At 38.7% G+C, this 54441-nt stretch overlaps 1 protein-coding gene across 1 annotated transcript; it reads right to left on the bottom strand.

The window, feature by feature from the left end:
* Positions 1-18457: 18457 nt before the first annotated feature.
* On the bottom strand, positions 18458-45694 carry LOC132826484 (pleckstrin homology domain-containing family S member 1-like). Its single transcript, XM_060842442.1, has 15 exons — positions 45629-45694; positions 44684-44732; positions 43611-43735; positions 41918-42039; positions 39047-39178; positions 37471-37552; positions 33972-34088; positions 32485-32598; positions 30404-30471; positions 28119-28193; positions 26011-26157; positions 23516-23614; positions 22518-22641; positions 20454-20541; positions 18458-20350 (listed from the first exon to the last, which is right to left on the bottom strand). Exons 2-14 carry the CDS (start codon positions 44715-44717, stop codon positions 20470-20472), a joined length of 1311 nt encoding a protein of 436 aa, XP_060698425.1. The 5' UTR covers positions 44718-44732; positions 45629-45694; the 3' UTR covers positions 18458-20350; positions 20454-20469.
* Positions 45695-54441: the final 8747 nt, after the last annotated feature.

The raw sequence follows: 54441 nt of genomic DNA, 5'->3' as shown, positions 1-54441 counted from the left end.
GATCTGTACGACTTCAGTAAGGCATTCGACAAGGTTCTCCATGGGAGACTGGTTAGCAAGGTTAGATCCCATGGAATACAGGGAGAACTAGCCACATGGATACAGAACTGATTCAAAGGTGGAAGGCAGAGGGTGATGGTAGAGGCTTGTTTTTCTGACTGGAGGCCTGAGATAAGTAGAGTGCCACAAGGATCACTGGGTCCACTACTTTTCATCATTTATATGTGAACATAGGAGATATAGTTAGTAAGTTTGCAAATGATACCAAAATTGGTGATGTAGTGGACAGAGAAGAAGGTTACCTCAGAATAGAAAGGAATCTTGATCAGATGTGCCAGTGGGCTAAGGAGTGGCAGATGGAGTTTAATTTAGATAAATGTGAGGTGCTGCTTTTTGGGAAAGCAAATCAGAGCAGGACTTATGCACTTAATGGTAAGGTCCAAGGGAGTGTTGCTGAACAAAGAGACCTTGGAGTGCAGCTTCATAGTTCCTTGAAAGTGGAGTTGCAGGTAGATAGGTTGGTGAAGGCAGCGTTTGGTATCCTTTTTTTATTGGTCAGAGTATTGAGTACAGGAGTTGGGAGGTCATGTTGTGGCTGTACAGGATATTGGTTAAGCCACTTTTGAAATATTGCGTGCAATTCTGGTCTCTTTCCTATTGAAAGGATGTTGTAAAACTTAAAAGGGTTTAGAAAAGATTTACAAGAATGTTGCCAGGGTTGGAGGATTTGAGCTACAGGGAGAGTCTGAATAGGCTGGGGCTGTCTTCTATAGAGCATCAGAGGCTGAGGAATGACCTTATAGAGGTTTATAAAATCATGAAGGAATGGATAGGATAAATAGTCTTTTCCCTGGGGCGGCACGGTGGCACAGTGGTTAGCACTGCTGCCTCACAGCGCCAGGGACCTGGGTTCAATTCCCAACTCAGGCGACTGACTGTGTGGAGTTTGCACGTTCTCCCCGTGCCTGCGTGGGTTTCCTCCGGGTGCTCCGGTTTCCTCCCACAGTCCAAAGATGTGCGGGTCAGGTGAATTAGCCATGCTAAATTGCCCGTAGTGTTAGGTAAGGGGTATGGGTGGGTTGCGCTTCGGCGGGTCGGTTTGGACTTGTTGGGCCGAAGGGCCTGTTTCCACACTGTAAGTAATCTAATCTAATCTAATGTAGTGGAGTCAGAACTATAAGGCATAGGTTTAGGATGAGAGGGGAAAGATATTAAAGGGACCTAAGGGGCAACTTTTTCAGACAGAGGGCGGTGCCTGTATGGAATGAGCTGCCAGAGGAAGTTGTGGAAGCTGGTACAATTACAGCATTTAAAAAGCATCAGGATGGGTACGTGAGTAGAAAGGGTTTAGAGGGATATGGGCCAAATGCTGACAAATGGTACTAGATTAGATTAGGATATCTGGTCGGCATGGATGAGTTGGACCGAAGGGTCTGTTTCCGTGCTGTACGCTTGTATGACTCTATGACTCTAAATGTGGGAAAGCTAATTCCCCTTGAGCAGGATCTGCATTCCTTTGAAAAGCAGGTGAAAGATTTAAAGTAGCCACTGGATTTTGATGACTGTCTGATTGGGTTGGTAATCTGGTATAGAAACAATTCATTTGGATTGGAGTTTTACTGTTGTCTAACAACCTTGACAGAAGGCAGGAAAGCTCATTAATAATGATGTACATATCTATTTTCTAATTTTTGGGGGCGGAGCTGGTACATAGTTCTTTTGCTGAAATTATGGAGGACAACCAAGAGATCTTAAAGGGCAATTCATGAGGTGCACTAAATGTAGTTTCTCCCATCCAGCCACGTGAGAGATTCTTGGTCCTCAATGGACTGTTTAACTGCCAACTTGCTAAGCATGCTGGGAGGATGAAAGGCTACAGAACCAGTGCCTGGAAAAAACGAGGTAAAAGGGGGTCAAGTAATGAACAGCAATGTGACTCTCTCCTTGGAATCATCATTTTTCTGAGTACACACCGTATGCAACGTTAAAGTATTTTCCAGGACAGTTTTATTTATTCAGGTGTACGGTCAAGAATATTCATAATAGGCTGCATGTCTCAGTGAGTCTACAGAAATTGCCTTACATGTTGAATTAATAACGTAACAAATGTAAAAACTTTCCTCTTAAAAAAAACTAAATAATTTGTGTTTCATTTTATCAAGGTGTCAGAATGCTGGTCTCTGTCCAGCTATCAGCAATTGCTGGGAAGACTGGGAGAACTGAGCCGAACAAAAGGAGCAATGGTGCTATCAAGGGTATGTCACCCAGACTGAGAGATAAAAAAAATATGGTGAAAATGAGCTTTCTACGAAGATGCCATTCATTTAAATTAAAAGGAAGTTGAGGAATTGGCCAGAATATGGACAAACTTCTTTTAAACCTAATTTGGATTGTTGCTTTCGAACACAACTTAGAATCAGTAAGATTGAAAGCATTGGATTTATATATAAGGCCATAAATGAAAATGGCTTTACAATATTTTTAGATTAATGATGAAACTAATCAAAATATTTTAGATGAAGAGAACAATGACAAAGGCAGCATTCATTATCTATCCTGAGCTATCCTGAGGGCATAAAAGATTAACAATGTAATCTGGGACCCATGACAAATACAGGCCAGGCCACGTACTGGTGTCAGGTTTCTTTATATGAAGGATGTATAGAGGATTTGAGCTGCTTGAATTTCTCATAAAGTATTATGACAAGTTCCAAAAGTGTAAGATGGGGCCAAACGGTGCAATTTACTTATTATGGACAACTCAGTTGTTATTATAAGTGATGAAATTCATCTACAATGAGTAACTCAGGAAACCCGAGTGGGGTTGGACCAGAAGTTTTGTCAAAGTTATCATTGGGGTCATTGAGTAGTCAAGGGCCAGATTGGCCCTTTGAGAAAATCTCATGTTCAGAAAGCTAAGAGAGTGCTTCTTGGCCACACAGCTGCCCCTTTGTACCAGATGGAGAAAACACCTCTGTCCTCTGGATCTCTAAACTTGTCACTGACTCATTTAGACAATAAGACATCAGAACAGAAATAGGCCTTTCAACCCATTGCATCTGCTCCACAATTCAATGAGGTCATGCCTGATCTGAAAATCCATAATACCACTTTCTTGCCTAATTGCCATAAACCTTGAGCACTGACTGATTAAAAACCTATCAATCTCAGCCTTGCATACACTTCATGACTAATCTGCTGTAAAGAATTCTACAGATTCACTGCCCTCTGAGAGAAGAACCTCCTCTGCATCTTTGTCTTAAATGGGTGATCCCTTACTCTGAGAGTATATCCACTGGTCCTCGACTCTCCAACAAATGGAAACGATCTCTATACATCTACCCTGTCAAGTCCCCTATGAATTGTACATGTTTCAATAAGGCCACTTCTCTTTCTTCTGAATTTCAATGAATTCAGGCCTATCTCCCCTCTTAAAAATCTGTCCACACCTGGAACAGCCTTGTGAATCTTTTCTGCATTGTCTTCAATGCCAGCACATCTTTCATTAGATAAGATGCTTGACCCCAGTTCAGGCCCCCTCCTCACAAGGAGATGGAGTTGGGGAAGTGGCAGGATGCAACCAGCCAGAGGAGGGATCGCACATAGACCCCTTGTCAACTTTTACTCGGGGCAGTGTAGAGATGGCTGGGTACTCAATCGCTAGCCTGCCTGTCCCCAACCCCTTGGCTATTCATGCCTAGGTGGGTTCATGTGCCTCTGGCAAGTAGACCCTTCATATATCTGGCCCGGCTAGACAAAGGATCCTCACCAAAACTCCAAGTCTGTCCATCCGAGCATTCCAGCTTCAGTAAGGCATTTGACAATTTTCCCCATGGGAGACTGATTAGCAAGGTTAGATCTCACGGAATACAGGGAGAACTAGCCATTTGGATACAGAACTGGCTCAAAGGTAGAAGACAGAGGGTGGGGGTGGAGGCCTGTGACCAGTTTTTCAGACTGGAGGCCTGTGACCAGTGAAGACAAGGATCGGTGCTGGGCCCTCTACTTTTTGTCATTTACATAAATGATTTGAATGCGAGCATAAGAGGTACAGTTAGTAAGTTTGCAGATGACACCAAAATTGGAGTTATAGTGGACAGCAAAGAGGGTTACCTCAGATTACAACAGGATCTTGATCAGATGGGCCAATGGGCTGAGAGGTGGCAGATGGAGCTTAATTCAGATAAATGTGAGGTGCTGCATTTTGGGAAAGCAAATCTTAGCAGGACTTGTATACACTTAATGGTAAAGTCCTAGGGAGTATTGCTGAACAAAGAGAACTTGGAGTGCAGGTAGATAGGATAGTGAAGAAGGCGTTTGGTATGCTTTCCTTTATTGGTCAGAGTATTGAGTACAGGAGTTGGGAGGTCATGTTGTGGCTGCACAGGACATTGGTTAGGCCACTTTTGAAATATTGCGTGCAATTCTGGTCTCCTTCCAATTGTAAAACATGATAGGGTTCAGAAAAGATTTACAAGATGTTGCCAGGGTTGGAGGATTTGAGCTTCAGGGAGAGGCTGAACAGGCTGGGGCTGTTTTCCCTGGAGCGTCGGAGGCTGAGGGGTGACCTTATAGAGGTTTACAAAATTATGAGGGGCATGGATAGGGTAAATAGGCAAAGTCTTTTCCTTGGGTTTCAGGGAGTCCAGAACTAGAGGGCATAGGTTTAGGGTGAGGGGGGAAAAGAGACCTACGGGGCAACCTTTTCACACAGAGGGTGGTACGGGTATGGAATGAGCTGCCAGAGGAAGTGGTGGAGGCTGGCACAATTACAACATTGAAGAGGCATTTGGATAGGTATATGAATAGGAAGGGTTTAGAGGGAATATGGGCCAAGTTCTGGCGGGTAGGACTAGATTGCTTAGGGATATCTGGTCGGCATGGACGGGTTGGACTGAAGAGTCTGTTTCCATTCTGTACGCCCCTATGACTCTATAACCAGCGAATGCACCTAAATGTAGTGGGAGGGATGAAAGAGGAAAACATGTTGGTGAGCATTTTGGTGGCACAGGTGAAGATGGCTGTTTTGTTCTTCGAGCTTTGTACATGTACTGCTGTTGAAGGTACTTTTGATATATTTCATTCTGAGTCTCTTTGTCTAGGTGCTCAGCATTTTGTCATCTCATCCAGCAGCAGATCTTGGCCACCAATGGGCTTCATGACTTGAGATTTGTGCTTAAAGCCTGAGTTACAATCAGGGGCAAGAATGCATACACATGGCTTTGCGTGTTGTTGGCACCTTTGGTCCTACTGGATGACAATCACTAATGGTTGGATCCCTCTGTGCTTGAATGTGTAACTGCCAAACAGTAGTATATGGGTGACTGTGCCAGGATGATGACACCTACAGAGAGGTCAATGCTGCAGAATGGTCAGGGAGTATGCAGCCCTGAGGGCTTGACAGGGCAGCTGTGGCCATGAAAGGAGGACATAATCTCAGAGTCAGAGGTCACCCATTTAAGACAGTGATGATGAGGGTAGTAAATCTATGGACTTTTTTTAAACCACAGAGAGTGGTTGAGGCTGGCTCATTCAGCATATTCAAGATTGAGATAGATTTTTATTCAATAAAGCCTAACAAGGGCTATGAGGCAAAGGCAGGAAAGTAGAGTTGAGGATTATCAGAACAGCCATAATCTCATTGAATCGCAGAGCAGGCTTGGAGGGCCGAATGACCTATGTCTGCTCCAAGGTCTTACTGACTTTAGTCCAGCTCGCGTCACTTCAGAGTCTATATCTGCTGGCTTCAGACAAAGCATGTAGTGAATTTGCATTTAATTCTGGTATTATGTAAAATGTTCTGCATAAAATAAAATGTGTGAGCTCTCACATAATTTGATTTAAATTACCAGAGAACACACTTTCAAGTATTGTAAAGAAAGTAAATATATCCATCCTCATTTAAGCAGCCTGTAATAGCTGATACTATCTCTTCCTTAGTAATTCTAAGCTGGGTTGAGGATAAAAAAACAAGATTAACACAGAGTGGAAGTGCCAATGTAATTGTTACTTCTAAAAATAGTTGTCCAAAGCACTTGTTTTCCTCTTGAGCAAATCAGTTCCTGTGCTCAGCGTGCTTTTCAGTCCTTTATCAAATCGGTTCCTTCTTGACCTATACTTGTGCTAAATTATTGAAAATTATGAGATGTGCCCTTATGGTGACCTTTGTCATTCAATGACTTATTGACTGATGTAAGCTGAAGTTGTCGTCATCATGTTAATTAGCTCCCTGAAGCTAATTATCTTTTCATAGTAGGGTGACATTTGCAAAATATAATCGGTCACCAATTATAATAGTTGTGTGCAAATGTTTGTGGTGAATAAGATGAAATACAAACCTGAAGGGTAATGGAACATTATTGTGTAATTGTAATTAACACAAAAGGATTTTTATGAATAATATTAGAGTGTTTTTGAAATACACTTCCAAATGGGAAGGGACTGGTTGCTTAAGAACTGGTTGTTAAAAAGAATCCTAGAAAAATTCTAAATGTATGGTGCTTTCTCAATTGATCAAATGGGCCTATTGAGCAAATAATGACTCACACGGAAAGGACATACAGTAGCGCCTTGATATACGAGCGACCCCATTCATGAACAAATCGGTTTACAAACAGGATTGTACATAAAATTTTGCTTCAACGTACGTACAAAATTCAAGGTACAAACGAAGGTACGAGCGCAAAAAGCCCGTGTGCGATGACGTAGTTTCATTGTTCTGCTTTTCTATGCGCTTGTTGAACGCAAAAGCTCTTGGGCCCCGCGTGATCTCATTCAGTTTGTCTTTGGCGCGTACGCAGTTCGTCTTTGGAGCGTGTGCTGTGAACGCTATCTGAACAATGGGAAAAATTGATTCAGTGCGCGAGCTTTGCGGTTCGCGAACGGGGTCCCGGAACGGATTAAGTTCATAAGTCAAGGCCCTACTGTATTGGGGTTTTGCAGTAATTCTTTAAGAATACTTCTGTATCAGAAAGTCAGGGGCTCAGACCTCACTCCAAAGACTTCAGCATGCAATGTCAGCTGATGGATCAGTTCAGCATTAAGTTGACATTGCACGATTTTCAATGAGGTGTTAAATTATGTTTCTTCAGGTAGATTATAAAAATGTGATGTCAAACTTACAGCTAACAGGCTCTTCTCACAAAAAGTCAACTCTAGTTTATGAAATAAGGTGGCGGCATGGTGATTCAGTGTTTAGCACTGCTGCCTCACAGTGCCATGGACCTGGGTTCAATTCTAGCCTTGGTTGACTGTCTGTTTGGAGTTTGCACATTCGCCCCATGTCTGTGTGGGTATCCTCCCAAAGTCCAAAGATGTGCAGATTAGGTGAATTGGCCATGCTAAATTGCCTATAGTGTCCAGGGATGTGTAGATTAGGTGGATTAGCCATGGGAAATGCAAGATCCCAGTGATAGGGTAGGAGGGTTGTGTCTCAGTGGGATGCTGTTTGGAGGGTTGGTATGGACCTGTTTGGGTCCATGGGGTGATTGGTCTGTTTCCACACTGTAGCAATTCTGTGAAACGACAACTTCCTGCTTGTTTCATTGCATTACGTGACATAAAACACATTTAATCTATGCTCTGAAATTTTAGTCAACTGATCAGTCTTCAAAAGTAAATTGTAACTAAATTGTAACTAAATTGATATTAGCATGATTTTACAGAAAAAGTTACAACGAATATAGAGGGAGGCGCTGGTGTTGGGGTAATATTGTTGCACTAGGTATACTTAGCAGTAGGTAATGTTCTGGGGATAGGTGTTTGGATCCCACCAAGGCAAATAGTGGAATGCAATAACAATCTGGATTAAGGCTATCTCAGTAGCAACCATGTAGATTGGTGTAAAAACCCATCTGCTTCACTAACAGCCTATTAGGGAAGGAAATCTGCCATCCTTGCATGGTCTGGAAAAGTAGAGCCGGTCAGGGAGCATCCGAGGAGCAAAAGAGTCGAGCATAAATTCTTCATCAGAGCATTTGGAAGCATTGACTCTCCTGCTCCTCGGATGCTGCCTGACTAACTATGCTTTTCCAGCGCCATACTTTTTGACTCTGACCTCCAGCATCTGCAGTCCTTGCTTTCTCCTTACCTGGTCTGGCCTACATGTGACTCCAGAACCAAGTACTATGGTTGATACTTAATTACTGCAAGACTGTCAATCCTACATTTTGTCAATGGGTTTTGTATTGTAATGATGATGTGATTATAAAACAAATTCAAACCAGGATGAGTTATCTGCAAAGGCTTGCCATGAAAAATATTATTATATTACCAATCAACAGAATAATAGACAAATTATTAAAGTGAGACAGAAGTATCGAATGAAGTTTAGTGGAATATTTCCAATCGTTTGACTATTTTTCTTTGCAATTGTCTCTTAGATATTGCATGAAGTTACAACTTGCGGGCACTGAACCAAATTGGAAAGATGAATCAGTTTAAATGAAACATTGAAACTTCAGGTTTGTTATAAATATTAACAAATATATCTGGAAGAATTTAAAGAACAGGATTCATTCTTGGCAACTATCTACAATTCCTTAACCACCTAGGATTTACTCTTGTCATTTTCAAGTTATAGTCTCAAATAAAATATTGTTGCACATTTACTTTCAATATATCCAGTGGTCTCTCCAGAAATGGTCACCTGAATTGAATACCCTTCTGTGCAGAGCTTTTGGTGGCCGAGGACCTTTAGTTATGTCTGTGTCAGGATCAAGGGTGTTGGCTCAGTGGTTACCACTACGGGTCAGGCAGCATCCGAGGAGCAGGAAAAACGACGTTTTGGGCAAAGGCTCTTCATCAGGAAGGTTTCTCTGATTTCCAGCATCTGCAGTCCTCACCTTTTCCTGGTTAGCACTGTGGGCTCACAGTGCCAGGTACCTGGGTTCAATTCCAGCCTCAGGCAACTGTCTATGTGGAGTGTGCACGTTCTCCCCGTGTCTGCGTGGATTTACTCCGGGTGCTCCAGTTTCCTTCCACAGTCACAAAAATGTGCAGGTTAGATGAATTGGCCATGCTAAATTGCCCGTAGCATTCAGGGTTTGTAGGTTAGGTGCATTAGTCAGTGATAAATGTAGGGGAATGTGTGCGTGTGAATTACTCTTTAGAGAGTCTGTGTGGACTTGTTATGCCAAATGGCCTGTTTCCACTCTGTAGGGATCCTATGATTCTAATGGTCAGCCTTCCAACCTTCAATTAAGACCCTTCAATGGAAATTAATATTCACTTAGGTATCTCATTGGACCACCGTCAGTGTTCACCAGTAATGCGATAGGCCCTTTCTATTTGGGAAACCTGATGAAGGACAAACCTTAGTGGCATGCTGGGAGACTTTCTTGTTCAAAGACACTTGCTATCAGATTGAGGATCCTGGCATTGTGAAGAGGACTTCTCTGTGATCAAACCCTTGTACTTGTTACGCACTCCCTCTGTAATTTCCACCCCATAATCTCACATGAACCATCATATACCCATGAGTTGGGTCCCTCAGTGATCCTGGGTTTTGGGTGAGTGCACTACTGACAGTGACCACTACTTCCCTGGGAGCACTACTAAGCAATTAACTGACCATTCAATGACTGGTAGCTCCTGGCGGGTAGGATGTTGGCATACCACTCCAGATCCTTGATTTGCGGGGGTAGACCTGCTGTTGCCCAGTTATAATGCGCCTTATCGAAAAGAGAGAATGTGGTGTTCTCACTGGCTCTTCAGTTGGTGGTGTGACCCCATCACTGCCATTAAATTTTGCTGTTTTTCCCACTTTCTTCTGTTCTTTAAAACCCAAATATTTGACATGATAATACATCTGATGCCATGCCCATTTTGCCAATGTCAGGTTATATGAAACCAACTCCAAAGTCTCATTTGAGATGCTTGAATTTTAAAGGGGTATAAATAGCATAAATCAATGTTAACAATTAATAGACATCATAGTCAAAGACTTACTTTAGAAATTGGGAAAGGTTTTCCATTTTTAACTTTTAATATACTTCTACCTTAAAAGTGTGTTAAATATCCAGAAAATACAGAGCAGTTGTCAGTAAGGATATATTTGTAAAAGGCTCAAAGCACAGTAATTTAACAAGTAGGAAAAATTCCATTGCCTCCCACTGTGACTGAAAATCTGTTTGCAATGCTGAGAGACCCTTGAACAAGTGGAATTGGACTATACTTGTATTGAAGAATCAGGGTATCACTCGATCAGTGAGTAAAAATTTATTTTGATCAGGGGTTTAGTGAGTGATTGCACAAAATCTATTACACATGGGCATATTTTCATTATGCAGGTAACTCAGTAATGTGATGAATTTCTCAATTTTATATCTTGTAATTTGTTTATGTTCAGATTTCAAAAAAGGTGGACTTTTTGTCCACTTTAGCTATTCTATTCCTGCGCTGTCATCTCTTCCACTTTCACTAATCTATTCCTTTTCAGCCTTTTCATTTGTTTCTATTCTAATCCACTGTTCTTTACATTTTGTGTCTGTCCATTTCACTGTTTTGTTCTTGCATCAGCCTTTATCTTTTGGCACTTACCTTTTCCCCCTGCCTATAAACATTGACGTATTTCCATCAAACACATTTCATCTACTCAGAAAAAGAACATTTAATATTTGTTTCCTAAGAAAGCAGAATAATTATTGTTATGGTTAATTATTTACCTCCCACTAAACAATTGCTGTTAATGCGTTCTGTCCATACTATTGAAATCTCTAGGATGGATATAATAGCTATGATTGCCATGAACGAGCTGCACTCAATATCTTTCCTAGAATTTTGCAGAGAAATGCATGGTTGCTACATAGTGAAAGTCAGGTTATTTCTGAAGAATGTATTTTTTGGTCATAAAAGATTCTAGTTCTTTAGTGATCCTTTAGAATGTAGTGTCTTCCAAACTCCATGTTGAAATTTATTAGCATTTCATACACTTTAAGCTTCACAGAATGTCCTAACATTTGCTGAGGATTATGATTCATTACTCATGGGTGAGCCATTTCCCTGTATTTCTTCTCCATTTATATTTTTTTTATAAACCTGGCTTAGCTATAGTTTTCTAGACAGGAAGCGTGATTAGAGACATATAAACAAAATTCTGGGTATTAACTAGACAGGGCTTTTAAAGAGGAACTGTTTGTACAAGATGAAAAATATACATTGGGTGCGGATGTGTTTTCCAAGAATCTATGTGATACTGTTTTTGGAATATTATGAATTCATTAGAATCACAATTTTTAAACATTAAAGATGTAACGGGTTAAAAATCCTTAAATGTGTTGTTGCCTCTCCCACCCATTCCCATTTTTTCCAGAACTCCAAATTGGAATCCTTCAATCAGCTTATTGTCCCTGTCACAGTACATGACAGCCTTCATCAAAGTTACACATAATGTTTTATGTACCTGAGACAAAGGTAAGCTTTTCCCTCATTATCTTCCTTAATCCATCTGCAGCTTCTGACACAGCGCACCACACCCTGTTCCTTCAATACCTCTCCAAGGACTTCCGGTTTGTTGGGACTGCTTTCGCATCATTGCATTTTAACTTATCTAATTTTACTCAGTGAATCTCTTGCAATGACTTCTCATTCTGTACCTGTGCTGCTCTCTCTGGCATCCCAAATTCTCATCCTTGTTCTCAATCCTTCCACGCCCTTACCTCTCCCTAGCTCTATAAATTCCTGCAGCCCCACAACCTGCTAAGATAAATGTGCTCATCCAAAACCTGGACAATATTTAGGCTTCATTGACAAGTAGCAAGTAACATCCATGCCACACAATTGCCAGGTGATGGCCATCTCCAACAGAGTGAATCTAGCCATTGTCCTTGATATTCAATGGCATCGCCATTGCAGAGTTCTCCCACAATCAATATGCTGGTCTTATTATTGAGCCTCAGTCTGGGCTATGATCATTCCTGTGGATTCCCCTTCACACTCCTAAGACCTTTGAACCTTCTTTATATTTAAACCTTCATGGGGCTTTCAAGGACGCTTCCATCTTCTGGCTCCCCTATGCTCCTCCACCTGCCTCAGCAATGCTGTTTTGTCCCAATGGGGTTACCATCCTATCCAGAGCAGCAGGCCACTGATTGGATCTCTTTACTTGCTCACTGCCCTTCATTGAACAGTGAAACGTTGCGGAAACTTGTTATTTGGGTATCTCCCAGAAGATTATAACTGTCAGTGCACACCTGACCTAACCCAACCTTTGAATTTTACAAAGGACATAAGATTCTACTCAATGATGGAACAGCAGCGTTAATACATACACAATGGTGGGTGTCATTCCTTCATGAATTGCTACTTGGAGTGGCACTATGTAGACTTAACAGAAATTTACTGGACCAGACATATTTATTGACAAGTTGCTCATCTATTGTTTTCATTATTGTCTAGCCTACCACCAACGTGATAAGTCAGGAGCGTGATGGAATACTCCTCACTTGCCTGAATGAATGCAGCTCCGACAACACTCAAGAAGCTTATACCATCCAGGACAAAGCAGCCCACTTGATTGGCATTCAATAGCAGCACCGTCATCTCCATGATACAATGCAGTAATCCACCAAGGTTCCTTAGCCAGGACCTTCCAACCCCATGATGATTACCACCTCAAAGGACAAGGGCAGCAGATTCACGAGAACACCACAACTTACATGCTTCCCTTCAAGCCACACACCATCCTGGCCTGGGAATATTTCTTCAGTATTGCTGGGTCAAAATCCTGAAACTCCCTCTCTAATAGCTCGATGGGCCTACCCAGTGTAAATGGATGACAATGATTCAAGAAGGTAGCTTCACCACCACCTTCTCAAGGGAACTAGGGATGGGCAATAAATACTGGCCGAGCCGGAGATGCCCGTATTCCACGAATGAATTAGAAAGATGTCAAACATCAAAGGAAAAAACAGATGTCAAGTTTTTCCAGACTGTGAAAAGAAATCAATGAAGCTTATAGTTAACATTTGAAATATCATGGATCCAAAGGGACAGACAATGATCCAACCAACATCAACAGCTTGCAAATAAATAGTTTCTTTAGCACAGTAACATATTTCAAAACATGTCACAATATCAAATAGAATTTGACAATCGAATCACATCTGGGGACAGGAGAGCCAAAGTTTTGTCAAGGAGGGAGCTATAGGACTGCATTGAAGAAGGAGAGAGGAGTCTAAAGATTTAGAAGTAATTCCAGAGCTTAGAATTTAGCAAGCTGAACTATGTTTGACAGGTCAGAAGGCTGTAATTCATCCATTAATATTGTGATATATCACCAACAGATTTCATCTAAAAATAGTTCACATGTTCATAAAAATAAACTTATTATTCTTAGTCTCTTAAATATTTTGTTTTAGTACAAATACCTTCTCTTTAGGAAACTCAGTACTGGAAGTGTTGCAGCCCATTCCAGTTGACCCCAAAACTGCAGCGAGACTTGTTTGTTACTGTCTATTGCGAGCAAGGATAAGCTTTTATGCAACCTTGTGATTCTTGGCACAAAAACCGCTTGAACTGAAGCTGAGAGGAAACCTTAGAAATTGCATGTTGATTTTATTCAAATATGGTGGCTTCTGATAGCGTCTTTACTGTTAATTTAATCTTTTAAAATTATGCTAATGTTCTTAATAACCCCCAGTTATTTGGAGGAAGGTCAAAACGATTATTAAACCATTAATAGCAGAAATGTCAAAAGCATACAAATGAGAGAAAAAAACCCATCCTTTTTATTTGTTGCTGGAATACCCATTTTCGGAAGACCCGAGCTTCTATTAAATCCAGCATTGTGAGTAAATTGCTTTCGAATGGTGTTCTTGCAAAACAAGAGGAAAAGTTTAAAAATGAGTCATGCAAGTACACTCAACATAAGAACTCTGATAAAAGGTTGCCCTGGAATACAGCTTCCTTTGCATCAACCAGAGTTTCTAATTATTCACTTTACTGAAGAGAAAGGTGGGAGCAGTCTGTCTGAATTCACTCTTTTATGTAACTGTCGAGGCGACCCAGTATTTCCTATAATATTTATGCAACCGTAGGCGGACAGGCAGTGATTTTCTGTCCATCCATTTTCACATGTGACCACAATGTTGTTGGCAGTTGCGAATTACAGAATCAGCCATTATATTTGATGAATAGACAAGGTTTTTCTTTGATTTAAGCTGATGAAAGGGAATTGATTATTTGAGAAGGTGTTGATTCATTAACTTTATGGAATGGTGTCTAATTGGGAAACTTTAACCGAAATTTCTTCCCCTTTCTTCTTGCAAAAGATTACGTTTCTACAGAATCTAGAAATTCCCATTGATTCTTGTATTCTGGGTTAGTAATGTGTTGTCAGCTATTTTCAAGATTTGATGTTCAATATTCCACCTTTGAGGATGCACCCAAGCATAACAACAACTATTACTGTGGGACGGTCATATATTTGAACAGTTTCAAATAGGATGTGCAGTCAGTCATAGGTTCATTGCCATTTTTGAGTGAACAGCAGAGCAAAGCTGCTACAAAATGCAAGTTGCTTAAACATGTACTGTATAGATAGATTAGGTGCAATATTCCCAGTGTTATGGAGGCATGTTTGTCCTCAAATTTTCAAAGCTATGCATTGAGTTAACTCTGCAACTTTGTCTCTACCTCTGTGCACTTTTGCCAGAGATGGACTTTAAGCAGTAGATCAGGGAGCCTAATAAATTAAAGTAAATTAAGAATTCACTTAGGGTGGAAGCACAGAGAATAGTGGGATTTTCCTGGTGTCAATCAAAATGCTTTCCCCTCTCACTGCCCCGTGAGGCAGGGGGATCATCACTGCCTCTTCCAACTGGGCCTATTATTGAGCTGACTTTCTACTGAACACAATCTAATGATGGAAGAATGTCTTCCCCTTGAAACACAAATTGAATCTTGTGTCTTTTGCACATTCACATGTGCTTCTTAAATCTTTCTGCAACTGGACAGAAAAAAACTCTTTGTATTAATCAATAGAATTATTATTTACTTGTTAATTAATTTATTTGTTTGACTGAATGGTCTGTTTTTGTGCTGTATAACTCTATGACTCTAAGCCACTTTAGATCATGGCAAATAGGCAGATGCAGCAGCATAGTTGCCATGTACTAAAGTGGATTAATATCTCTCTTAAAAGATGGAGGGCAAGCAATCAAATGTCGAAAGTGATCATTGGGTAGCATAAATTGGGGTGGTGTTGCCCGATTTAAAGTAATAAAAGGTGGGGTTAGAGGAGCTGTAAATGCATGAGCAGTAATAGCACTAACAGTTGCCATACAAAAAGTCAGGGTTTGTAATCTGAGTATTAAATTCAATAGTGAGCCTGAAAGAGGAACTACTTTGACAATGCTCCCTCCAAAGTTACTTCGTGTGAGTATCCTTCTAATCTCACAGATTCTGTACCTTTTTTAAATGTCTTCCAACAATGCTGCTCTCAGACCAGCACTCTATGCCTTGCTCATTCTTCTCCATCATGGTGAACAGTATCCTAGAGCGGGCGTGTCCCATTCCTTGCACTTTTGGTCTCACCACCCTGGCTCTCAAAACCCCTTGACCTCACTTTTTGGAACCTGGTCACAGCAAACCATATACTTACTATCAAGTGTGGCTCCAACACAGCATCTTTCATTACAGGACTGGTTGCTTTCCCTTGGGGTGCTGTTTATCTCAGTTGGCTGTCGAAAGGCGTGGCACTGGAAAAAGCACAGCAGGTCAGGCAGCATCTGAGGAGCAGGAGAGTCAAAGCTTCAGAGATAGGCCTTACATCTCTCATTCCTGATGAAGGGGTTATGCCCGAATCATCGACTCTCCTGCTCCTCGAATGCTGCCTGACCAGCTGTGCTTTATCTACTATTCTAGTTTTAAATGAAAGTGTGTTGGGTTAGCAGACAATGCCTGAACAATAAACATGGCCTTTGCGAAACTTCTGAACACATTTGTTAATGCACTAAATGCAACATTTTAATGAAATTAAATAGCAGGCTGACTTTAAAAAACTGGTTTGGAAATGGAAAGAAGCAGAAAAGTGATGGATTAATCTGTTTAAGGCAATTGGGGGGGAAAGGTAAGTCATGTGAGATTTGATCCCTAGTCTGTATTCAGCTGACAGTTCACTGGTGAAGCAGCAAATTGGTGCTACATTGAGCCTCATTCTCTCAGATTGGCGAGTCAGGGAACCCTGTCAGGTCACCCAGGCAGGTTTTCAATTTTCATGCTAGACAGGGGAGCCTTATGAAGGACGGACAGTAAAGCAGAACAAACTAAAATATGAATCCTGGTGTACTGTTAAAGTAATTGAAGTGATGCAGCTACAATCTTTGATATTCACATAGGGCTGCCAATACAGTACAGTGCTGATATTGAAGTCTTTGCCAAGTGTAAATATTTTTATAAACAAAAAGAAATGAAATTTGGCCCAAAAACAATAAAATCAAAATACATTCTGGGGCATTTAGGTTCATTTGGAATTGTAAAGGAATATCTTTTGAACCTTATTTTCCAGCAAGGCAATGAGAAGCAATTTTTAATTGCTGCTAAAAGCACTCATAAGCAAGTTTTGTTTTTTTTTAAAAAAAAATATACTTTATGGTTAAGAGAAATATATTTTGCAGTATGTAATAACTGCAGCATCTGCTGGTGATAGGGAGAACTGCATAACTGTATTGCCACACAGACATTTCTCCTTAATAGGTTGCTAACACAACAGAGAACATTTATCATCACCTCTGGGTTTTATTTTGGTAGCTTTGTTTTACCCTGTTTTGAATGTCACCATACATTAATGTCTGTCAGCATGCATACGAACAGCTACCACAACTCGATTGACACATTTATAAATAACAGCTGCAAAGGAGTGAACTACAGATTTTTACCAGGAAAGTAGGCAAAGAATTGCTTTAGTCCTTGGCCGGAAGACCTGGTTCATTAATGCGCAGATGAATGGCTTTGGGTTGCCTGAATATCTAAGGCTTGGGCATTGACTCATCCAGAGGAAAGATGGAATCAGGAAGAAGTGGAGTTTGTAGTGGTGGAAAGGAATGGTGTAGGCTGGGGAGTGGAGATTAAAGTCCAAAGTTCCAACAGCCCAAAAGGTTAATGTGTTAGGGAAACCTAATTCTTAATGACTAATGTGGTTCTAATCTGATCCAGCAAGTATTAGACCATTAAAGGAAAGCTGTAGGGAAAATGATTACTGAGCAGATGTCAGGTGATAGGTCAACTAGCTCATTTTTAATTTGGATACCACCACATTTTTCTGCTAGATAGTTAAACCTTGTAATTGCATTTGTAACAGGCAGAGAAGAAAATATTATAGTCTTATATTTAGTCATAGACGTACAGCACAGAAAAAGTCCCTTCAGTCAAACTTATCCATGCCGTCCAGATATCCCAACCCAATCTAATCCCACCTGCCAGTACGTAGCCCATATCACTCAAAACCTTCCTATTCATATTCCCATATAAATGCCTCATAAATGTTGCAATTTTACCAGCCTCCACCACTTCCTCTGGCAGCTCATTCCATACACGTACCATCCTCTGTGTAAAAACATTGCCTCTTAGGTCTCTTTTATATCTTTCCCGTCTCACCATAAACCTATGCCCTCTAGTTCTGGACTCTCCAACCCCAGAGAAATGACTTTGTCTATTTATCCTATCTATGTCCCTCATGATTTCATAAACTCAATAAGGTCACCCCTCCGCTTCCACTCCTCAGGGAAAACAGCTCCAGCCTATTCAATCTCTCCCTATGGCTCAAATCCTCCAATCCTGGCAACATCCTTGTAAATCCTTTCTGAACTGTTTCAAGTTTCACAACATCTTTGATAGGAAGGCGACCGGAATTGTACTCAATACCCAAAAGTGGCCTAACCATTGTTCTGTACAGCTACAACATGACCTCCCAACTCCTGTACTCAATACTCTGACCAATAAAGGAAAGTACACCAAACACCTTCTTCACTATCCTATCTACCTGTGACTCCACTTTCAAGGAGCTATGAACCTGCACTCCAAAGTCTCTTTGTTCAGCAACACTCCCTAGGACCTTACCATTAAGTGTATAAATCCTGCTAAGATTTGCTTTCCCAATACTTGTCTTGTATGTACATTGTTTCTTAGAATGTGATTCAAGTAAATACAATATATGTCATGATTTAACCCATATCACTTCAATAATCTCCCACTAGTCTATTCATTATTTTCAATAATCTGGGTTTTTCAGGTACCTCAAATAAACTTAGGAATCATGTTTTAGTGATCAGCATCATGTTAAACAGTGCATAGTGCTTTCAAATGTTAATTCCTATTGGATGGTGCATGTGCAATGCTTGAAATACAATGGAGTTTAATGACCACACTATTCTCGTGTTATTTAAATAATTTTAAAACCTTAGTTTTCTGACATTTGTCAAACGTTTTATTTTCAAAGAAAAATCCTTCATGAGAAAATATAAAAAATATTTTTTAATATAACTGATACTTTATATTATATACAGTAGTAGCATTTCCTCAATGCTCAGTCTGAACCCACACCTTTTATGATATCATGGATTCATGAATACAATTTTCAATACTTGTTCACAAGTTACAATAGGTTACATCTCAGTCTAACTGAGCCGCTGGAATGTTACTTACAGAAAACATAACAGTAATTTGATCATTAATGCAATAGCCTTGATGTCACATATATTTCATATTTTCAAGTAACATTTCTTGCACACAGAGTTCTGAAGTGTAGCTAGCATTATGCTCTTTTAAATTAGTTATTTGAGATGTCATTTTGAAGTACAATGGCAACAAACAATGTTATAGGAATAATAGAAAGTAAAGAATTCCAATTTACATACCACCTTTCATTGATTCAGAACATTGCAAAGTGGATCACTATCAACAATTGATTCCATTTCAGAAGGCAATTTTCTAGGGAAGGACTCTGCTCAATTTGTGCACAAAGTCTCAAACATTATATTAAAAAAAAGTGACCAATTTGCCCATTTAAGTAATTTTGGTTCAAGAAATATTGGTCAGGATATAGAAAACTACTTTGAAAAGTCTGACAATATTTAAATCCAATCAATGTGCACCCGAGATTATAGGTATGTCAATATCTCACTTCAACAATACCACCTTGAACAATGCCGCTCTTCCTCAACATTTCAAAAAAGAGTCAGGATGGATTATATGTACCAGATTTAAAACAAAAGAAGAAAAATGTAAAGTTTTTAAAACTGATAAATTTATTGGTTAAGTCATAAAGCCTTTCTTTTTAGTTATTATATTTCTAAACTTCAAGAAAGAAAGAACACATGGAGTATTCAGAACTGATATCCACATTTTGATCAGCATGGAGTTCTGACTGGCTTGGTTTCAGTGTCAGTGCCAAAAAAAAAATCCCTTCTAGTTGTTGAGCAGCCATAGAGTCAGTAGTGCATGTATTAACCTGTGTGCCTTGTAACTATTTTAAGTTACAGCAATCTAAAATGTGGCATGAAAGTTATAGCATTAAGCCAACTTAAAGAAGCAAAAACAATATTCAAGTATTAAATCTATCCTTCACTAAATTTGAATAAAAATCAAAAGATGCTACACTTATCAACTAATATTTATGTAATTAGCAGAGTGGTGACTATTTATTGCATCTAAATCAGCCTGAATGAATATTATTATTTTGCAACAATAATATCTAAGATATGTAAAAAGTGCATGCCAGTAGTAATAATAATTGCCTTTCAAATGAAGGACAAATTATTGTAGCAGCAATGATATTAATACATCTTCTATTTTGTCCTTTAAAAATAAATAGCAATACAAAAAAAATTCATGCCAAGCACTCTACAATGGATTTGTACATATGTTCATAATGCTCACCAAAAGCATCACAATTTGTCTTTCAATTATTAAATTGTCTTTTAATTAATCAAATAATGCACTGGGATTACTTCTTGAAATCCCAGCTGGCTAAATAGAACACTTTACAGTTGCTAGCCAGAAATCACTGAGGGTTGATAAATGCTAATGAAGACTGTATTATATTTGATCTTAGCAGTTGTTTGGAGACCAAACAGGGAAATGCCAGCATGCTTGAGATGGCTCAGATGATAAACCTTTGTTGTATCTCTATGTCCTTTGACCACACAGCTTGAAGAACCGTGAAGATTCCCAGATCTCTTCAACGCCACTCTTCACCACTTTAGTAATTTAAAATATTAAAAAAGGTCATGAAGAAGGAGTATAAGAACAAATGCAGATGAATTCCTGATGGATGGTTTGACTTGATCAATATTGAACATTGACAGTTCCATGACCAATGGTACTTTGATTATACATCCTCCAAATTACAACCCTGTGTAATAAACAAAGAAAATGTAACTTGCCTTCAACATGTTTTACATAGGTTCAAAGTATACAAATTTACTTTGCTGACTGATAAGGTAAATGTGACTTACATCTTATTAGTTTTCTTCATTTTTTCATTTCACAATAATGCTCCTTGAGTTGTGGTGGTTCAGATAGTCGCAATATGGTAACTATCATCTGGGGAAAGAATGGTTTTCATCAAGTTACAGTTCCAGAAATACACAACATAATTGCTCCCATGTTACCAGAGAACAAGCAGATATTTGAAACATACAATTTTTGTAGTTATCAATCTGAATTCATTCAAAAACATAACATTGGTCTTCATTATCACCCCTCACCCTATTATATGTTGGCATTTTCTTATTGCCCTTTTCAGACTAGTTCCCATTCTATCAGCTAAAAAACTTTCTACATCTGTGTGTGACATTTTATTGATATATTTACCTGGACATTGAGCCCACTCATCCTTATTTCCCCCACCATCAATTTCTTTGGACATTCACTGTTTCTAATATTTCACTCAAGTTGGTACAAAACTGGCCAGGTCTTAAAAGTATCCAATTGATTTGATACTTCCTTAAAGTTGCCCCCGTTTGGTTTCAGGGCCTTAGATTGTTGACCAGCATCCTTCTTTAGATTGTGTGCCAAGACGGGAATGTACAGCTGGAAGGTCCTCATTTAGATGGTTGGGGTGCCTAGTCAATGCTTATGTTTTCACTGAAGCTGTAAATTAGCTCTTGTCAAATAGTCTAAATGCAACATTTAAAACCCCAACTGTACAAAGTGACATGAATAAAACTCTCTCAAATCACTGACAAACTCAGTTACACCAATATTAATGAAATAAACCTCTTCAGAAATAACCTAGGGGTATTTCCAAATGAGATTTTCTTGGGAAGTTAACTCACATAAAAACAAAATTCTGCTCTCAACAAGTAATATGTAATTAAAATGGGAAAAATTAGGCAATATGATGGAGGTAAAAAAATCATTTACATAAGATGTTGGGTGCTGTGAAAAGGAAAAGGAAACTGCAGATTATTCTTGCAAGAGAAGATTGAACGAGCCAAAGATTTTTCTTATCTGTGCTTTTCTTCTTTAATGACCCCTCAATCTATCCTAACAAATTAATTATTGCTGTTGAATTTTGATTGATACATATGCTTTTGATTTATTCCCAACATACAATTTAAGAATTAAATTGGAGATTTTTTTTCTGCTCTTTCTGAAGTTCACCTCGATAGTTTCTTTGCTCCATGGAATAATCAAGTCAGTCATGAGCCCTTCAATGGGAAGATTTTTCAATGGCCATCCTTTTCTGTGCAACACCACTTGGTTGCCTCTCAACAATAGTGTGATTGAGATTAGTAACTTTCCACACTGAAAAATCTGAAGTATTGCTAATTTATACAACAATGCCAATCCCTTGTAGAAACTATTTAAATGATGTAAGCAACTACCACGTTAATGGCAGCAGCACAACACAAAAGATGTAAAGGGGCCGAATCTTTTATTTTAATCCTGCAATAGCTCCTGCATTGAAGATCTGGAAAACCACCTGCAATATTGATATATCAGGCTCCAGCTTCACTTCGAAGTTTCCACTGAGTTTTATGATGTGAAGCCTATACTTGCCATTTCTTAGCTCAGTGACACAGAAGAAGTAGGTGAGAGCAGGATTGGTGCATAGAATCTCTTTAGTCATAAGGTATGCTGACCACCTCCCTGCTGCATGTGTGTACGTACCATCTTGGCAACATTGTCCAGGAAATAGCCTAAGCCCCTGAAGATTAAGGCATTTTAGAACATTTCCTTTTGTATATAGTTCCCAATACAAAATGGGCCAAGGGGCCCTTGATTACTTCTCTTTAGGACAGTGTGGTAGTGTACAATTGTCATGCCCCATTTCTAAGACTGAAACCTTGTATTGCAAAACGCAGCACCCCAGAACCAATGCTGCAGTTGTGCTCCAAGTAGTGAGTATTCACCACACAAATTTCAACAGGATTAGAGTGGGGGCCCCTGCTCAGAGTAATTCCAGCATTTGATTCCATCACATTCATTTAGACGATTGAAATTTTCCTGAGGCATGATTTTACACAACTGGTGAAACAGCAGGTATCATTCAGTACGCATCGATGGTGTTGTACCTTGTCTTCTATCAATTTGTCGACAAACATGTGGACATCCTCGACGCCATTGATCTGAAGTTTGTTGATCGCCAAGATTTGATCACCGAATTTCAGAGCACAGTTCTGATCTGAAGACATGACACTGTTGCCAAGAAAAAGAATTTTATTAATAAGCACTGCTCTCAATCCTGACAATTATCTTAATAGAGGAAAGTGTAAGAATTGAAAGATCAAAGAATTGGTGACTGATGTAAGCTAAACCACAAGGTGGCATCAGCTTCATTACTGAAGGATTTCCTCAACGGTCAGTCACAAAAAAAAACTGATGTTTTAATGGTGTTAGGAATGAGGAATTAATAGCAAATTAAATTGCTGCTGTCTTGATTCGGGGTGGGAAAAAAAGAGGAGGAGAGGGGAGAGAAGGAGAAGGAAAAGGGGGGGGGGGGGGGGGGGGAGAAAGAAAGAAAGGAGAAGGACAGGGTGGAAAGGAAGAGGGGGAGAGAACTTTGGATGCTGCCTGAACTGCTGTGCTCTTCTGGCACCACTAATCCGGTACCATCTTGGCAACATAGTCCGGGAAATAGCCTAAGCGCCTGACGGATACGTTAAAGGATTCAAACAACATTGTGCCCCTTGAAAAATTTGAATAAAAAGTATGAACAACCCACATGTGGTATGAATTGATTTAAAGATAAACAATCATAACAATTTTCTAACAGGTAGTTCTGCATTTATATATGTACAGTTGCAATTTGTAAAGTAAGCAATTCAGGCATGACCACACACACACACACACACACACACACACACACACACACACACACACACACGGAAATATTTGATGCCTGTGCAACACTGCTGTTTTTATTTAAACTCTGAGCAAATACGGTGCACATTTTTAATCTGAAAATTTTCACATTGATCGACATCGCATTCAATTAAGAAGAATCAATTTTTGAAAGTATGAGAGTTCATTTGATTGTTTCATTTCTGAATAAACAATGGGAGTTCCTTACCAGATTTTCTGACTTGCTTGAATTGACAGATTGTTTTTCATATCATTCCGGTGAACTATAACATCCAGTTTCTCCAGCTTTGGTTCTTCTCTAACATTGCTAAATAAAATAAATGTTGATACCCACTAAGTGAAAATATTAGAGTTTTTTTGTTTGGAGATTCACACTGAATCCCAACATTCCACAGAAGACTACAAATTGCTAAAATGACTTTGAAAGATACTGTACTCCAGTACTCAGTGAAAGATACTGCTTTAGTTTTAAACATACAGCTCGAGAATCATGGTTTCTGAAGCCAAATGTTAAACTACGGAAGGGCACAGAAATTAAAAATCTCATCCAGAGGTGTCCCATGTGTTAAGCATGGAGCAGAATTCAGAACCAATTTTTCATCAATGCGTTAAGATACTACTGCATTTAATACAGGGAACATTTTCAATCTTTATGTATAATGGGAAGGCGAGTCATGCATCTTTCTCAACATGTCAGTGACCATGGTCTTTTGTGGACTTGATGGGTTGAATGGCCTGCCTTTGTACTGTAGGAATTCTAAGACTCTTGTACAACACCAGTAGGTTTTGAGCACCCCATTTCAATGCTTGTTAAATTTCACTTTCATCAGGCAGCAGAGAAATCCCTCATGGAGTTTACAAATGACGTAAGCAGCCTATTGGTCCTCTGGGGAGAAGTTAAAAACTTTGTTTTGGAGCAACTGAAGTCAATACAAAATGTACACTTTAACTGAGCATTTGTGGACTTTGTTTAGTTAATGGAACAGCTCTCTGTTTGAACAAACTTTTGGACTGTCTATTTGCAAAGTGAGGAACGTTCTCCGCAGTGGACCTCTATTATTTAAAGGTGAGACAGCAACAACTTGCTTAAAAGCACATAATATTGAAGATGAAATATGTGCACAGAAAATGGAAAGATTCTCTTCAGGAATCTAAAACTAGTCGATTGACCTCTGTCAGAATATATTTGCCATGTTCAGTAAATAGAGGGACAGATGACATTCAATGGAGAAGAGTCCAAAATGTTTGTTTATATAATCTGCATGAACTGCATACCATCTGAGCTCCTGGGCTACATACATACAGTTTAAATGCATGTTTCCCAAGTTGCCATCTCAACAATTTCGAACTCCAAACTTAAGAAAACTGGTTGAAAATAAACTTTTCTAAAATTCGAGGTTCAGGAAGTTCAAAAAAGGTGAAATCTATGGACTAAAAAAGAAAAGCACAAATGGAAATGCATGGTCGTGGTCTGACTGACCACCACCCCCACAAAGGTTCAGGCTGATTTATGGCCTACAACTCTCGGTGTGAATGGTGCAGAAAGAGAAAAGCATAGAGACCAGTGATTTCAGCTCATCCTGCATACAGGCTTGAATATTAGGCTGAGCTAACATCCTGATCAACCTTTGTGTTTACTTCTTGGTACCTTCATTGAACGTCTATCGTGGGTTAGTACAAAATAAATTATAGCTACCGTAAACTCCCAGATATTAATGTATTCCATTTGAATCCTTTGATTTCAGAAGTTTATGACCATTTAAACATATTCATATTAAGACAGAAGATATTAGCAGCTATCAGAATGTCAAAGCAAATAGACATGGACAATTTCAGACTTTGGCTAATATTGGGAGTCTGAGCATTTTGGTTGATGAAGCATAATATTCTGTACCTAATGCCAAGATAAATTGATCTTGAGAAAATAAATAAAAAACAGGTTTGTTCATGCTGTATCTCCATCCTCACAACCCTAAGGCAATATGTAGAGTCTGCCAAATGGGAGACTGTATGCTGCAGAAATATGTTATATAGACTGACTGAGTCTTAAGCCACGTACTTTATTCAATTCTAAAGCTTGCATTTGCTTTGCATGGATCGATTTGAATCCCAGGCTTGATATTAAACATTGCGGTCAGCAGAGCGAGTGTTGGGGGGCAAGGGGAGTGTGTGGGCAGAAGCTCAGAGTTAGAGGTTAGTATGCTCTTGAGGCCCAGAGAGGACAGTGAACTCAGGAATCTTCAGGATTGCCCATGTTTGTATATGCACACTGAGTTCTTAAAGAGCCCAGTCAGATTCACTACAAGGCCAGCAGAGAGGAATGGGAAAGTGATGACTGGAGGGAAGGAATGAGAAATGTTGGAGGCAGTCAGCAGTGGTTCCAGTTCAAGCAGTGGGAGTGGAGACTAGAGCGGTCATATCATGTTCCTCTGAAACATTGAGTCCAAGTAACATCATTATTTACTCTGTGCACATTTATTGCAGGAACCCTCATCCTTTCTCTTTTTAGTCTACTTAAAGAGAGCAAGTTCAGATTCGGACATGGTGGGAAACAGACAGTCCAAACGTGCCTTATTCTCTCCACCCACGAGATTTATAATCGAGGAACAAGTCTTGAGAAAAGAATAGGTGCAGAAATTTTTCAATGATACATGGCATACATGAAACGTTAGTTTAATGAAAATTCAGAATGTTTTCTCACACCTGAGAGATGTTTTCTGGTAGGTTAACTCCTTTCTCTTCTCGTTTAACAAATTGGAATCCTCACTGGCAGCATGTCGAAGTGATGATCCCAGGGGACATTGCTGATGTGTATTCAGGTGGATATCATCTGGCACAAATGCACCACTCCTGCAGCAACATTAACAATTTGTTAGCCAGAATTCACCACGTAGAAACATAACGTACTTTATTGCAAACACTAACATTGATAAGGCACACGCACACACTATGGACAAACAAAATACCAATGTTTACATTAGAGTATTAATAATTTTGGTCCCAGTTCTTGCAACTTTACTAGAAAATTTTGTCCTAGATGAATTGTTTTCGAAAAACATTATTTTGTAATTGTCAGGAGTGAGACTGTAATACACTTTTAGAGTACAGATTATATTACAAGTTTGAATTTGTCATGGGTCAGTGTGACTGGAAGGATGTGCAATAGGTGAAAAGCTAAGGTTTGTAGAAATTTACTGCTTATGTTGGTTTTTGGCCTCACTAACAACACTTAGATTCATTACTCACCTCAGCAATACACTTCAAAAAACAAAGAAAACAGGGTTCAATTCATTTATTTATCTAGAAACTGTGTTCAACTGGGAGGTTGAAATCTGTAATGTTTATTTAAGATCAACATTGAAGATCACTCAAGGTCAAAATTCCACTTTGCCGCACCCTGGCAATTTATCACAACATTGTGCACTTCCAGTGTGTTGTTTCCCCAGCATAGTAACACCCTTCCTTCAAAATGTTGGTGTCATTCTTAAGACAAGGCTTTATTAAGAGATATCAGAGTGAACCCAATCAGTACAGAGAGTGGGCAGTGATGCCAGGGTGGAGTGCAGTTTCTATGAGGGAAGAGGCTTCTGAAACTACAACCTTCACGTTTGTAAATGTTTATGATTCCGTATTACAACGTTGTAAAATGTTTTATCACTATCAAATGGAATTGCACTGCAGGATCAAATCCAAACTCAGGCCAGTTTGCAGAGTTATTCTGAACAATGATCAGACTCCAATCCACAGCATTGCAGAACGATAGACACTGAAAAGTCGCTGACATTGTCTATATTGCTTAAATATTAACCAGAGTCAGCTGTCAGCCAAAATGTTATAAAAGAAATAATTGAGTGAGGATCTTATTACACTTTTTGCAGAATCCATTTGGCAGGTGATATTGTCAACAAGAGTAAATCAAGGTTTATGAATTGAATCTTATTTATTTTGATGCGGTTATTGATATTTGCTCATCTTTACCATAGTAATTTAATCTTTATGGTATTTACTAAACAAACAATAAACTTTGTACTGGTAATAAAAGTTAATCTATGTTTTATTACGGTGAGCCTATGAAACATCATGTCAGGGTTAGACTCCTAGGAAACATCTTGTACTTTATATATTGAAAATATAGAGTCCTATAGGCTGCTCTTTCATAAAAGAGAGATCATGAGTTTAACTTGAAGGTCACCAAACCTCAGGAAAAATTGAGAAGGCAGGCCCTTCATAGTGACTTTGTCCAATGCAGGAATTGAGCCCTTTTTGCGGAAAGCATGTGCCTGTCATGCTGACCTCTTAAGAGGATGACCTCCCACAGATCATAATACCTTATGATCTTGCTGATGAAACAGCAATGCTCCAAAAGCTAGTACTTACGTCCAAATAAACCTGCTGGACTACAATCTGGTGTTGTGTGATTTTTAACTTTGTCCACCCCAGTTCAACACTAGCACCTCCTCATCATATTCTGACAGGTGGGAGGAGCACAGAAGGTATCAGCAGCAATGATACCAATGCAACTTCCAAGAGATAACTCAGGAGTGTGTTTGGACACATGCTAAGACATAACAAATACAAACTTCTCTGTAACTTATTCAGCATGTACTATTAGACTGATAAAAATTAGCATATAAATCTTTCAAACTTCCATTTGTAGTTTTCACAGGACCAATATCATCTTATTTTTGATTCCACACAATATCTTTTGTATTTTACATTTCTAACCTGCACTGGAAAATTAACCCATGTCAATACTGATTTGACATTGTATTGTTAATACAAATTTTAGTGTCATTGTCAAATGTACCTACTTGGTAAAATTTTCTTCTTCTTCGTCAATCTGTTCTGAACAGTCGAAAGATGAGTTGGTGCTTGTACTGCTGCGACTGTAAGGAAAAATCAAAACAATGAATTGCAACTGTTTGTTTTCTGATAGGCATCTGGTGGCTGCACACAGTCATCTCATTTCCAATAGATTTCAACAGACAATACTGTACATACTGGAGTCTATGACTGAAGAGGATGAAATATAAAAAAACCTTCTATATATAGTTAGTTTTTTTTTTATTTGGTCTATTCCAATCTTAAAGTCAACTGTCTTTACTGATGGGCATGAGTAATCCATTACGTTGACTCAGTTGCTCATGAACGGTCTCAAAATATATGATGTGGATGTGCTGGTGTTGGACAAAGTTAAAAATCACAAAACACCAGGTTATAGTTCAACTGGTTTATTTGGAAGCACTAGCTTTCAGAGTGCTGTTCCTTCAACAGGTAGCTAGCTGATGATCAACTTTCATTTTAAAAATCAAAATCGTGAATGAAAGGTGATTTGAAGAATGGAGATTATTTTGTTCATTTTTCATAAAGACCCGATAGTGGTTTTTTTTCAACAAGCAATTTTTTTTGGTTTAATGTTAACTTGGTACTAACAGTTAGTAAGTTGTAATATTTTCCTATGTTATGGCACTTTGTTTGGTTTTGATTGTTGTAGAGCAGTTACAAATTATTTTCAGTGGATGTACGTTCACTTAATAGACACATGAATGGGAGGCAAAGAGAGGGATAGAGACCATCCAAGGGCAATAAATAGCGTGTCTTAATAAGGATTAGAGTCAGCACAAGGTTGGTGGGCTGAAGGGCCTGTTCTTGAGCTGTATTGAATTGTATGCTATTCTATATAGCAAACAGTCCTTCATTTGAAAAGGACTAATTTGTTGTGATCTTGCCATCTGAGAGAAAGGGCAGACTTCTCCAAACTTAAACCACCTAGCAGTGAGATGTGGTTTCTACAGACGCTGTAGAAGGACACTACTAAAGCATCAACTGCAGATTGGCACAGCTTAAATTATTTCAGTATTTAAATATGAATCATAATTTAATTTCATTCCTAATTAATCCCAACAGCCACATAGTCATCAAGATTTTTAAATGGTATTTTGAATCAAGTAATTCAAATATCCATAACTAAATTTATGCCGAATAATGATCTTTTAAGTATAATAGTAACAGGAAAATTAATTCAGTTGAAAAGGCACTGATTACATGACTTAGAAAGACAAGTCTTAAATGGCACAAGTGTTGGTCATGTACAAAAAACAGTTGCCAGCTGGTCTTTACTAATATGCCAAGCGATGCACATTTAGCTCGTAATTAACTTGTGCCTCTTTGCCTGCCATATTGGAGGATTACAAAATTGTTCAGCTGTTTTGTGACCAAGGTTCTAGAGGTGGAGTCTTCCCATGACCTGACCAATGTTGGTGAGGACATTGAGAGAATTGAGTGAGATCAGAAGTGGGTTGTTTCTCACAATCAAAAGCAAAAGGTCCCATTTTCCAACTAAGCATTAACAGCAAGGGGCAGTGAGAATCCCAGTTACATACATCAGTACATATTAAAATCCTTATTACTACTTTGTCTCACTTTTTTGATGTATAGTTTCCCCTTCTTCCATCTGTTATACAGAGACAAGACAGAGCCAATGCCTGATGTGAAAGTCAGAGTGGTAACCTGGTGCTCTAGCTTACCACTTACTCCTCCAGCCCTCCAGTCACAAATATCATTAGGTCACTACTCCTGGAGAGTACCCACATTTTCATCCCTCCCTGTCCCCATTCCCAAACATACCATTCAAGGTAGATGTAGCTAGCCAATGCTTGATAGGATACATAGCTGACCTTTAAGAATGACACTGACCCCAGAGATTCCAGGGTTTCCTGACAGTGGTTAGTACATATACTCCCACTTGCTACTGGTGTATGATAGGGGTGTGGAACATAGACAATTAGGAGAATTTAAGATGATTACAAGGGTTTGCTGAGTGAAACTTGCCAAAAAGATGTCACTTGGCTGATCTCTGGTAAGATTCAGCCCTTGGTTTTGTTCAGGAATTGTTAAATAAATACTGACATCAATTGTGTCTATCCTCTAGACTATTCCACTGCACTTAGAAGAAATTACACAGGGAGAATTTTGCAATGTATGAGGAAAAAAAATGTAATTCAAAAGAAAAAAATCAATAAAAATACAATGACATTTCACTTTCAGTTATTGAATTTATACTCAGATTAATTTGTATGATCTTTCTATTACTTACATTGAAGCCATGGGCATGTAGATTCCAGAGTCTTGTGATTCCGGCCTTTCATTTTCCCGTTGACGTATCTGTTTAAAAGAAAATTATAAACAATCTTTGAGTGTTGATGCAAATTAGGCTTATTAAATATTTAAAGGGGAAATTTACAAACCCTGCAGTTATCACAGTAAAGGGCATTAAATTAGTATACAGTAAATTTAAAACTCATTTTTTTACAGATATACAGAAATGTTTGTTCTGAACAAGCAGCATTGGACTCAAAACCTTAACTCTGTTTCTTTCCACCAATACTGCCAGACCTGCTGAGTTTCTCCAGCACTTTCTATTTTTATTTCAGATTTCCAGCATCCACAGTTTTTGACTTTCATTGAAAACATGTCTCTTTTTCTTTTGCCATGGTTTTCTTTGTGAATAAACAATCATGATTCCGGTTGACCAATTTTAATGACTTGCAAAGATTTACAACTAAGGTTTTCTGAATAAAATTTAACTTTCCTGCAAGTATTAACATCTGACTTAAATACCAAATTTCTAGACATTGGTTCGGCCATTGTTGGAATATTGCATGCAATTCTGGTCTCTTTCCTATCGGAAAGATGTTGTGAAACTTGAAAGGATTCAGAAAAGATTTACAAGGATGTTGCCAGGGTTGGAGGATCTGAGCTACAGGGAGAGGCTGAACCGGCTGCAGCTGTTTTCCCTGGAGCGTCGGAGGCTGACGGGTGACCTAATAGAGGTTTACAAAATTATGAGGGGCATGGATAGGGTAAATAGGCAAACTCCTGGGGTTGGGGAGTCCAGAACTAGAAGGCATAGGTTTAAGGTGAGAGGGGGAGAGACCTAAGGGGCAACTTTTTCACAGAGTGGTACGGGTATGGAATGCGCTGCCAGAGGAGGTGGTGGAGGCTGGTACAATTGCAACATTTAAGAGGCAATTGGATGGTTGTATGAATAGGAAGGGTTTGGAGGGATATGGGCTGTGTGCTGGCAGGTGAGACGAGATTGGGTTGGGATATCTGGTCGGCCTGAAGGGTACTGTTTCCATGCTGTACATCTCTACGACTCTAAATCTTGCATGTCATTATCCTCTTCGTATCTGGTCAAAAATCATTTACTCTACAAGTTACTTATAGAGAGTGTCCATTAAATGAATCATGTCAGTGCAGGAAATTGGTACATTTCCTATTTTGATAAACCAAAGTCACCCTCAGACCCTGACTTAGATTGCTAAATGCAGAATATTACCCCTCCCCCAAGCTGAGAAGAACAAGGAGATTCTAACATTCAATTTGTCCCTTCACTTCTTACGCAACCTGTTGGCTTACATGACTCCCTTGATTGACAGAAAATGTTTTTAAGTGCACCTCTGCCAACCATTTCCAGGAGGTGTACAAAGTGTATTTGTATTCAAAACATTTGGCCTTTCATCAGATCCCTACAGTATAAAAGTAGGCCATTCAGCCCATCAAGTCCAACCCTGACCCTCTAAAGACCATCTCACTGAGATGCATCCCACCCCTCTAACCCTGCATTTCCCATGACTAATCCACCCAGCCTGCGCATCCCTGAACACTATGGGCAATTTGCATGGCCAATCTACCTAACCTGCACATCTTTAGACTGTTGGACAAAACCAAAATCACCCACAGGAAACCCACACAGACACAGAATGTGCAAACTCCACACAGACAGGTGGCTGAGAGTGAAATTGAACCCAAGTCCCTGGTGCTGCGAGGCAGCAGTGCCAGCTATTGTGCTGTCCCACTGCTATATTTTAAAAACACAGAACTGGGGAATAGATATCCATGTGATATTACTTTGCGTATTTGCATATTTCCAGTGGGTTGGCCTGCCGAAAAGAACAAATCTATCCTAAATACTGAGTCCCTATAAATAAACAAATCCATTTTGAACTTCAGTCATGTTAGTTAGATTTCCTAATTGGAAGAAATTGATCATTCAATAATCTACAAGAACATATCACTATGCATTAAACATGAAACTCATTAATGTGTAAATAAAGCCACATATCAATATTTACATAAAGTATAGGAATTATTTTAAATTCACAAGACACTTACAGCTGCTAGAATATTCCTTGGTGTATCATAAATATTTGAAGGGTCCTCAAGTTGCAGAGGCAGAGGCAGTGATAAAGAGCGTGGCTTTTCGAAAGAAAATGGAGATGGGATGGGCTGTAAACAAACAAAAAAGTGAAAAAAATAAATATTTTTACCATGTTTTCAAAGGAATTGTGTCCACATTTGATTTCAACTGCTATATAAAGTATAATGTAGAATGCTGATTAAAGTCAAACATAAGCAATAGACACACAAAGCAAAAATGTGAATAACATTCTGTAATGCCATTTGAAAAGTTGATACATTAGATACAATTTGGCACCAATTTTAACAAACTTGATCAAAAAGCAATAACCTATAATAGTGGGTTAGAGAATTTACCAGAGTTGACACTGTAAAGTCAAAAAGCAGGTTATAGTTAAACTTTGTAGTAAAAGGTAGGAGTTAAAAGGCTATACTAAACGATGGCTAAATAACTAATTTTGGTTTTGATTTTACTAGGTTACTATGCGAACTCATGCTATGTCTCTGACATAGATAGTGCATGGTGGTTCACTGAAAACAAATAACCTAGGCAATGACTCCATACCAGTAAAAAATGAGGTCTGCAGATGCTGGAGATCACAGCTGCAAATGTGTTGCTGGTCAAAGCACAGCAGGCCAGGCAGCATCTCAGGCCTGCTGTGCTTTGACCAGCAACACTGACTCCATACCAGTCAGGACTTTCAGAATGACTGAGATCTATGAAAAGAGAATTCACAAAAAAGTCCTCCTATGCCAACTAGAAGGGAAGGGCTTCTTCTAGATTAACCTCCAAGTGAAAAACTGGTGAGAATGGAATCCACACTCAAGGAACTAAGCATTGTGGGAAGTTGGAGTCTATGGAATCACCTAACAGAACCTATACAAGAATGACTCCACTAGATTATGCTCAAATAGTTGAACGATGAGGGCTTGACTTATAATACATTGGACCATTTACCTTGGTAAAGTAGCAAGAATGAATCTTGCATTCACCTGGAGGATTTGGACTTTTAAAAAAAAAGGTAAGACTACAGAGAATGTGGTGTAATGTATAAGTGCAATATGAGGTTTCCTATTGTGTTAAATGGGTCAGGAGCTACACTTTCTGCACTTTAGTGTATTAGTTGCCTACTAAGCATTATTTAGTAATGCTGAGCTTTGTTGATTTCGGAGAACAAAATTCATAAAAAGTGAAATTATATTGAGCAATGCTTTGCTTAGTTCATTAGGAATTCATATGTCTTTTTATAACCTTATAGTTTCTATGGGGATCATAGCAATGGTATTATCAATAAACATGGCTTTTTTAACTTTAACTTTAACTTTAAAAGTAGTTCAAAAAGTTACCATGGTTTCACAAGTGAAATCACCTTGAGTTTTCAGCTCATGTAAAAACAATTCTAAATGATATATGTAACTAAACAACAAATGCAGTGACTATTACAAAGAGATATTTATGTTACCTGGGAAAATCTTTTAACCATCATTCTAGGATTATCATAAATAGATGAGTCCATTTCTGATGAAGCAGATTCAACATGTGGTTTTGGATTAATCCAGTTAGTTTTTCTCTGGTTATTCTGCAAACGAAAACAGATGCTTTAAAATCATTTGATCCATTTAATGAGACCTCAAGTCCATAAGAAATAGGAATGCAAGTAAGCTGTTTGGCCACTGGGCCTGCTCTGCTATTCAATAATAAGATCACTCAAATCTACACCATTTATTGTGCTTTCAGAACCACGTAAATGAAAAATAGTTCCAAGGGAAGATGTACAGCACAGTCAGTGCAAAACACTTTGAACACATTCTGAAACAGTTACATAAAGAACTGAATAGGTAAGGACAGCTGATTTCTTCAAAAGTATTAGGGCACTGGGTGTTTCTTTCAATAACATACTGTAGTTTCATTATCACTGACATTAGCTGGTTTAATTATTCAAATTAATGCCTTGTCACTTTGGTGTTTAAACCTCTGCCACTGGATTATTAATTGATACTTCTGGATGGTACAGTTGGTAGCATTCACACCGTGGTGCTGGGAAGATCGAGAATTCCAGTCCCACTTCAAGAGTGAAGCATAAGACTTAAGCTTGGCAATCAGTGGATCATTCAGAGAGTGCTATACTGTTAAGTGCCCCATCTTTTTGAAGAAACATTAAATCAGGGTTTCCCCCCCTAAAATCAATTGCCCTGATACAATAAAAATTATTAATAAAGATTCAATTTTGATTATGAATATGGCTGCAGAAAGTGCATGAAAGAAGTTACTGATATCCTGAAAAAATCTGAGCTTTCCAAGTAACATGATTGATAACTGTCATAAGTTGTGAGGGTGAGAAGTATCCAATCCCCACCTCCTGCTCCACTGCATCGAATCTGTGGCACACAGAAGCAGACCATGCGACTCAATGTATGCTGATGCTAATCCCCCACCCAACTCTCCGTACACAGCATGTGTCTCTAAATATATATTTCCATCCTCTTCACTATTAAGCAAATAGTATAATTTCTGTACAAAACACTTCAAGTATTGCATATCAATAGTATTGCATATCTAGAATAGTAGAATAAGTTGGATTAGATATGCCTGGTGAAAGTGTTCCTGGCTGTGGGGGTTGCTCAACATTGGCATGTTTTCCAGAGCCACCCTGTAAATAAGTAGTAAAGGATCGGTAAGGTTAGACCAGTCTGACAATGTACTGCTGAAGCTCATTTATTATCAGCTTTCAGTATTATAGGGTGCAATAGGATTGAGAGATTTTGGCTACAGAATAACATTTTTGCTTGATTTAGCAGTTGCAGGCAATCTGATATGATACATTTAAACAATATATCAGTGATTTGGTATTTTAGTAATCCTAGGAAATCTATAAGAGTGGCAGCAACCTGTCAAACTCCTGCAACAGCACCTTGCAAAAGTGCAGTCTGCCACACAGAAGGACAAGGACAGTGAATACCTGGGAAGAGCACCATGTTCAAGTTCCCTTCTCAGGATTATATCATTCCAATTTGGAGATACAATGTTGTTCTTTCAGACACTGGGGCAAAGATTGGGAATCCTTCCCCGAAGCACTGGGGGCTGGAACCACACCAAACTATAGCTGTTCAAAAAGGTGGTCACCTGCTTAAGAATAATTTAGAGTTGGGCAACATTTGTTGGCCTTTCCAGTAAAGGAGTCATCCTTGGAAATGAACAAAAAAATTCAACACATTGATCTATATGCTTGGCGAGGGAAGTGACAGAGATGCAAAATGGTTGTGATTATAATTACATTGGATTAGATATTCACTTCTATTTTTGCCAAAACATAAACCATCCAAAAATGTCAATAATGTAAAAAACATTGATCTTTACTTCTTTCAACAGGAGAAAGATGGAATTGAGAAGTGAGCTGGGATTGCAGATAGAAAAACATTCTATCAAAGCCACCAGCCTTTTCATTGTATTAAATATTTTGATGCTTTTAATTGTCTGGTTTATCTTAAAGTTAACCATTTGGTTAGTGAATGTTTCCCCAGGATGAATAAAAGGTTGTTTCTGTATATGTGCGATCCAATTCAGACATTTTCACAGAATGGGAGCGCAGAACCACGATTGTATGCACAATTTTTAATTCACTCAAATAAATGGACAGGAAATTATGGTGCACACCCATGACATTGGCCTGCTAGGACTCATACTGCAATCACTTTATCTACCAAGTGCATTCATTTGTAAAATATTTTCTGCTGGATAAAAACAAATCTCAAACAAAAATCATATAAAAACAATAAAATAAAATTTCTGATGGAGGTTTATTGATAATATGTACATAAGATAGAGGAGCAGAATTAAGCCATTAAGTTCATTGAATCTGCTCCACCAATTGATCATGGCTGATATTTTTTCAACCCCCATTCTCCTGCTTTCTCCTCGTAATCTTTATTCGCCTTACCAAATCAACAACCCTACCCATCTCTCTCAAGTGCAGTCAATGCCAAGGCCTCCACAACCTCCTGTGGCAATGAGCTCCACAGATTCACCACCCTCTGGCTGAAGAAATTCTTCATCACCTCAGTTCTAAAGGATTGTCCTTTCACTCCGAGGCTGCGCTTCAAGTCCTAGACTCTCCTGTGTAAACATTTTCTCCACATCCACTCTATCCAAGCCTCTCAATATTCTTTAAGTTTCAGTCAGATCCCCTGCGTCCTTCTAAACTTCATCAAATCACAGTTCTTCAGTCTGCTCATACGACAAGCCTTTCATTTCTGATCTGAAGTGTTAGCTCAGTCTCTCTCTCTCTCCAGATGCCACCTGATTTGTTGACCATTTGACTTGATTTATTTTCACATATTTTGTTACAAAATACAGTGAAGAGTGTTTATGCAGAGTGTAGAATAACAGTGTAGAGTGAACAGTTTTGCAGGAATTAATAAGGTTATTTATGCAAACCCAGGTGCAGAGAATAAAGTGTTAAGAGACTCTCAAAAGTATTTTTATCTTGTTTACTGGATGGTATTAATTTAAATGCCCTGGATGATTTCATGCTTTTCTGTATCTCTATAACTTTTAATGTGAACAGAAAAAAAGATTATTTAATATCAACTTCAAATATAATATTTATAATTACAGTTACCTTTACCTATAATTTGCATGATCAAAAGTATTGTTTGAACTAAAAACCACTTTTATATAGATTATGACACTTAGGATGTCTTAACGCATAGCCATAACATATTAAAGGAATACTGAACTACTGCTTCTGAAGTTAGAACAACGTGGGGCAAGATGCCCAATTTTAAAGTTTAATAAATACCAATTTTTAGTTGGAAGGCAAAAACAAAGCTAAGCTGAACCATGAATTGAATGTTTGTACATATTCCTAAAACAGAAAAAGATATAATACAACAGTTCTGGCTTTTTAAAAACACAAATTCCAAGATAATTGTGAGATTTTTGACAATGTCATTTTTTTTTACCTGGGATTGTTCCTCAAGTAATGGAATTGTCTTCATGTGAAGCAGACTTGCAATTACGCCTTGCAATAATTGTGCAGTTTTTCTGTGGAAGGAACAGCTCAATTAAAAATAAGACTAATGCAGTTAAATGTTCTATCAGTAATGCCAATGCATCCTTAAATTCATTATTTATTCATCAAGTACTTGCAAAAGTTAACTGATATTAATTCTGTGAACCTTGTTATTTTCACATTTTGCTATGGACCTATATTATCAGAGATGTGAAATGGAAATGTTTGCACATCACTTGCAGGAACTGTTTCCACACAGTAATTATATATTGAAAATCTTACTAGCTGGTGCAGAAAACCACTCATTCTAGCACAACAAACAGGAGAACAGTTTCAACACGAAAACGGACGTCAGCTTGGAGTGAGACTTTCTCCAGTTTCCCACTGTGAAACTAATTTTCTTCTCCTTAATCTCTTCCTGATGTAACTGACTCCCTGCTAGGGTTAGTTGCAACTTTCACTCATGCATACCATGAATTCTTTTTGTGCAATCCTAGACTGAATCCTGATTGTAGGGTGGAAATATAGCCTCTGCCATACCATGTCTTGCCTAATGTTATATGTACTGTACACAAACACACTATCTAAACCAAACTCCTCATAACATAAAGACTATGAACCTTGGAAGGTTTACCCATCCACAAAGATGGAGAAACAAGAGTTTATTGGGCCATACCAACTGCTCTGGTTGGCAGAAACTAATCCAGCACTGATTCTCACTTCAGTTCAATGAACCAAGACAATTCAAAAAAGATGAATGATGAGTGGGTACTATGGTGCCTACACAAAGAGAAAGGCATAGTATAAGGTCATGGTTGAGTGGTCCCTGGCATTTGTCTGTCATTTTTGTGTGGACTGTAATTAAGCCATTCCCCCGTCTCCTTGGCTGCAAATGTGTAAGGAACAAACAAAAGGTGAACACCATAAGAGAAAGAGACTTGCTGCCAAAATCATATCCACAAAGCAGCTTCAAAAAGGTTGTTTTGACAATAAATGCATTATACTTTTCAAAGTTATTCCCAATTAGTAAAATTTGGCTAAAAATCAATTCCAGCTTAATATTATGATGTTTCAGACCACAATTGTGCTCATTTCCCAGAATACTGGGATAGGAGATATTCCCTGTTTAAAATTTAACATTTTTCCGTTATATTTGGTACTAAGTTAAATAATTTACAGTTTCATTCTGACTGCAATTAGTTTGTGGAAAATACACAGCTACTTTAGTACAAAGTGATGGGAAGAAGTTGAAGGAAATTCTTACTGTGTTTAAATACCTCAACATGAACTGCACTTCCTATAGGAGTAGAGGGTGATCAAAGACATTGACACAATATTAATAAATTATATCGGTCAAGGTCAAAGATAAGGTGAGCTTTCTTTCCTTCAGGATATTTTAATCTTGAGGTGTTTGCTTTCGCTGATCTTAGATGTATTGTGAATTCTCCCCAGAATTATGAATATATTTGACATTTATCGATTCTTAAAACCTTATCTCTAAACAACTTTGATTTTTTTATGCTTACATTTCTCCAATAAGGAAATAATCTCTTTCTTCTGTCTTCAGCAAAACCACAGACTCGGAGGTACATTTAAACAGTTTTTGAATTATAGTCCACTTTGGATGACCGTCCAAACCATGGCATAACACTGTTGTTCTTTTTAAACAAGGAGAAACAGATATTAGTCTAGCTGGAAGCCTAGTTATACTTGAAATAATCCAGTTTCATATTTTAAAAATAGTAAAGATGGCAATAAGCTGAAGTATCATGTACACATCTAGACTGCAGTTGGAGCTGCACTCATCTGGAGGACTAGTGTGTATTCAATCACTTTCCCAATTTGTGTCTTGAAAATCATGGAAGCAATTTGAGAGGGGAGGAGGTGAGCCACGATTTTCAGAGAGGCCAGTCTCTGATCTACTGATGAAGGAGCAGCGCTCTGAAAATTTGTGATTTCTAATAAACCTGTTGGACTATAACCTGGTGCAGTGTGACTTTTGACCTACTGATTAAAACATAGCAGGGATACGATGATTCAGTTTTATGAATTAGACATTTCTGCAGAAAAATGTTACCTGGCACTTATCAGCCCCAGCTTGTTTGGGCTGCTACGGATGCCTTCATTATCAGAGCAGTTGTGAATGGAGAGCAAAGTGTTTAAACTTACTTTAACAGCACCACTTCTGACCTAGTGACACATGAATGGTCATTAATGAAGTAGATCAGTGGATCTGTTTGGAATGTAGCTGTTACAATTGTGAGGTTCAAAAAAAATTGTGGTGTTTTGGTTTGGTGATTTTAATATAACAGAGAATGAAGGTTTCATGTATCCTTTTAGTGATTACTCATCTTTCCAGCTTTGCTATGAGCTTGCTTGTCTCAGAAATGTTATAGTCTGCAAGGTGGGACCTTATTCTGAAAGGGTTATCTTTTATAAATTCTTCTATGAACATTATTTCTCCTAAAGCTTCCAAAATCTTGATCAAGCTTCATTACTGCATACTATTGATCAAAAATAAATTTTTCACTAGCAAATTGCACATAGATCTGATACAGTGTGTTCCTTGCCTGTAAATGTTTAGACCTAACTGATACACATTAACCACAGCAATCTTAATTGTACCATAATCTTTGGCCTACTCATGTGAAAGAACAAAAAAAATACTTTTAATAGAATTGTTCAAATTTCCTATGGCTACTCTAACACTTTGTCTGAGGCAATTGCCAATGTACAATACATTTTAACTCCTTCATTGAATTTGGACAATAGATAAATTTCCTTTGCAAATTGATATCAGGAATTAAATCTGTCCCCTTGTCAAGGGTGCCCGTTACTTGGTGTTTAGCTATTCAAAGTCTTTCTCTGTCCTGTTCAATGTTTCTGCCTTTCATTTCTCTTTGCAATTTGAAACTCTTTCTTTTACACTTTGAAATTCTAATTCAAGTGTTGCATTTCACTTTCTTTACAGCTAGCTGTAGCAAGACACTCAAAGACATGCTGTTTTTTCAAAATGAATACCTCAAAAGACAGCCATTTAACCTTGCAACAAATATAACTGAAGTTACTGTGCAATCTCGTTCAAAGCTCAGCACCCCTTCCTTAACCTGTGGATTCAACATTTTAAAAACAGCCTTTACATTTGTTAGAATCTACAAATAGCCAATAAATTTGAAAAATAAATTTGCATTCAGTGACCAACTGAGATCCTAGCAGATTCATCTGTCTTCAAAAATTTGGGGTTACCTTTTAGAATAACCTTGTGACCCAATCCTACGTTGGATCCATGCAGTCTTCCCCTTTCAAAGTCTATCTCCATGAAAACATGAATCATATGGACCTTGAATCCAGAAGTGCTAACAAGTGCTATTTTTAGATTTCAAACTTCACTGTATTTTGGAATTGCATAATCATTTTAAAGGTGTAACAATTTACATTATATTCTTAACACTTGCCTGGGACATTGAAGGTAAAGAAGTCTATCCACTGATATTTCTGCCATTGCTGAAAAGTGTGAACAGCTGAAACCTATTTAAACAAATTGCGTATCCCAAACTCATCTGTTAACAATCAAACCAAGTAGCTTTGAGGTTTGGCATTGCTGCCCCTTTCCACTGTAAAATGCTGTTTCTTGGAAACTGCTGCTTATTCTTAATGGTTAACTGTTTGATTATATTTTGTGCCATTTGATAAAAATCAAACCAGGCAGGTTTAGGGCTGTTGTATTGTGTTGTAGTTGTATTAACAACTTTGAACAGGTTGATTAGAAAATGTCAAACCAGATAGATTTGATGCCAGTCACATGCCCAAGTCCCCACCCCTTTAATTTATCCTACGTTCAAGAACTGTCCCAAAACATAACAACCTCATAAAACCTCACATTTATTGAAAAAAAAACAGAAGGGCAAACTGCTAATATTTTATGGGAATGAAATTGACAGAAACTTATTTCATCTAGACATCTCAAATTTGGCTTTGGCCTGCTTTCAATACTGTATTTGGATTTTTGCAAGATAAATGCAAAAAGGGGAAAGAATAAAACTATATGTAAACTGAAAGTGGAAAGATGGTTTGAATGCTATTACTAATGGAATGGTCAAACATAACATTTCTTAAAGTGTATTTTTCTTATATAGGTTGGCAAGGTGTCAAGCATATTGGATTGTTAGAGGGTCCATTCCTACCTAAAATTGAATCAATACCTCTTTGAAGATTTAAGCTTTTTGGCAATCACAGTTTAAACTGCCAATTGGGATTCAATAGTCAAATATGACATAATAGGAATAATAAATAAATTGATTCACAAAGAACTTAGCATATTAAAAAATCTCTATTAATATTATACAATGCAATAAGAAGGTTTTAGTCTGAAATGGATCAAGAAATTAAATATTTACTTGTCGATATGTATTTTTCCATGTGGAGGCAATTTTCTGCACTGTTCTTGGTTTTTGAAGTAATACAAGGTATGCTGATTGTCCTTTGCTGTCAACACAAAGTATCTTTTTTTCCATGATGTCTAAAGAACAGAACAAAATTATTCACAGTAATGTCAAACATCTACTAAAATAAACTCACTCTAAGTACACTTTAATTGCACGTTCAGTATGTTACTGGGACAGTATCTAATAAATCTATGTTCATAAATATGTGAAGAATGCTTAATTCCTACTGAACTGTTGGCAATAGTATGAATTTTAAATGAAAATATTGTAAATTTAGCTTATGTCAGCTCATAATTTTGTCTAGTGGTACACTTTTCTGATTTGAAATCAGATTTTTGCAATGATATATAATGCAGTAAGGTTGCAGTTTACAAGCAGTATTTCATTTTTCACCAATTCTTGGACATAATTCAAGACAACAGCTCTGAAATTAGTTTTGTCAACTTGTGATAAATTGAAAATAATTGCAGTGCCATTCTTGTACTACAGCGTACTGTTCTGATTTGAATGTAACATAGTCATAGCCAAATTAATTACTTTTAGTAATGTGTTTGTAGCTCAAATGTTATTCTTTCAAAGGAAAGTTCATTCTTTAAGTCTGCATACACTAAACCAAGCCATTATACATACTTTAGAAATACAGTCTGTCCATTGTCATAATAGAACATGCCCTTCAAATATTTAAAGAACTACATTCTAAATGTTCAAGTAAAGTTCGTTAATGTGAATATAAAATATAACATAAAAGCCAAACATTTTCTTTGTTTTGAAATACAGAATTCTTTGAAGTTTGCATTACATGTAGACAGTTGATTAAAAAGGCATTTGGCAAGCTTGCTTTCATGGCTCAGACTTTGAGTACAGGAGTTGGGATGTCATGTTGAGGTTATACAGGATGTTGATGAGGCCCTTTCTAGAGTACTATGTCCAATTCTGGACATTCTATAATATGGATATTAAGCTGGAAAGGATTCAGAAGAGAATTATGTAGATGTTGCTGGAAATGGAGGGTTTGAACTAGAAGGAGACACTGGATTGGATGGGACTTTTTTTTTCTCCACTGGAACATAGCAGTTGAGGAGTGACCTTATGGAGGTTTATAAAATCATGAGGGGTATAGATAACAACAATAATGGCAGGTTTTCTTTTTCCTTGGGTGGGGGTTTGAACAGTAGGGGGGCATATTTTTAAAGGAGAGAAAGAAAGATTTAAAAAAGACATGAGGTGATAATTTTGTTTTACAGAGTGATGTGTGTGTGGAATGAATTTCCGGAGGAAGCAGTGGTGACTGCAGGCATAGTTACTGTGATTGAAAGACATTTGGATAAGTGAATGTATGTGAAATGTTTGGAGGGATATGGGTCCAGGGCAAGGAGGTGGAACAAGTTTAATTTGGGATTATGTTTGGCATGGACTGGTTGGTCTGAAAGGTCTTTTTTCTGTGCTGTATGACTATGACTGTGTGGCCCAAAAGTCTTGCTAAACTTCAAAAGAATTGGCACAGATATGTTCCTCAGTTTGCAATTTAGCTTTGATTGTTGCTTTGGAGAAAGCGGTCTCAATAGCAGCAGCAGTGCTTTCAAGAATGGGGTAAGGGTTTCTCTTTTATCCAAAAGCACCATTTAAATAAATATCTTGAACGTACCTGAATTCCAATCCGCTTGCTTGGTGGTGATTTTGTGAAGTATCCTTCAAAACAAATGTCATTCTTCCCGATGACATTCTCACCATCGTTCTCTTCATCATAAGATTTCATCGATAAACGATTGCCTATTTTAAAAAATATACACAGTCAAGCATAAGGAGTAGGAACAAGTTCACTCTATTTCAGCAGAAAGCCAAAAGTGACATTTCATATACCAAACATTAGTAAAGGTAAGTGAAACTACTATAGTCCCAGAGGATCATAGGGATGCCTTTCCATTAGAAAGAGATGACTGCTGGTGGTTTAACCTGAGGGTCACCATGCCTCAGACAAGATGAGAGGTTGAGATCTTCATGGTAACCTCAGCTGCTGCAAGAAATGAACCTGGGTTGCTAGTGTTGCTCTAGCTTTACAAGCCAGCTCTTCACTCAACTGAGCTAATCAAGCTAAAAACATCAGTGACAAAACTGAGGGCAACTTTAAAACCAGTAAGAAATATTTTCAGTACATCTTTGTATCGAGCCTAGTTCTCAAACTTTTAAAAAATTTTATCTTCGTTGACTTTCACAATAAAGGGATGAGAAAGAATCCCAGCATGTGGCATTTCTGAAAATAATGAAGCAAAGTTCTTAAGGCCACAGTGTAAGTTTGTAACTTGCACTACTAAAGGCCAAGTCCATTTCACAAGTAACATCTCCATAGCCTTAAGAGGCTGGAATTAATAGCAAGTTAATTATCAAGAAGTTTACTATCTAAATCTTTAGCCGTGATTAATGAAACTTTTTTGAAAGACAGCATCTAATTTCATTTGTGAGAGAAGTTGGGAAGTGACAGTGCACTTTGACACCATGAAGTCCACTCCAAGGGAGCAAATTTCTTCTGAGTGCAATTCTGTTTTTGAGTGAGTGCCAAGAGGAAGTATCCTTCAGTGAAACTGACAAACAGCCTCCATGATGCTGATCATTTTGGAATTTCAGTTTGAACTCAACTATAATTAAACAGCCTGAGAACATGTGGGTGCAGTGTACAAATAACAATTAACAACGTATCATTTAATAGTATAAATCATATACCTGTGCCTTGTTTACTCATTTTCAAATTCTTCATAAGGATTGGAATAATCTGGAAAAGAAGTAGTTTATCAGATAAACTGCATCAGAGAAAACAGTGACATGAAAACAGAATTACCGAGGAAGTATTCGAATGCTAACGAAATAGTCCAGTGTTAGAAGGCATTGAACTAACAGCACGTTACAATGAACAGCAGTGAGCTATTCACATTCATGAAAGATCTCAGTGATCCATATTGGGACGATGAAGCTGGAGCTGAAAGCTGGGTTGTTACCAGGTGCAGTTGTACTGCTGAGGGTCGCCGCACTGCCGGCTTGCCTAGAGGGTCCTTCCAGCTGCACTGGTTAAAGTGCAGTTCGCCAGCTGACACACTCGCTTTGGCCACTGTCATTCACTGAGGGTCTCAGGCGTGGGTGGACAGCGAGTTTCTTGCAGGAGGAGACTCCCACGCCACCTCACTCCGGATTTACACCACATCTGGCGGATTGCACTGGGATCTTCAGCCCAATAGCACCGTTCAGACCTGGGTCACAGTTGTACTGCAGGTTACACATGGCTCAGCCCAAGGGTTTCAGGTGGAGCAAACCAGTAAACTTGTTCCAACCTGAAACACCATCCGCTACAAAAAAATCCGGAGGTTTTTAGCACAAAGCTCGGTTTTAAAACACATCGAAATTAGTTTCGAATACAATGGCGAACATAGCTGCCCGGAGATTCTGCTTAAGACACATACTATAATTACGTTGTTTTTTTTTGAAAACGACAACACTTTATATGTTTTTAAACCTACGATTACAGGGAAGATCATTGTTTTCCAATGTTTTTAGTAACTCGAATCCTCCCTCTCCCCATACTAGTACCTGCCGTTCGAACAGATTCCTTCGACGTTCACATTGAATAATCCAACATAAGTTGGTGTACAGCCTATGTTTTACTAAAAGACGTACCAGCACTGAGTTGTTCTGAGGGAGTAGTTGTTGGCTGCTGCTAGTTTCTCTTGCACCTGCACACGACTCTCCTGCAAGACCTGCTTCAGCTTATTTAAAGGCGTAGTCTGAACGGGGCTTTCCAGCTAAATATTCCAGTGCGGTGGTTTCCAAGTTTTTTTTTCCCTTTGCTTTCACCTGTCGACGTGAACACGGACGCTTTGCGGGAATTTTTTTCCAAAAAAAAATCCACGGCTCCTGCGTGTAATAATTATATTGTTGCTTATTAGCTGCAGAAACTTACGGTTAGGAACTGTTGATCATTAACAAGCAAAACTTTAATTAAGACAGTTAGCATATGCAAATTAGAAGGACGAGGTAACCAGGAACTGTTCTGCACCTCAATAATGGAATAGAACTTCTAATGATTATTGTCCAGACCTATACTTGATGTAAGGCCATCCAAGAAATATTAGTTTCAAGATAGCAATGCTGAAGCACAATTCCAATCAGGTGAGGTTCTGTTTGTCAATGTGCTTTTGAAAAATAAGCTCGAAGTATGTAAGCTCAATGAGTTGAATAATATCCAAGGTGCTGCTATCCAGCGAAGAATAAATCAAGACACTAAAAATCTGAAAAACAAACAGGAAATACTCAGTGAGTCAAGCAGCATTGTTAAAATCACCACACAGAAAGGCAAGAGCTCACAGCTCCTACTGACTGGTCTGAGTGCTTCCCAAATACCGCCCCCCCCCCCCCCCCCCCCCCACACACACACACACACACACACACACAGATAAGTTCAGCAAAGGAGCTGTCACCATGGATACACAGCCCACCTTCCTGACCTCTTAGTAGCCCTCGTTTCCCTTTAGTTATCTGTTTGCTTTGAATGTAATTATATATAATATTTGGGGTTCTTTGGCTTTATTTGCAAATAAATAATCCTTGGCTTTTGCAATTTCCTTTCTAATATTACCCCTGCACTTTGTTGGTGCCTCTCTTAGCTTTCAACAGATTTGAGTGCTTGGCATCTGATCTTTTTTTGCCTTCACCTGAAGTTGTAAGCTTCTTGACTCCCAGGACTTGCCTCTTCCATCCTATTCAAGAACATTAAGAACAGGAGTAAGCCGAATCCAAAGATGTGCAGGTTAGGCGAATTGGCCATGCTAAATTGCTCGTAGTGTTCAGGGATGTGTAGTTTAGATGTGCTAGCTACAGGTAAATAAAGGATATTAGGGAAGGGAAATGGGTCTGCATGGATTACTCTTTGGAGGGTTGGCGTGGACTTGTTGGGCCGAAGGGCCTGTTTCCACACCATAGGGATTCTATGGATTCTATTTATAAGCAATTTAGCTTCATGAACCTGCTCCACTATTCTACTATTCACTATGATCATGAGTGATACCATTTTAGTCACAATTTCACTTTCCTGCTCTCTCCATAATCCCTCAACCTATTACTAAAATCTGACTATCTCTTTGTTAAATCTATTCAATGTCCCTGAATCCATCACACTCTAGATTTAGTGAATTCCACAGATTCATGACCCTTTGAGAAAATAAATTTTTCCTCACCTCTGTTTTAAATCTTATCCTAAAGCTATGACCTCTCGTTTTGGGTTGTCACACATGAGGGAAAAATCCTCTCTATATCTACTTTGTCAATTGCCTTTAACATTTTGTACATCTCACTTAGATCTCCCTATGTTTATCTCGAGAGTATAGGCCGAAACTGTTCAATGTCTCTTCAGAAGACAAATCCTCACCTCTGGAATCAATACAGTGAAACTCCTCTGAACGGCGTCCTGTGTGACGACATCCCTCCTTAAGTAAGGGGACCACAACGACCACACAAGTAATGCCTTGTACAGTTGCAGCAATGCTTCCCTACTTTTATACACTGTTTATTTAACAATAAATGCTGAAATTGAATTTGATTTCCTTATTATCTGCTATACCTGTACACTAGTTTTCTGCAATTTATGTACAAGGGTACCCAGATCCATCTGCACTGAAGTGTTCTGAAGTTTCTTTCCATTTAAATAATTAGTTGCCTTCCTACTCTTCTGATCAAAATGGATAACCTTACACTTATTAACATTAAACTCCAGCTGTCAGATTTTGGTCCATTCACGTAACCTATCCATACCCATTTATGAATTTCTTATTTCTTTATTAAAGCTTATTTTCACATCTAATTTTAGTGTCATCTGCAAATTTGGCTATAGTACATTCTATCCCTGCATCCAAGTTATTAATATAGATTGCAAATATTTTGGACCTAAAGATCAATTGCTATGATATCCCACTGGTTACATCTTGCTGACCAGAAAATACCTATTTAGAATCATACAATCCCTACAGTGTGGAAGCAGACTATTTGGCCCATCAAGTTCACACTGACCCTCCAAAGAGCATTCCACCCCATCCCTTTAACCCTAAGTTTCCCATGGCTAATCCACCTAGCCTGCATATCCCTGGACATTATGGGCAATTTAGCATGGCTGATCCACCTATCCTGCACATCTTTGGATATTGGAAGGAAACCAGAGCACCCGATGGAAACTCAAGCAGACACGGGGTGAATGTGCAAACTCGACATAGACAGTTGCCTGAGACTGGACTTAAACCCAGGTCCCTAGTACTGTGAGGCAGCAGTGCTAATCACTGAGCCACAACCTTGACACTTGTTTTCTATTGGTTAGCAAGTTATCTCGATCCAATTGAATAAATGGCTCTAATACCATATGATTTCATTCTTGTCTATAATTTTTTATGTGGCACATTACCAAATGCCTTGGGACGTCCAGATATTTACATCTACAGAATCTCCTTTGTCCATCTTGCTTGTTACCTTTACAAAAATCTCTAACAACTTAGTCAAATATGAATTACCGGTCATAAAGCCATATGGACTCTGATGGATTGCATTTTAACTTTCCAGGAGTCCTATTAGGTTCTAATAATTTCTTGGTGGTGAGGTATTTGTTCTGCACTCTCAATCTGCTTGCTAACTGCTTCCTGCTTCTCTGAAGCTGATTTATCACTGTGTAGCTGTTTCTAATCAACTTCTGTCAAATTACATCTCAACCTACTAAAACTGGCCAAATTAAAATGTTCAATTCATTTTCTTGGTCTACCTTTATCATTTTCTACAACAACACTAAATCGAATAGAATTATAACCACTACTAAAACATGCTTTCCCATTGATACACCCTCTACTTCCCCAGATAGATTGTGAAAATTAAATTCATAAGTACCTTCTTCTTTTGGGCTTAATATACATTGACTATGAAGTCCTTTTAAATACATTTTAATCTGTTTCCATCATTTTTGGACTGATTTTATGCCAATTTATAAATCCTAGGGTGATTTAAATTCCCTACCAATCCTAAACATTTGTTTCTACACTTATTAGCAATTTGCCTAAATAGTTGCTCGTATGTATCAGCCTAAATATTTGGTGTACAATCCAAGCCCTGCTTTGTTCATAGTTCAACCCATTTGGCTTCATCCAGTCCTCTTTCTAGCATATCATCATATTCTTTAACCAATAATGCAACATCTTATTCCTTCCCATCCTCTTCTCTTCCCATCTGAAAACCTTTTAATCAAAAATGATGCACCTTCATTCCTACCCTTCTTTAGGACATTTTCAGTAATAGGGATATTGTTGTCCAGCAGTTGAAGTATGTATGGCAGTATCAAAATGGCATATTCTGCTCTTGGTTCTTCTGTTCTTAGGGTCCAAACTTATTTCTTAATTTCTCAATTCTTCGAGACCATTGTACAACTTGTTAAATTTTAAGCAGGTGCCCAATTCCCTTTTGAATTTTTAAAAATTCATTCACAGGATGAGGGCATCGCTGGCTAGGTCAACATTAATTGTCCATCCCTAATTGTCCAGAGGGTAGTTAAGTCTCAACACATTGCTGTGGGTCTGCAATCACATGTACGCCAGATCAGATGACGATGGCAGTTTCCTTCCCTAAAGGACATTACTGAACCAGATGGATTTTGCCAGCTATCAACAATATGGTCATCATTAGACTCTCAATTCTAGATTTTTATTGAATTGAAATTCCACCATCTGCCTTGCGGGATTTGAATCGGAGCCTCCAGAACATTACTTGAGTCTCTGGATTACCAAACTAGCCCTGTGGCCAGTGGTGTTCTGCAGGGATCGGTGCTGGGTCCACTATTGTTTTCCATTCATATAAACAGATTGGATGACAATTTAGGAGGCATGGTTAGTAAGTTTACAGATGACACCAAAATTGGTGGTTTAGTTGACAGTGGAGAAGATTATCTAAGATTAAAAATGGATCTTGATCAATTGGGCCAATGGGCTGATGGATAAATGGATGGATGAATTTAATTTGGATAAATGCAGAATGTTGCATTTTGATAAAACAAATAATCTAATCTAAAAAACCCATATTCTGGTTCATGCCAAGCATTTGCCCATTCATCCAATTTGTCCAAATCATAAAGGTAGTCAGACAGGTGGTTATGTAAAATGCCAAAATATTTACGAATGTGGAATCCATTTCCAATTAACTGCCAGCTGTGCCACCTACATTCCATCAGAAGCTTATACAGTTAATGATAGGGCTCTGGGTGATGTTGTTGAACAGAGAGATCTAGGTACATGGTTCTTTGAAAGTTGAGTTGCAGGTAGATAGGGTGGTTAAAGAGGCATTTGAGCATACTTGCCTTCATTACTCAGGCCCCATTGAGTATAGGAGTTGGGACATTTTGTTGAGTTTGGTGAGGCCACCTTTGGAGTACTGTATGCTGCTCTGGTCACAGTGTTAAAGGAAGGATATTAATAAATTGGGGAGAGGATTTACCGGAATGTTGGTGGGAATGGGGGATTGGAGTTATGGGGAGAGGCTGGATAGACAAGGACTTGTTTCACTGGAGCATGGGAGGTTGAGAGGTGACCTTATAAAAATTTATAAAATTATAAGGGGGTTAGATAAGGTGAATAGCAAAGACCTTTTCCCTATGGTGGGGGAGTTCAAAACCAGAAAGTATATTTTTAAGGTGAGAGGGAAAAGATTCAAAAAGAACCTGAGGGGCAATATTCTTTCACACAGAGGGTGGTTCTCATGTGGAATGAATTGCCAGAAGAAGTGATGGATGCAGGTACACTTACAACATTTAAAAGAAATTTGGACTGATACATGAATAGGAAAGGTTTAAAGAGATATGGACTAAATACAGGCAAGTAGAACTAATTTAGTTTAGGACCTTGGTCACCATGGACTGAAGGGTCTGTTTCCATGTTGTATGACTCTATAACAATGATACAGCAAGGCACCGCCTTCCCAGTTTGTGGCTGTTGGCTTTTCAGATAATGTATTTTGGATCGTAAAAAAGTGGTGAAACACAAAGGGAAATAATAGCAGTAACTTATTGAAAGGTTTAATGGTTTGATTTATTTTACAGAAAGGGTTTGAATTTTGAAAGAAGTAACTAAAGTTGCCATTATTCCAGAGGATGTCTGGTGGTGATTTATACCTGAGGATCACCATTTCTCAGGCTCAATCTCTCTTCAAAAGATATTGCAAGCAGACCTGGCAGTCAAATGGTTAAATGGAACACCAAAATACTTCGTGTGGTTTGCTTACCGCATGAGAAATCCACTGAAGAATGTTGAGAAACAAGAATGACTAATTTTCCAGTTAGTGTGATTCAGTTAATTGATTCTTGTACAATTATCTTGTACAACTATATATGTAGATATATAATAGGCTTTTAAAATTCTGCTACTTCAAAAGCATCAATTTATTTTTCTAATTTTATTGAAAGACATTAGGGTGAATTTTACCAAACATCAGCTTTTAGTGTCAGTTTTGAGGAGATTGCGACGGTTTCTCTCACTAAGCTTGAGTGCATTGTCTCACACAATTCTCCATTGCTCAGCTCATTCTGTAAGCATCATGCTACAATAGAACACACGCGTGCTAATGTGCCTTCACCACCAATAGAAGGATTCACTGTTGCCAGGACCTTCATGGATTCATGCCAGTGGCACCATATTTAATGCCCATCTGTGCATCAGGTCAATTGAAGCCGGCCAGGAATAGCCCTTGTGTAGAAAATAAATGAAAAAGAAAAGCTTCTGATGGAATGTAGGTGGCACAGCGGGCAGTTAATTGGAAATGGGTTCTCACTAAGTAAATATATTGGCATTTTACATAACCGCCTGTCTGACCACCTTTGTGATTTGGACAAATTGAATGAGTGGGCAAATGCTTGGCATGAACCAGAATGTGAGTTTTTTAGATTAGATTATTTACAATGTGGAAACAGGCCCTTCGGCCCAACAAGTCCACACTGACCCTCCGAAGAGCAACCCACCCAGACCCATTCCCCTACATTTAACCCTTCACCTCTCACTACAGGCAATTTTGCATGGCTAATTCATCTAACCTGCACATTTTAGGACTGGGGAGGAAACTGGAGCATCCAGAGGAAACCCACGCAGACAGGGGGAGAATGTACAAATTCCATACAGACAGGAGCCCGAGCTGGGAATCGAAGCCGGGTCTCTGGCGCTGTGAGGCAGCAGTGCTAACCATTGTGCCATCGTGCCACCCACATGCTAATGTTAGGGTTAGCGTGAGGTTATCCACTTTGATAGCAAAAACAGAAAGGTGGATCATTTTCTGAATGGTGATACACTGGGAAAGGGGGATGTGCAATAAGAACTGGGTATCTATTATCACCAGTCACTAAAAGTAAGCATGCAGATGAGGTGGGCGGTGAAGAAGGCAAATGGTGTGTTGGCCTTCATAGTGAGAGGGTTTGAGTACAGGAGCAAGGACGTCTTTCTGTAGTTGTACAGTGACTTAGTGAGACCACATCTGGAGTATTGTGTGCAGATTTGGTCTCCTTATCTGAAGTAGGATGTTCTGATTATGGAGGGAGTGCAATGAAGTTTACTAGTCTGATTCCTGGGACTGACGTATGAAGAGAGATTGGATCAGTTAGGACCATATTCACTGGAGTTGAGAAGAACAAGGAGAGATTTCATAGAAACAAATAAAATTCTAACAGGATGAGATATTGTAAGTGCAGAAAGGATGTTCTCAATGACCAGGGAGTCTAGAACAACGGGTCACAGTGTAAGGATGTGGGGAATACCATTTAGGACTAAGATAAGGAGGTATTTCTTCCCCCGAGAGTTGTGAGTCTGTGGAATTCTCTGTCACTGAAAATGGGTGAGGCCAAAACATTTAATAAGGACAAAGATATTTCTCTGAGGGCTAAAGAATTAAAAGGTATGTGGCAAAAATAGGAACAGGATGCTGACTAGGATGATCAACCATGATCACATTGAATGATGGAGCAGGCTTGAAGAGCTGACTGGCTCTTGCTCCTATTTCCTGTATTTATGTGAAGCTGCAGCTACAACCATGAAGCTACCTTTCCTGAGCACCACAACATGCTAGAACTCTGTCTAAGGGAATGCGTCTCTTTCCTTAAAACCCAGCAGAGTTGAATTGTTGAATTACCATTGTTGAATACAGTAACATCACATGATGGAAAACATTTAGACAGTTGTTACTGTGAATGTTTTACAACAGAAAAAGAAAGACAAAAAAATAGCTGTACTTGCTTCTGGGATTAACCAGGGATCACTTGTCTTTTGACCAACAACAAATTTACAATCAATGAATCTTGACTTTATAGAGCTCACATGTATTGGAAGCAGGTGTTAATGATGTCCTGTCTGGATTTTTGACCTGATGCCATTGTGCTTTAGCATGGTGAAGTTATTGTTCCTCCTGCTCAATGTCCTGCCACTCTCCCAGCTTTTCAGTAACCATGAGCTCCTGTCTTTGCCTGCCTGCAGAGCACAGCATGCCATGGTCATGTAGCACACTCTATCTGACATGTACTGCAAGGCTTCGCAAAACTGATCAGAGCATCAGAAACTCATCTTAAGGAGGCCTATCATCTGCTCCATTATGGAAGAATGGATAGCATTGTGTGTACAGTCAGCCTTGGGTTATCTGGTTATGTAATGGAACCATCAGCCAAGGTTACAGAGAGTAGTCATTGTCTCCCAGTAACCATCCTTGCAAAGCATCCAGCCCTTGAAATGCAGCAGGAACCCAAGAGTCCTTAGGATGTAAGCATCATGGTAGCTTTCAATGTGCCTGGCTCAGGCTTCTTGGATTGGATCCTGATGATCACAAATCGTCAATACATTGATGGAATGGAACTGTCTTCTTTTGATGAATTCAGTTGTGTTATGATTTGGTACTCTCAACATGACGTGTGTACTGTCCATACCATCTTGTACCTGGGAGGCTGCCAGCTCTGGGGACAGTCTACTGCCCAGGCTGCAGCACCGATCTTATCACAGGGAAACTAGATGAAATGGTATGATTGTATACAAATTGCATCAGTAACAGGCTGGGTTGATGATTGAGATCCAACAGTTTCCCAGTGGATCCTTGGAATCAGGTAGTCAGGTAATCACAGCTGTCACCTTGACAACCACTGGGATAAGATGGCCATCAACACTGTCAGGCAGCAAGTCCTGCTTCAGCTCCTGGCTCTGTGACGGTGTCCCAGGACATCCACACAATGCACTCACTCACCTGGTGGAAATGTCAGAGTGGATGATAGCCTCTGGGCCTCCTGTACCTCCTTGCATCCTGAGGGAATCTTCAGCTGTGACATCTTCACATGGAGGCTTCTGGAGATTTTTGCTGGTCTTGGGTTTGCTGAGATATTTCTTCCTGCCCAATTCCTCTGTGGAAGAGGTGGTGGATGTAGAAAAATTACAACACTTAAAAGCCATCTGGAT

This window comes from Hemiscyllium ocellatum, chromosome 22 (assembly GCF_020745735.1).
Source record: "Hemiscyllium ocellatum isolate sHemOce1 chromosome 22, sHemOce1.pat.X.cur, whole genome shotgun sequence".
NCBI classification, from domain to species: Eukaryota; Metazoa; Chordata; class Chondrichthyes; order Orectolobiformes; family Hemiscylliidae; genus Hemiscyllium; species Hemiscyllium ocellatum.
This window is presented reverse-complemented; position numbering and strand designations above follow the sequence as displayed.

Bases quoted from the DNA above. Each gene is read 5' to 3' on its own strand.
- LOC132826484 (XM_060842442.1), bottom strand. From the start codon at position 44,717: ATGAAGAATTTGAAAATGAGTAAACAAGGCACAG. The intron at 43,736-44,683 runs GTATATGATTTA...TTTTTAAAATAG, and splicing joins AATGAGTAAACAAGGCACAG to GCAATCGTTTATCGATGAAA. The intron at 26,158-28,118 runs GTAGGTACATTT...ATGTTGCTGCAG, and splicing joins GAAGAAGAAAATTTTACCAA to GAGTGGTGCATTTGTGCCAG.